General features: G+C 41.0%; 2 protein-coding genes across 5 annotated transcripts in view; both read left to right on the top strand.

Moving 5' to 3' along the window:
• The first annotated feature begins 19,864 nt into the window (after nt 1-19,864).
• Nucleotides 19,865-48,667, top strand: CPSF6 (cleavage and polyadenylation specific factor 6). 3 transcript variants are annotated; one of them, XM_075728324.1, is made up of 10 exons: nt 19,865-19,924; nt 28,334-28,543; nt 30,482-30,585; nt 31,350-31,495; nt 32,243-32,416; nt 33,535-34,039; nt 36,344-36,459; nt 36,791-36,944; nt 39,030-39,224; nt 46,816-48,667. In XM_075728324.1, exons 1-9 carry the CDS (start codon nt 19,865-19,867, stop codon nt 39,217-39,219), a joined length of 1,659 nt encoding a protein of 552 aa, XP_075584439.1. In that variant the 3' UTR covers nt 39,220-39,224; nt 46,816-48,667. The 3 variants fall into 3 exon arrangements, with proteins under 3 accessions (XP_075584439.1, XP_075584449.1, XP_075584458.1); XM_075728334.1 differs by having other exon boundaries at nt 39,033-39,224; XM_075728343.1 differs by lacking the exons at nt 19,865-19,924; nt 30,482-30,585 and having other exon boundaries at nt 28,450-28,543.
• Nucleotides 48,668-70,575: 21,908 nt separating this feature from the next.
• Nucleotides 70,576-72,089, top strand: part of YEATS4 (YEATS domain containing 4) — a 5,988-nt gene continuing 4,474 nt past the window's right edge. For both annotated transcript variants that reach the window (XM_075722466.1, XM_075722470.1), the window contains exons 1-2: nt 70,576-70,626; nt 70,820-70,939. In XM_075722466.1, the coding sequence (XP_075578581.1) occupies nt 70,576-70,626; nt 70,820-70,939 (171 nt within the window). The remainder of the gene's footprint in view (nt 70,627-70,819; nt 70,940-72,089) is intronic.

Raw genomic sequence — 72,089 nt, forward strand, 5'->3', positions numbered from 1 at the left:
TATTCCCTCTGGCCTCAGAATTTGTTAATTCTTTTCTTCACGGGGGCACAGATTCAACTGGAAGGTGGAGTAACTCACAGATTAGTGGTTAGGACAGTCTCTGAAAGAGACGGGAGATGTGAAATAGGAGTTGTTAATGCTCCCAGGCAAAGGAGAGAACTGCAAATCTGAGGCAGCCCTGTGAAAAAGGAGTGACGGTGCCACACCAACCACACCATGATTTAAGTGGAATCAGTAGCCTCTGAGAATGTCTCTGCTGGTGCATGAGAGAGAGAGGTTTTGACATCTCCTGGAGCAGACCACCAAAGATATTTCAACAGAGAAACTCTTGTTTCTGAGTTCTGGTGAGGTAAACGTAGTACATGCATGAGATGGAAAACAATTTGCTGAGCCCTGTCAAAACTGAAGTACTTCTGCACATGTCCAGAGGCTGAACCTTCAGGACCTTTGAAAAGCCAAGGATTTTAGCTGCCTTCCAGCTGAGGTCATATCTGAGCACCAGTCTGAATGGTAGCAATTTTGGGTGCTGGGGTTCACGGTCCACTGTGGGTACCAGCGTCCTTCACATGATCTGGTCTTTCAGCCTTAGGAACAGATGTGATCATCAACGTATGATATTTCAGACTTGAAAAATCCAGGCCAAAGTACAATAGCACATTTGAACCCATCTCAATTACCATTTAAAGAATATGTTCCTGCCACAGAAATTAGATACAATTTTGGACACATTTTGGCTTTGCTGCTGGGTCCTATCTTGCAACTCTGCTTCTGTGAAGAATTGTAGAATTGCTTAAGACTTTTGGACACTCTTTGGAGTGTATAGCATTTAGCAACATATATCAGCTGCAAACTTTGGGTTTGCTTTTTGAACTGTTATTAAAAAATAAGAAATACTAATAATAGCGATTACGTGGCTAGAGTATGTAGCATGTAGCACATGCTTGTTGGCACCTAGGGTTGTAAATGCCAGTGAGAAATTTGGCACAATGATTTAAATACCTACTTGCTTAATATATGAAAATGCTCCTCACACAAGGCCAAGCCTATAGCTAGCTTCAGTTTTGCATTTGTAGCTCACCTGGACAAAGATGAGGTTAGTCCTGATAAAAAGCCCCCTCACTCTCCACTGTCATGACATTTTCTGGCTTCACCTCATTGCAAAATCACAGCTGTATTGTCACTATGTGATCCTCACCAACATCCTGAAATTCATTATAGCTTCTGCCTTTTTAAAAATCAGCTTTTGCAGGGGAGAAATTGCTAATGTATTATTTTAATGACTCCTTATCTGTATTCTCTATTTAATGTTCAAGAAATCTGTTAAAAGACACATTCAGCATTCCCAGCATTCACTTGGTCTTATAAGGACTGCCAGCAGCAATCACCTGATTTGCATGTTAGCTGTAATTCCTATCTATTCTTTGTCTATTGTAAACACAGAGCCACAAGACTGCATTTGTAATTTTTTTGTAATTTGTAATTCCTCAAGTGCAGCTCTAACAATGTGGGAAGTATGCAAAGTTTTGTGGTTTACCCCATCATCTATACATATTGGTGTTGCAATTCCACTTTTCTTTCATAAAATATGAACTTTGGAGGGAATGCAGGAAGAGGACAAGGACTGATTGGAATAATTTCATGAAACTGATAAACCATTTGACCACTAGTTTAGCATTGGCCATTTAATGGCCTGACCCACTTTTAATTGCACAGAAGACTTAATCCTTGAAAATTGTGCTGTCCAAAGATGACTGGATCAGATAACAGACAAAGATACATCACCACCGGAGTCTTACCTACCTTGTTCAATACAAGACAAGGTATGCATTTGAACAAATTTAGTGTATGGATATAATAACTTTTCTTCAAAAATTACTGTGTATGTGTTGGAATCATACTAAAGCTAGCTTAAATACATCTGCTTGTCTACTCAGGTGCTACTACACCAGTACGATCAGTAACATTTTTACACTTTAACAAGGCTTACTATTGTCCAAAGGTTTAATAAATTAAGAGGAAGACGATCTATAGTTGTCTGGGCTCTATATTTAGGATTAATATATTTACAGGTAAATGGGACTTTCTGATTTCTCACATCTAATCATTGCAAGCACAATGAATATAGAAGTGTAAGTGAAAAAACCCATGTATTTCTAATAAAATCAACTGTTAAAAATTGGAGTGTTTGGGTTTATTGAGACTCGATTATGATTATTATTTCCCACATCTATACAGCATAGTCACATATAATATCTTTTTTGAGTTTTAAAAAATAAAATTAAAAAAAATTTGGAGTTCCATTTTCAACACAGGCAGCCAAAGTTGCCACAGTTTCCAAGGCTTAAACGCAGTATACATACTGTTAAGACCTCTCAAAGAGCCTTTCAAGAATCACCAGTCATGAAATCACTTCATCCAGTTCTAAAAAAACATGGTCAGAAAATAAAGAGCTACTGGGGTTGGTTGTTGCATGGAGGTTTAGTGAGAGAATGCAAGTTGTGGAGTGTGGAAATGAAGGGTGAATGCTGCTCTTTAGGGAGTAATGCAGTGCAGTTGGAAATTGATGGGTTTTTTCCAACAACTTTCCTTCGCTCTTAGCTGCCCTTAGGAAGGAGTTCAGGAAGGACTGCACCTTCTGAACTGCTGAGACTGGCACCAGCAGAACCGCACTTCTAAGCGTGAGGTTCTTGACTGTTTTACTCCCCTTTCACAGGGATAGTCTTATCAGTAAGAGCAAAATGCAATTTTAATTTTGTTGCCAGTTGGTTTCTCTAAACAAAAGACTCTAAGAAATACAGCTGAAAACTGTGCTGAACTTTTGCTCTGCTCAGAAAAAACAAGATGCATGGATGGGTGCGTGGATGGATAGATGGATGGATCAATGCATAGACTCACCCCTTACTTGAAAACTAATGGAAAACACATTTTGTGGCTTTGACAAATTAACAGAACAGAGCAACCTAGTTTTATATATCACAATCTTATTATTTCCTGTTTTTCTAGTGAGTTTTGGCTTGGAAAGCAAACAGACTTCTGCACAGATGAGTAATATGTTTAGCTTTCAATTTGGCCAGAAAAGAAAATCCTGGAAGATCTTTTTACTTGGACGGAAATAATGTATGTTGCTCTGATGTTACTCTTTGGGATTCAGCTCTGTTGCTGCTTTTATAGCTGATTGCAATGTGCTAATGTGATACGTCCAAATCTCAAAAGACTTAGTGAAGTCAGTGGGAGTTTTCACTGAGTACAGTTTAAATGGTATCTGAGGAAGGATGTTAGGACTTGGTTTATCCTCAGGTTTTTCAACAGCACCCTAAAACCTTTATACCCTGAAAAAAATGAGAAGTATCTTGGAAGAGTCCTAAACACCCTTTAACTGAAGTGGTTTCTGGAGCACGGGCAGGCACCAAGGAAAAGAGCTGTAGGACTGTCTACCAGTAACCCCACCAAGTCACAGTGCAAAGGGCATTGCAAGGACAGAGCAGAGGACGGTATGTCAGAAATACAGTTGTAGCACACAGCATTGAAGTCAGGTGAGCTCTTAGGGCAAGCAAGGTAGATGCAGAAGACGGTCGATGTCAGACCCATCCATCTTCTCATGCTGGCCCCTCTACATTACTTAGGAAAGAGGCATGATCTATAGAGCAGGATCAGGAGTTCAGCGTTTCAGAAGAAAGCAGCAGCTTTCTTCTCTCTTGAGCTGAGATTTCTGTTAATAAAAAGTAGACACTCATGCCTTAGGTTTTGCGGATTTAATTATCATCCTGCTGTAGAAGGTATTGATCTGGTTGGACTAAAACTCCTGGGCCTGACTCTTACTTACACCAAGGTCCTTTTGCAGTGTAAAGGCCCCATTTGTCAGTATAAAGCCAAGCTCATAGTTTCATTGGATTATACCATGGTCTCAGTTGCTATTTGCTTGCTTTTGAAGTAGTTGCATTTTTCAATAGATTTCAGGCCCATGTAGCCAGAAAATGTGAACTATATGGATTTAAAACCAGCATAATAACAAAAAGAACACTTACTATTTTTACCCCCCCTATTTTTAAACTAATCTCATGAATCATTAGGTTCTGTCTCTGGGGTTTTGAAGGGTTGCAATTCACATCGCTTCCCAGCTCCAGAGGGGGAGAACTGTTCAGTGTTCTCTCCTTGAAATTTCCATTAAGTATGAAGATTAGTGTATACTGCTACAACAGCTTTGTAATCAGAACTTCCTTTCATGAGAAGCTGGCTGGAGCCACAAATGTGTCTTGTATTACATATCAAAAAATACTCACCTGAATGTACAAATTCTAGCCTTTTTTTAGACGTTAATCTGGTTTGGGTGTTAGCCAGCTGGGCATTTGTGAGGGTCTCTGTTTAATCAGCAGGCCTCTGCATTCTCTTCAGCCTTCCACAAATACATATACTTACATACATACAGCATGGTTAAAAAACATAATTCAGGAATCCTGGTGTGAATATTTTGAAGTATTGACATGAAGCCCTTGCATGCTTCTGACCTGTACCTCTTCCTGAAGAGCAATATTGGCTCACTGGCATAGACCAGTATATACACACACATTTTTCACATTGAGGAGAGTCAAACACTGAAAGAGGTTTTCCAGAGATGTTGTGCAGTGTCCATCTTTGGAGGTTTTCAAGACCCGACTGGAAAAAGCCCTGAGTAACCTAGTCTAATCTCATGGCTGACGCTGCTTCCTGACATCCCTTCCAGCCTCAGTTATCATGTGATCCTGGGATTCTAGTTCTATGCAGTGAAGAGATTCCCCCCCCCCCCCCCCCCCCCCCCCCCCAGTGGGTTTGGGACTTTTGCTGTCAAATATTAGATAATCTTCACACTGCCACATTGTAAGTAGTGGTTGTGTAAGCCAATGAAATCCATACAATATCCTGTTTTCTTTGAAGTTAGAGTGTTTGTGATAATTTTAACTATTCAAACTAACAATGCATAGAGTGTAAATATTTTTACAAAATATGTTTAAAAATACACATTAAGGTTATCTCTTCCCCCCGCCCCCAAAATGCACAGGGAAAATATTTCAGTCTTTCCAGTTACCATAACTGCAAGTTCACACTGTATATGACTAAGGATGCTTGTAGAGTAGAGGTGTACCTGTTCACACACAGAAGGGTAAAAGTAGAGGATATAAACCAGAGAGAGATAAATCAGAACAGACGAAATAATGATGAATGCAAGAGAAAAGAAACATCTGGTGATATCTTTCCTCAGTTAAATAGTGTTCATTGCTGTCCTGAGAGTCTCTGTTGCCAGCTTTAGACATCGATAGCATACAACTCCCACTGATTCCCTTACAGAAGACATTTCATGCCCCTTGTGACATTTTTGCTGTATTCCCCTCTGTTCTCTGGTTCATCTTCCTTCCTCCTTTTGTTCCTTCCCAGGGCCCTGCAAGGACAGGATTTTTCTCCCCTCTCAGTTTACAACTTCTCACCTTTTTCATCCTCTCTCTCAAGAGCTCTCTCGCAGTGACCTTTCCAGAAAAAACAAACTTTCAGATTGCATAGTAATTAGAGAGATTATCCACGTTAAGCATTCCCCTTGTGAGCATGAACATAACAAAAACTCATTTAAGAAACTCAAGCACTCTGCTGTAACTGGGAGAGGTATTGCCTACCTACTACAAAAGTGGCCCTGTTATTCCTCTGCTAGATTTAATCAACCATTTGTGTCTGTCATCTCAGCAAGAAGCCCTTTTCCTTCCCCAGGTTTGTGTGAGTTAGAAAAGCTGCTGCTAAATCATCAGAGAAATTGTATTTGTTTCTTGTTTTTCTTCAGATTTCTATCTGCTTACCCCGTGCTTAGCCTATTTTGAGATCCTACTAATAATTAAAAGCTCACACCTATTCTTATAAGGTAGAAAAGCATTAACTAAAATGTCTGAAAGCAAACAGAAACGTCTGCTGTTTCCTCAGAATATTTCTCCCTGACGTTCTCCCCAACCTCCATCACTGTAGGCATTAAAATGATATGGCCTGAAGCAGAACCAGAAGTTCATTTACTAGGAGATTTGACTCCAGTGCAGAGAATCACATAAGTCATAAATCTTTTTTACATAATCACCACCTTTTTCCAATCGAGTATCCTGTTGTCCCAACAAATTATCTGCAGGGCACCATTTGTCCAATAATTTGGCTCTAAGATAAATATTTTGACAGTTTTCCTCCTTCCAGAAAGCACAGGCAATGAGGTGTTTTCAATTAAGGCTAAAGAGTTTGCTGAGGATTTGGGAGATGCTTTTGAAGTTGGGAAAAAAATCAGCTTGATCACTTTGGCATGGCACCAAGAATTACAAATGCAAGAAATCACGTGATTGCCTGTTACTGCTGTCTCCAAGTGCAAGTGTCACACTGAAGTCTTCCCTCTGTTCCTGTACGGTTCTTGATCTTTTCTGTTGATTGAATGTGCTTCATTTGGTGCAGTATCAACATGTCTACAAGAAAACAGTCATCTACTGAGGACTCAGATGTGGAATTTCCCTTAAAAATTAAAGAAAAACAAAAAATGTCAATAACTGCCATGTCAGTCATGGTCAATGTGGTCATGTATCAGGTAATACGTGAAATCAAAGAATTATTATAAACTTACTGTTTCTGGTAAGTGTGCTAAATGCAATATAACACATTTGTAACTGCTTTTACTTTAAAAAAAAGGTAATTCTAGATAAAGAAACACCACTGACTGTATGAGAAAATGCATTTGCTTTCCGTAATAGGAAATTTTCATTTTGATCTGTGGGCTATATTTCCCTGATCATATAGGTAGAAAATTTCACCTATTGTCAGATGAAAACTGAGTCAGAGCGTATAGCAGCTCAGTATACAAATTCAGCTTTTTAGCCAACATTTTAAATCATAAGGCCTCAATTTAATACCAGTTTTGTGTAGGTGTTACATTCCTGCAAAAGAAGTATAAAGGACTACATTTTTCCAGCCCTAGATGATGAGAAAGCCGAAGAACTAGAAAAGAGGCAAGTTGAAGATCAGAAATAGGCACTGTCTACACAAGTTTCTTTTTTAGGAAACAAACTGCAATCCAAGTTTTGAGGGGTTAGAAAAGATACGTGCAAATAATGTGCTAAAAAGAAAAACCGGTATGAGCATTCTAAAATGAAACTTCCCAAAAGTAAAGTTGTGAGTCTGAGTCATCCCAGATTGTTCAGGGGGTCAAAAGCAGGGCAGTTACACTGCCTACAGATACAGAGGCGGTAGTGACTAATTTTTTTCAAGTGTTTTCATAACCTCACAGTACCTGTGGAAGAAATAAGGGACTTCAGATAATTCTGGCAAAGCAGAATCAAACAGTAGGTTGAGTACATCCATGGTGAGTTTGTTTTAATTTGTATATGTGTTATGATGAAAAGAATAATTCTGCCCATAAAATTAATACAACTACTATTATAAGAACATATTTTCAAGATTATTCTTTCACTTCTATATATAAATGGCTTATATTAAACCATAAACTTTTCAGAGACACATTCCTTAAAGAAGTACCCTGGATCTAAGGATTCTGACCCTTTTATTTCATATTTGTATTTTAATGATGTAATTGTAACATTTGTTGAGCAAGTTACTTGAATAGTATGTAATGTTTCACTGAAATATATTACAAAATTATAGCAGCCTGAGAAGGACACTCACACTGTTTGAATTAAGGCAGCTAGTTCAGGAGCCCCTTGTTAATGGAATGAGTGGCGCTTCTCTGCAGGTTAGCTCAGGGGAACTTCGCTTAGAAGCTTATTTCCAATAATTATACAAAGACCTTAAACATGAGGTATATGAAAACCCTCATGAGGTTAATTTTTAACATAGTGTCCATAGAAAGAAGACACCTGTGAAACTAAATATGAGCTCTCTCTACTGTATTTCACAATGGATATAATCTCCTTCAAAATTTGCATTGTAAGTTTTTATTTTAAAATAGTCCTTGGTAACTGCTCTTTTTGGAATGAAAAACCATGCCCACAGTTTGAACTTATTTATTTAGATTCACTCTTTTACTGTTTCAATTATTTGTCTTACCGAGGCTCAGTTGTTTACTGTTTCAAGTTATGTCTTGAATAGTTGCTCATATGAGGTTTCCTATATGACTGTTTATGTGTCAAGGTAAGAAAAAAAATCAATCTTATGAAAAACATACATTATGAATAACAGTTCTGAGGATTGTCCTTGTTCACATAAAAGTGTGCACTCTGCTTTTATTCTGGCAATCTAGTGTACCCTAGTGCACACTTGAATCACAGAAGATTTAGCTTTTGGAAAGGCTTTGTCAGCTCTTTAGCAAACTAATAATATTCCTAAGGCAGCAATACCTTGTTCTCCCTGACTTTCAGATTCAACTCTTGCTGTCTTTAAATCCCTTTTATTTAAACTAGAAAAACATGTCCTTGCATTATAGGAAGTACTACTAGCAGCATAATTGGTCTGATGAACACAGTCATATACACGCTGATGAAATGTAATAAAAAATACTAGAGTCCTTTCTGCACTTCTTGAACACAATCAAAAAACCCTTACACCTCAAGATCTGGTTTTATTTTGGCTGTGGAAACAAAGGTCCATACATATCCAAAATTATCTTGAAGAAAGCAATGACCCTGATGGAATGCAGTAACTGCCACAGCTGTATTTTGGTATACACTGAACAATAAAATGATACACATAGGAAGGTTTGGATCTCTTATGCTTTCTTGTGGAATTACTTCTTTCTCTGCTTCTTGAAGAGATTCAACTTGTCTTTTAAATACATTATCAAGTCAGAGAATTAATTTATTTACAGCTCTGTGATTTTTTCAATACACTGGAAAGAGGTTTAGTAACAGCTACAAATTCTTTAAGCTTGTCTAAAGCAAACCTCTTTATTTCAGATCTCCAGCATTCAGGGCCCTTTCCAAAGTATATAGGGTTTAAGGGCTTAACAGCAAGACTCACTTCAGACCAAGCCTTCATTCTGCGAAACACCAGAACAACCTAAATACCAGTGTACAGGAATGTAGACTGTTTTGTTCAAATGGGATACATAGAACAAAAATGTGCTCTATGTATACCTGAGATATAGATATAGTCCATATATAATACAAGTCTCCGTTCTAACACAGTCCCTATATGAACAAAATGAAGCTGTTTGGTCTATCTGTTCTTTGATTTTCTATTTGGAAATAGGAATAACATTGCCATCTTACTTCCTGGAATATTATGAGAGCACATAGTAAGAATGGAGAGTAAATCGTTTTGGGGTGCTCCAATATTATGGGTAAAAGGGTCAGATACACATTCGAGCTCAGATGGATCAAATTAATGTGCAAATCTGGACTATGCACAGTATCATTCCAGAATCTGATCCTCCCAACTTATAGCAAGACATGATTAATTTTATTAGAAATGGTAGCAAGATTAGATCATTATGTGTTATGTTGCTGATAGCAATGCAAAAATTTTGACAGAATTTAATAAAGAAAACAAGATGCATGTGTTTTCAGGTGGAATATTGAAAGGAACAAAAATAAGTCTCTGAGTGGAGAAATGCAAGCAGATGGAAAGACTTGTGCAAATGCATGATTCATAGTTTTCCTAAGGAAATAAATTGACCTGAAATACATAAAACTGGAATTTGGCCACAACACATATGCATGCCAAAGGCCTGATCCTTACTTACTTTGTTGGAATGTTCTTTAAAATTGCACAAAGAATCCTATTATTTAGACGTTTGTAAGATTCTCAGTTCAGCTGACTTGCTCATTTGACTTAAGTTATAGTGCCATCTACTGTAGAAATAGCCACAGAGAGTCCAGATATATTATAAAATTTCCCTCTCATGAGCTTATTTTTCAATTATTTTCCACTGTAGTTGTAATAAGTCATGAGTTTAGAAGCACTCGAAATCATATCAGGTATGAATATAAATAGAAGGGACATCCAGGGTTACAACAACCTAGTTAGAATGCGATTTAGGAAATCAGACAGACCTACAAACTACAATGAAGACTTTTTGAGGGTGTGTAAGTCTTGCTTCAGAGTTCAGGATGGTGAAAAAAAGCCAGTCTTTAAATAGTGAAATTAGAAGGAAATTATCCTGCTGTTGGGTTTTCCCATACCTGCCAGGTTTGGAGTTTTCACAGCTTCTTTTGTAACTTTCTGAGAGCGCAGCTGCTGAATAGGGTACCCCAAGAGACGAACCATTCAGCTGCAGGAGGGATTTTTTCTGTACTCTGTTCTATTAAATGCACTCGCTGCTAACATTAACCACCTCCCTCCCAAAAAAAGATGCCACAGAGCTGAATTTTGTGCCCATCTGCTAGAGCAGGGATGCAAAGTTGTACATTTCCATACATATCCTCCCCCAACGCTGCAGTGCGATGAGCATACGTAAAATACCACAGGACATTGACATTGAGATCTCGAAGACAGGACTGGGAATGAAAACCTTTTCTTTTTGTAGACAACTGCAACACGCTGAAGGGACAGATGCTAGTTAGAGATGGTTCCCCTGATTCAAGCAATGTAGAGACAGATAAGACAGTAGCCTCCAGAGAGCCTTCTGGCACATTGGTATCGTGACTGGGACATAACCAGCTCTTAGGACAGGGACAGTTGGCACACAGCCCACAGTTTTGCAGCCCATGTGTTCATTGTGCTGCTGTAGTCTGGACAGAGTAGTCAATCATATACAATCATCTCATTTTTCTATATGTTCATTATGCCAGAAGTAATGCACTTCTGCAAACACTGATGCAAATGTACAACTACATCACATACCACTGTAAAGAAAAAGGTGCTAGCAGTATTTCTGTATCAGGCTTTAGTTTTTTAAATGCAAAGAAAGAAACCTTCACCCTGAAGAATGAGCATTTGTAGTCTATGGTTTCTGTTCATACTCCAGACAACATCCACTAATTTACTGAACCTGCAGCCAAATAGCATTTCTTATTTTCCTCAAAACATTCACTTCAGCCTCCAAGTCAAGTCAGTAGTATTCACATCTAAAATGCACCTGGTTGTGTCACCAAACACCAAATTCAATATGACTATATTGCTTTCTGTCTTAGACTGACAGGGACCTGTTCTTTTTGCTACCTCCTTCTTCAAACCAGCCTGCCCTTTCTGCTGATTCCTCAGACCGTTTTGTAGCTGACGGTTGCAGTGCAAAGGCAGCGGAGATTTACAGCTGGTTAATTCCCCCTTTCCAGTGAACTGCATTGTATGCCCTCCTCCTTTTTGCTTGTATTGTGAATGATTCCCCTGTTGGAATTTTTATTGAGCAATGGAAAACAATCCTTAAAGAAACACACAATATTGTAGTTCACTGAGAGGTCATCTCATATAAAGACTGGTGCAAGTTGGTTTTGTCCCAGATGGGGCTTCCTAAGGATTTAATTCCTTATCAGCCAGTTGAGTTTGACAGTGGGCATTTTAATAAGCCAGTGTAAAAACACTTTACTGCTTGAAGGCAATCTTCTCTGAAAGTCCTTTGTTCAACACGCTTATAGCACACACAGCTGAAAAATGGCTATTTTTCACTGGGTATGGCACCAGAACTTCTGGGGAAAAAAAAAATAACAAACAACCTGTAATGAACTAAAAGGCAGGCTAAGGCGCTAAGCAAGGCCATAGTTTCACAGTTGTTTGGAACAAACCAGAATTGCCACCGAAAGAGGTCACCCTGCCCTTCCCTGACCCTCGCATGCGCGGCCCCTGCCACTCCCATCTGCTCATACAAAGGCTCCTATGGCCTCATGTCAGCTTTACTCTTTTTACCACGGTAATTTCGAGCCAGACCACTGCTCTGACCCAGTTCACCATGGTCTACACGAGTTATGACTTTCTTGCTAATTAAGAGAGTGCCAAGCGGTGCAAAGGGACTTGCAACTACTCTCTTTACGGCCGGTCATCTCTGGAGAACAGCTTCTTCCTCTCCACAAAACACCTGGCCCTTGGTCTTCTGCAGATCACACATAGTGTCGTTGTGGCCTCAACACATAATTACTCTTTTGTCTGCTTTTTTTTAGTTCAAAGAGTCTGAAAGAAGGGGGTGGCCGTGTCACAGCTTACCAGGAGAGGTTTTTTATTGCATGAAGCAGTGGGTATGTGTTGCACGCTCTGCGATAACGTGGGCAGGGAGGGGATTGACGAGCAGGGAGTGAATTTGGGGGACTGTGTAGGACAGAGTGACCCAGAATTAGAAAAGTCTCATCCATCCTGCCCAGTCAGGGGGATCCTGGAGTGAACTGTATCGTGAACCTGCCCAGGCACAGCAGGGTGGTGCAGGAAGGAGAAGGAGGGGTTGCAGAAGGGCAGCTCCCCTTCCTCCAGCGGCAGTCTCCACTTCAGGTGCCTGGAGGACTTCAGCTGGTTTTGGAAGGACATCGTGAATCTCATAGCAATGATGTGTAATAAACTGATCTTAATGAAAGGCAGTGTAGTTCCAAGGAGTTAAAAACTGCTGAGTTGGCTTTGGCATATGTAAAAAATGGGTGAGCACTGGTGGGCTTTAGTTCAGAAAAGAAATGGATCAGGGCTCTGGTTTACTGCTCGGGGCAGAGCGCCTGAGACTCTACCAGGGACCAGTCCCCGTCCTTAAAAGTTGTTGCAGGTCATCTGTGTGAAATTATATGCTGATGATACTGAATCTTCACGCGCTCAAGTTTGGGGCAGAGAATATCATTTGGAGTGTATGCCAGTAGGCAGCAACGTTAATGTCCCTGCTGAAAAAAAATACCGAGTTTATCTTCAGAGCCATTCATTTTTAGTTGCCATAGAAACAGCCATTAGAGCCATTTTATATCTGGCTGACAAACCCCACATTTTCTGATCTCTCTTGCTTTTATTTCTTTTTTTTTTTTCTTTTATGTCTGATTTTTATTTCAATGCAAAATGTCTGACAGAAACATAACTTCTACCTGAAACACAGATACGAATTTTTTATTTTTGTCCACGAAATTCTCCATTGCTACTCATATATATGTGCTCAGTTCATAATAAAAATATGTATTTCTAGTCAAAAACAAACAAACAAACAAAAGGAATAAAGACACACACATAAAACAAAATGACAGTCATAGATACTTTTCCTTTCCTTTTCTGTCATAATAAAGTGAGTATTGGATTAATATTAGGATGATATCTCCCTTTTAATGAATCTAATATAGATTCCCATCTGTTCTCCTAGTTTGCTCATCTTCAGTCATTCCCAGATGGGTTACAAACACAAAACAGGAGTTTGTATTTACTTACTTGCATTTTAAATTAGTCAAATTACATGGTTTCTTGTGATTGTTTTCATTGATTGAGGTGTTCTTCTAATATTTCTGAAATTTTCTACTTCTTTTTTTCTGCTTCAGCGATGATATCTTATGACCTCACACCTGCAGGAAGAGAAAATCAATGTTTTTAAAAACGTCCACTCATTCTGAGGAGCTCAAATACATAAAGGTGCTAAATTCCATCAGTGTTTACCAGCTCCTGCTAATACTGCAGTGGCTGGCACTCTAGATGTCAGATTCTTACAAATTCAATAGGTGCTTTTGGAAGTTTGAGCCCAAATGTCTCCTTTCGATTAAAATAAATATCATGGTATCCTTACCTAACTTACAGAGAGAGAGTTAATGAATATGTTATAACATTTGTAAACTATATAATAAACTCAGATTTAAAGTGTTGGGAAAATGCAAAATAATTACAAGTACTTTGTGTATTTTTTGTAGCACAAAATGAAGTTGGGCTAAAACTAATTCTGAATGAGACCTTACACACCAGAAGTTAATTATTACATATGAAAATTATTTATTCCTAAAATACCCTTAAAATTCTTAAAGAAATAACCTTGTTGAGAATAAGGAATACTTTTCCACCACTACGTTGTTAACAGCAAAAGCATGTTCTATTTAGACACATGAAAACAACGCTGAAGCGCTCCTTGAAAATAGCCTTGAAAACCACAGCTTTGCTGTATTACAAGTATTCTGACAGTAAGTCTGGTGGTGTCAGCTCGCCAGTGCACACAGCTTTCATCATTTCATATTCTGCTTATTTGCTTCCCTTTGCTGTCTTTAAATCTAAACCTTTGTCTTGTAACAACTGTAATCAGTGCACACATAATTGTGATTTACGGTCTGGGCAGCAGTTGAGGGCTCCTCCTCTGGGGCGAGTCCCCTCCACCCTGAATTGTAGGGCGGGAAGAAGCTGCCATGGGACTTACAGCAGAGATTTATTCTACAGTGTCAAGACCAAACTATCTGGCTATCTGTGCAGCCTCATCCCAGGCACTCTCTGGGGATGTTGGAAGGAAAACCTCTGAACTGCCCTTCCTCTCCGCTGTCTCTGCAGGCAGGATGGTCCCTGGCAGAGCTGCAGATGAGAGCAATCCCTGTTCCCCGTTACACTTCTGCAAAGGTGCCTGGTGTAGCCCATCCTGCTGCACCTGCCTGCCGCACCCCAGGACAGCCACTCCTCAAAATCTTGGTGGTACGAATGGGACACCCAGCCCTTCTGCTGCGATCCCAGCAGTGGGGTAGTGGTTGGGACTTGCCATGCCACAGAAAACGCCATCCTGGCAGCAGGAGCAATGAGCTCCTGGAGGGCACAGGCATGGGCACGTCCCCTCTAACCATCGCTAACCGCCCATGCGGACATTGCTCAGCAGAGCTGCGTAGACTTGGACGAGGACCAATGCGAGACAGGTTGGCGTGCTATTTGAATAAGACACATTGCTTTCCAGTTCCAGACTAATTCTGCTTATTTATAACACCGTAACGATAGATATTGCCACTCCTGAAATCTGGAAGTGCACAAGTCCAAAAAACCCAAATCTGAACGTTATGGAGGAGGCTTCTCTTGTCTGAAACTGTATCTCTAAATAGCTGAGCTTGAAAGAGAGGAAGCCTGGAGAACAGTGTTGTACCAGCCTGTGCTCAAAGTGCTAAGGCAGGTGCAATACATGAGCGAGCAGTGAAGATTTTTTTCAAATTCAGAGTGACTCCTGATATCAGAAGTAAACAGAAATTAAAAAGGAAAAAGAAAATGAACAGAAACCTATGAAACTAAGTTATTCCAGAGCTTAAATTCTTTGAAAAATCAAAACCGTCTGAAAGTGATCTTGATAGTGCTGGTCCTTTGTTTGTCTATGCATATAGCCCATTCAGAGAAAGAAAGATACGTTTAATGCACTTAACACATTTAGGAGGTTTCAGTCAATTAGGAAGAGTAGATTAACTGCAGAAATGTATTACAAAAAATAGATTAGTGCTGATCTTAAGGGTAAAAATGAAATTTGGGAGAGAGGTTTTTAAACAAAGGGAAAGTGAAGCTATCCAAAAAGTAGTATGTGATTTAAAGCTGAAAATTCAATTTCATACGTTTTCTGGAGGTAACTGAGCCTTCTGATTAGCAGCTCATATGGAAGTGGATTCAGACAGGGCAACTGAATTTATTATCACCTCTTGCACTACACTTACATTCTCTAATACACCTTCCCGCCTTGAGGGTTGGGATATCCATGCCATTTGTGAATCATCTCCTGATTACCCATAATTTTCAACCTGGCTCTGAACCAGAGAGTGAACAGCTGAGCCAAAATAATGAGCAGACTGATGGACAGTTATAGGGGGAAAAAAAAAAAGATGGGACACTATGCTCACATGTATGAGCCCAGAACAATTGAATACCTATAAAAAGACAACTCTGGGCAAGACAGGAGTAATACCAGCTCTTTAGCTGTGTTAGTAGGAGTTCTTGTAGATACCCTTCGGATGCAGTTTCATGTTACACTTAATCCAATCTAACAGTGAGCCACAACGAAAAGATGAGGTACTATTCCCCCTTTCCCAGCACAGGCTGTTGCTGCCTTTGTTTGAGAATGGGAACATGAATGTGTCTTTCCTTGTCAGCCGCAGTTACATTAGAGTTAAGAAAACTTGAAATTTTGGCCTTCGAAAGCAAGTATGCAGTCAAGGATTTGTGCCTATTTGCCACCTCATTTGGAACACAATATTTTCTCTCACATATATATATTTGTCTGTGCAGTTTTATAAAATGCGGCATTTCAGTGGAAAAGACAATTAGTTACAGTTTAGAGTGTATAGACTTTTACCATTTGGATTATTCTACTGGGAGAAAAACAATAAAATAACGTGCACAGTGGCTCCAGGCAGCTTTGAAAGATTAAAAGCTTCAGGACTATAACTAAAGAAACAAAACATATTCAATACAGTTGGACTAACATAGCTAGGATGTAAGTTTATAAAACAAAACATACATTGCAGATCTCAACTAAGCTGAGGACTCTTCTAATTTTGAGTACTATCCTGATTAACACACCATTTTTTCTTATCTTATAGCTTATCTTTTCACTTTGTTGTCTCTAACATTACTGCATGAAGTTTACTCTGATATTAAAATAAAAAGTACATTTTAAAATTCCTGGACCATTCTCAGTCTTGGTTCCTCAGGGAAATTTCTAACACAGATATATTTGTTTAATATAAAGATGTATTTTTGCTGTGTTGATGTTAGCAAAAATAAATTTCTTCTAAAAAATGTTATTATATTGAAACTGGTTCTGCCACTCTTACCTGAAGTAATACATTTGAACATATTTTGAAATAATCACGTACAATATAAAGGAATGGGAAAAGCATTCTCCTCCCCTTTGTCTTGCAGCAGTAACATCCTAGTAGCAAAGGGTCCAAAAGGTCTGGGAGGGGAAAGCGTGGAGAGGTCTTGTGGGCTAACACGACATGCATCATAAGGTTCTCAGAGCACCAGCTGCTGCTTTGATGTTCAAAATGAGGATTATATCTGAATTTGCATTGTTACCGCACAAGAGACCAAAGGAACAATATACAAATAAACAGGCTCTTGTGGATCCATGAGACACAGGGACTTAATATATAGGCCACCTTCTTATGTAGAGCTGCCAGTGTCCCTTTTTCCTCCTGCTTTTGGTGTCAAGGGAGCTCCAGCTGTTGCTGTCGGATGAAAGAATATCCCATGGTGTAAAAGAGGAACTGATGGAAGGCACCAGTTCATCTGCCGCCACTTGTTCTCATGGTGGGCTGTGGGTTTGGAAGGTGTGCAATTACTTTACAACCTGCGGCTTTTGCTGTCCCCAACAAACCTTACCAGGCCTCTTCTCCCAGACCAAGTTGTACCACCAACAACTCTTTCTCTCATGACCACATTTCTTTCTATTTTAGCCTGTGCTCCACCTCAGCCTTCTGAATTTTACGGGGTGAAGGCAACATACGGTCTAAATAATTTTGATGTGTACAAACCACGAAGCAGGAACATTTTCACTAGAGTGGATCAACTCTGAAGTTGCTCCATGGAGAGATAATCATTCACAAAGAAACTATTGCTGACCACAAGAAAGATGAAGACATATTTAGTAAGTCTACTCATGAAAAGCATGAAAGCACAGCAGAAAATAAATAGAACAGCTTGCAGAATATTTAGTCTCCTACACTGTTTACAGAATTTGCTTAATGATATGTTTACAAGAATAAAAATTATCATAGCCTATTCTATAAATGCCTGTGGGCAGCAAACCTAGCAAGCCAAACTACTTAGCAAGGCTCTAAAGTGGAAAAGCCTCCTGAGCACAAAACACAGCGTGATGTGTGTGTGTGGGGTGTCCAAGGGCTTCATTGATCACCCTTCATTATCTTAAAGAGCAAAGAAGCCGACATGTCTTTTCTGGCTTCTTCAAAGACCCCTGGCAGGGTCCTTCAAATGCTAGTGGCAATCCCTGAGGTGGTTTCTGAGGTGATTGTAATGACTTTCTTATTCATACGTAATTGCCTTGCCCTTTTAAAGATCATTACAATCTATGCATAACTTTCTTAAGATATTCAGACACATATAAAACATTCAACTGCACACAACTTGCGAATTCTCCTGTGAATTTTTGTCAGATCACTAGGATAGCAAGGGTTAAGTTTTCTTGACTTCAGTAACTTTGTTCAGTGCATCCAGAAATATTGTGTCACAGTGTTTCATTTTGTTCCGTAGAAGACTAGTCACAAAATCAGTTCATCATTAGGCAAATACATGAACCCAATTAGACCTCAACACTCCAGCAGTAGGCACTGGGGCAAATCCAGAAGTGAATCTTCCTTGCCAAACCAATGAATCATTTCATTCACATGCAACTTGTGCATTCATAGATGTGAACTTGTACTTTTAACCTGTGATCAAACATAGTATTACCAATCATAATTGTAACCAACACCAAAAGTTCAATTAAGGCTTTTTGTTTCTTTGTTCCTAACTATCATCTCTTTTTTCAGGTGATACTCTGAACCTTTCCAAAGGGTAAGGGATCTGCTAGTTCCTCTAACCAGAGAGCTCCAACAGAATTGAAAACAAACTCAATTACAGGGTTTCTGGCTTCCAAAATTATTAACACCAGCAATGACATGAGCTCTGCAGCTGATAAATTTGGATGTGCCACAAGCCGGATAAGAACTTGAGGAATAATGCCTAAGCATGTCCACACCTGAGGTATATCTAGACTGTCGGCAGGTGTCCTCCACAGCGTATCCCTTGCTGTGGTTCTCCGATTTTTCAGCTCTTTTCTGGTCCGCTCATCTTTCCTTCCAATGGAGACTACAACGTGGGGGCAGCAAGGTAGACAGGGATGGTCTGGACCCAAGTCCTGGACCCAATGTGAAGACAGGGCAGTTTGGGACATGGATGCTGATCCAGGAACTGGGAAGTACTCCCAGTCATGGAAGAAGACATTTTGAGTCAAGCTAAAAATAACACTTAGCTGTTTTATTCCTTGCAATAATTACATTATTTCAATTCCGTCTGAGAAACACAAGCTTCCTATTGTCAGCTCATGGCAAGGTAAAAAAAGCAGCTTTATTTTTGGATGTACAACATAACGTACAATGCAGAACATAACCTATGCTGTAGAACATTATGTACATTGTGCATTATGTTCCAGGAGATGCTGTTTTTTAAATCACCATGAGCTTAAACATAGATCTGGGTAATAGGCACATTCATCCAAAAAATAATTTGAAGCCGTCTTTGCAAACCAAACAGTTACAAATGCATAAAAAAAAAATTAAAAATCTCTTGATTTGACACTAACTATCTTCACTCTGTCACGCTAAAACTGAGCTCTGTAACAGCAAAGTATTTCAGAGTCCGGCTCCACGCAGAACAGTGTGTGCTTGTTAACCTCCTCTCCTCACGTTATACTGCGCTCCTGAGCCCAGCATGTGCATCCCTGGTTTGAAGAGGTAGCACTCTGCCTCATTTTACAGATGTTAATTACAGTCCTCGACTATTAATCACCGCGCTTCTCCCCCACCGGGCAGCACTCCCCCCGGAGCCGAGGCCAGGCGAGAACCAGGAGCAAGCACCCAGCAGGACCTGCATGAGCCTCATCCCCCGAGACAGAGGCGCCCCCGACAACCGCTTTGCAGCACCGCCCGTACGGGGAGGGCCCAGCACGGCCGGCGCCGGGCCCCCTCGCAGCCCGGGCTCCCCCGGTCCCCTCCCAGGCCGAGGCGCCGCAAGCCTGCGCCCTAACATGGCCGCGCAGAGAAGGGCAGATGCGCGGCGAGGCCCGAGGGCAGGAAGCGGCAGGCACCGCGGGGGCGCCCGATCTGGCCCCACCGCCCCCAGGGCGGCCCCGGCGGGGCGGGACAGGCCGGGCCGGCCCTCCCCGTGCCGCCGCCATTTTTGTAGCAGCCGGAAGCCCCCATCTCCTCGAGCGGAAGTGACGCCTCGTGCCCCGCCCCCTCCCTCCCTCCCCCCTCCCGGCGGCGGCGGCGGCGGCTCCGGAGCCGGGCGCGGCTGGCGGCGGCCCGAGGCGCGGCCGGGCGGGATCATGGCGGACGGCGTGGACCACATCGACATCTACGCCGATGTGGGCGAGGAATTCAACCAGGTACGCGCGGCCGGCGGGCACGGCGCGGCGCGGGGCGGCCCCTCCCCTCCTCTCCTTCCCTCGCCCGCCTTCGCCGCCGCCGCGCCGCCTGCAGGGCCCTCAGCGCGGCGGCCCGGGCCGCGCCGCTGCCGCCGCCATTGTTCGGCCGGCTCCGCCGCCGGGCTTTACCCCCAGCCGCCGTCGAGTGCGCGGATCTGCGGGGGGCCGGGCTGGCGGCAGGCCGTGCCTCAGGCCCGGCCCGGCCCGCGGGTGCTGGCGGGGCCCGGCTGGGCGGGGAGCGCCGCGCCGCCCGGCCGCGGTTTCTCTGAGGGGAGGCTGCTGGCGGGCAGGGCGCGGGAGAGGCCGCGGCGCGCCGAGAGCGAGCGCCTTCCCTCCTTCCCCTCGTCCTTCCTCCGGTGCCCGCGCAGGAGCGGCTCCAGGGCCCTCTCGCCCCGGCTCGGAGGAGGCCGTAGAGGACGGGACCCTCCCGGATGCGGTGGGGAGAGCAGCAGCTCCTTCCCGGCGGAGGGGAAATACTGCCATTGTTCGCAGATGAATAAAAAAAGCCGCCGAGCGGTAGCAGTTTTTTCGGCCGCTCTTTGCGGGGGAGGCAGAACTAGTGCAGGTTTATTCTGCAACAGTAGATCAACTATTTTTTTTTGTCGTTTTTTTATTCGTTATTCTCTCCTAGTCCTTAAAAAAGTCGCGCAGGTCTTCATTAGAGGACGAGCTCGTGTTTTGGTGAGGAAGTGTGGATGAAATAAACAGAACTTCCCTGGGTTACAAGTAGTCCGCTTTTCTAGTTCTTTTTGCACCCCTCATCTTTCCCCAGAAGTCGTGTGCTCACTTTCCTACTGAAACCTGATGTTCGTATCAGTTTTGCTTGCCATCTGTCCTGCTTGTGACTCCTGTGCTTCTCCAGGTTGTCTTGCCCCAGATTGCATTGTTCTTGCCCTAGAACATAAATAACCGAGAACAACTGCTCTTTCACACGTTTACTGGGCTTACTGATGCCCAATTGTATGCTTGCCCGCCCGCCCTACGGAGAACTGGGAAATAGCTAATAGGTTATGGAAGTCACAGTTAATTTGGATAGCAACTTATAACTATCTCGGGAAACTTTAATTCTTCAGATATTTATTGATGAACTAATTCAGAAGATTAGTATTATCTCACGAAGGTATACTGTATATATATATGAATGCCATACCAGAGAGCAGATGATGGGAAGGAGTGATTTGCTCTTAGTTTGTCTACATGTGAAGGTTTCTCCCTTACAGCTGAAGACCCGTTATATGAATTTAAGTTGTGGTGAACCCTAGCACAAATACCATTTAGTGTAAGAGTTTCTCTTCTGTTCCGTTAGTAACTTGGTTTCACTTTAATCAGTTCCAGGTAAAACACTGATAACAAATCAAGTTTTTCAGAAAAAAACTAATTTGGATCCAGTAGTGTTTGTGTAAATACCTGTGTGCAGAAGCCCTCAGAGTAGAAGAGTTCTGTGCTCTAAGTATAGTGCAGACAGATACTGCCAGAACAAATTGATGGGGATGATCTGTTTCTGCTTCTGGTCTACTCAGGTTCTTATAAATATCAATATTCTCTATAGCTATGGTGCAAAGAAGGGTGATGGTACAGACGAAGAGAGTCTTGTGATAATTTGGTTTAGCTTATTCCAGCAGTCAGGAGACCTTTTTGCTCTTTTCACTGTATTCACCCCAGTTGCTCTCCTGCTGGGGCTGCATTTCTGCAGTCTGCTTCCTCAGTTTGTGAATCTTGCAAAATACAGGGCAGAAAAGTGAGAAGAGGCTAGCATGCCTTTTCCCTCAGCATGGCTTTGGTTTTTGTGGGGTGGGGTAGTTTGTTTTGTTTTGTTTTTTGCAAAATTTTGCTGTTTGATTTTTTCCAAGTTTCATTTTTGTGACTCTCATGTTGTCTGAGGACCTGCTCAGTTAAACTTTATTACTTTAAAATAGAAAATTTTATTGGGAGAGATTGATACTTCTGCACTTTCCCATTTCTTTCTGTCAAGTGTGAAAGAAGGCTAGTTGTTACTGTCTACCAGTATTACTTACTACCTCTAATTCTGACATCGTTGTGATGGGTCCTCTAGAAGCTTCTATTCATGAATTACTGTTTCTGATGTGAAGCTGACAGCTTAAGTTGGTAAGACAGGATATGGCTCTGCATATCTGCGGATAGCTGAAGATGACAGTTGAGAAAATGCTGCAGGGAGAAAGTGATTTGCATTATTAATTTGTTTATGTAGCGGACATTTTACGGAGCACCGTTTTTGTAAGGAAAAATTGCTTTATGTGTAAAGCAATAAGCTATACCAATATTTGTTCGAGTTGGACTATAGGAACCCTTTCTTCTAGTTTTGCCAGTAGCAGGGACTAAAAAATACACTGTAGCTTTGTCATTCTTCTGGGTACAGTATAACTGTATGTATGCCCAAGCTGGGACAAAACTTCTGTTTGCATCTGTAGTAAGTGGGTCATTTAGAACTTGTGGCTGGATGAGCTTCCCTTCATTGTTTTGTCGTGTTCGGGGCCTCAAGGTACTCCTCCTTCGGGCCCTTCTGGGATTTTTTTAAATGCCTTTTTCCAGGAGAAGAGGGGGAGGAATGTTCTGCTTGATTAGTGCTAAATGAACCACAGGTTATAAGAGTGAAATAAAGATCTCAGAGCCATGGGTTTACAAGCTGGCTGAGACGGATGAGAACTGAGAACTGTCTTGGGTTGTATTTAGTGTTGGTTGCAATGAGCTGGCCAACTTGACTTGAAGTCAGATCTTTTTAGTGAAGATGCATCTTTCCCATTCCATCTGGAGCTCATCAAAACTATGTCTGCTTGTGTTGCCTCTTACCCTTTTATTAACTTATTGTTCATCATAATTGTATTCTTTGTCCTTGGACTTAACAGCTTTACCCAGTTTGGCTCCCACCAGTTGCATTTATTTTTTTTTAAATTGTGCTTCCCCCCCCCCCCCCCCCCTTTTTTTCGGGGGGGGGGGGGGGACGACTTGGTTGAGTCATTTTCCATTTTGTTCTTCTAAGTTGGCTTCCCCATCCAGTGGTCTTTTGTGTTTATTTAAAGTCTTGTTTTGAGACAAGAGTTTCATAAATGTAATACTTCCTGCATACGTTGCTTGTGACCTGTAAGAACTAGGTATTGCATGGCATATTTTACTTTGACCATCTCCCTACATGTTACACATCTTGCTCTTCAAGAGAGAGATCTGTGCTGCACCTGAGAACTGCATTATCTGCATGCAAATGGCTGAGGCTGGCATTCTCTTGATGGCAGAAGACTGCAGTAAGATTAGGGGTGCTTTAGCAAATATTAGCATGTGTTTTTGTACACAAAAACCTAGAGTATCAGTGCATGATACTGAGATAATGAGGAGCCTGTGCATGAGGCCGCCTTGGGTCTGACTCAACGTTGCCTGCAACTCTGGCCAGCAAACTGGGTTACTTCCCTGCAGTTATGAAGGTGTGACCGTGCATTGTCAAGTTCTCTGATGCTCTGATCAGTGTTGCATTTCCCAATTGTTTTTTCACATACACACATGCACATAATTAAGCAGTAAAAAACTCTTTTTATTATACATACTATATATACACATATAAAAATCCTTCTGACCAAGCAGAGGATACAAAACAATCTAAGGATCTCTTATTTTAATGCTGTGGAAAAAGTGCTTGCTTTGTTTATACTCTTAATGAGTATACTTGCATAGTTGCATTGTGGATATGTTTAAACATGCCTGTAGTGTTCTAGTTTGATATTTAAATGCTAACAAATTAGAAATGAAAGAGTTTTGACTTTGTATTTTGTAACTGGATAATAAAAGTGATTTAGATGGAGTAAGAAGCTAAGAGGCTAATTATCTGGAAACCTCTGTGGCTACAGATTCTTAGGAAAGTGTTAGTTACTCTCTTGACTTGTCTGTAACAGAAATTTTGTGTGTGTGTGTAATAAATAATAAAACCTAGCATTTACTGACTGCATAAAACAGGTTATTAAAAACAGCCTTTATATCAGGACGATAGTTGTCTCATTATGGGAGGGGATGGATACATTGTGATATGATAAATTTCTACTCAGAAGGGCAGAGCTGTCCTGGTCATAAAAAACCAAAAGCTGGCAGACCTGCATTTATTATAAAATGTATGCGCAATACCTTATTGCATATGTATTTCGTCAGTTCTGTTGATCTGCTGGAAGAGGCCTGGGGAAGAGATAACCTTTGTGTATTTGCAAATATCAAACTACAAAGAAAACTTGAGACAATCTCATCTGGCGCCTCTTAGCTTTGTTCTAATGCAAACAGCAATACTACCTACGTTTAATTTATACTTTCGACTACTTGTGAATTTTTACTTACTCTATTTGACAAGGGATCAGATTGCTTAAGTTTTAGTGGTGTGGCAGTTGCAGAGCTGGGAGCGCTTGGGCCTGTAGAGTAAACGTGAATCTTACGGTCTAACAAACTTGTCCACCTTGGTGGATGTTTCTGCCACAGGCAGTGCACTATTTTAGAAACACCAAAGGTCTGCTGTTTTGTTAAGTTTCCAGTTTGTGTGTTCGGACAGCTAATTGAGACCAGAAAGGTTTTTGCTTATCTCTTGTAACTTGTTATTCTTCAGGACCTACAAACTTTTTTTAAAGTGAGTATGCTAATGTGTATTTAGAGTTTTTGACCACATATACTGTAACTTGAATGAAAAAGTGATAAGGGAGAAGCTGGATAACTTGCTTTTTCTTAATTGAATGCTTTTTCAGAAATAATAACAAATTTTTTTAAATGAAATTTTATTTATATCACTGATTTCTTTTTTTAAATGTCTTTTTGGAGGTGTAATTTAGTGTTTAACTCTTAAATTGAAGAGAGTTGAGTGGAAAAAGCAAGTCTCAGAGATGTATGTACAGTTTAAAGAAATTTTATTTTAAAAAAAAAGTAATTTCCAAAACATCATTTGTAAAAGGAGTGACCAATTCTTCTCTGCAACTTGGAGGAGTATGGCTGCTAAGATCCAAACAGAAATAACACTTAATTTGTCCCTTCTGAACACGACCATGAGGTTCCATGTATTTATGGCTTTCATATTTGAATGTTGCAAAATACTGCAAACAGTAGTTAAATACAAAATATTGATGAAGGGCTGAGTAACTGGAAGTGTTACAGCTAGTCTGGCATGAATCTTTGAGAGTGTGTCTTTTCAGTACCCTTTTTATTCACCCAGTCCCACTTAATAGCACAGAATGTGGCATTTCAGTCCTGATTTTCCAGAGCAAACGATCTAGTATTTCAGACTGTGGTCTAGTTACAACATGGGCTTTGGAAATGTATTGCTACTCTGAGTCGATTGTAGAGGGGGCCAAAATAATGATGCTGACTTTGTTTCTTAACATGTTTATCTGTCAGTTGATGAATGACTATAATTGAGCAGAAATAATTTCTCTTTATTCTTAAGAGTCTTCTCTTAACGAAGAAAGTTGGAAGAGGGCAAAACCAATTCCTGGTATGGGCAGAGCATTTGTTGAAATAGCTAAGACTAGAGAAGTAGCACTTCCTGTATTCTTTTTCTTACTGTTCTGCATCTAGGAAAGAAAGGTGTGTTTAGGTAAGTTTCCATGGTACATGTATGAAGGAGGAAGGGTTGTTGGATCTTGTGCAACAGCCATCGAGACACCTCTTTTCCATCTATACTTACAGTTGCTGACTCAGATCATTCTTAATCATCTAAGCACACACCTTGTTGACAGACTGTTAACTGAATGGGTTCCGTGCTGGCTGCAAAACCAGCACAATCTAGGAAGAGATTATGGCGAACAACGTCAGGTTTTCTGTTGTGTCTTTATTGATTTAAATTATGGCACTGATGCTGTCAGGCACTTTGGTCCCCCCCCCCCCCCCCCCCCCCAAATTACATGCGGACTGCACTGCCCTGATAACTCTCTCCCTCCTTTGATGGTGACCTGAAAGCCCATGTGATAGAAACTTGATCTGTTTCAGAGGAGTTTCTTGCTGCCAGGGAAGTGCAGCAGAGCTGTGGACTGCCTCCTGCTCTGGTGTTTTGGCAATGCTGACCTCAGCCTTCTCAGAGAGATAGGTTGGTGTACATCTGCTGTAAGGCTGGTGGCTGCCTTTTGGACCTGTCTACCAAGACTAAACTCTACTTCCCTGAAGTCATCAACCATACACACAGATGACTAGAATTACTGCACATTTAACAGAGGATTTCCTTAATTGCCTTGTGACGTTATCCTTAATCTTTCTGTAAGATGTCATGTTTAGGCCTGTCCCAGGCAGTTCTTTGAACCTACTTTCATTAGCTATGATGATAGGCACAATCAAACTGAGACAGAGAACTGGACAGACTAGGTGAAAATATGAAACCCTTACTTGATTTAATGATTCTAAACTTAGCTTAAGAGAGATAAATTTTCGGTTGAAGTTTAGGGTGTATTGGGACAGCGCAGTTTACTGAGGATCAAATCTACTTGATTGACAATGCCAAAACTTAGCTTATGTGGGTTTTTTCTTTGTAGTTTTTGTTTGTCTTTTTTTTTTTTTTTTTTAGTGATACTCTATCTGTGTGAGTAGCAGTTGATAATATTTTAATATTTTCAAGACAGCTGATCATCTGATGATGGTTGTGGGTATATTGGGTTTTCAACCAAGACGGCTAGCTTTGCAGCCTGTTTTCTGTGGAATCCAGTGTGATTGTCTCTAGTTGCTGTATCTGGTACCTTGAACTATTCTATCTAGGATGCTCATGTGAGTTTCTAGATACAAATTCACAAGATAGTGGATGCTGAAATCTCTCCGATATCAAAACCTGGTGAGGTGGTTTCTGTTCTGGATCAGGGTGGAGGAGTCCAGGAACCCTCTGCAGGCTTTTGAAGTCCAACTTTTGCATGTGGCAAAGCAGCCTGTGAAAGTCAATGTAAAAGCTGAAGGTTAACATTAGATACTGCTAGGCTCTCCTAAGCTTTGTCAGACCACTTTTTTTCACTGAGAAGTGATTGCCTTCCTGTCAGTAGGCAATTAGATGGTGCGCCTCTCTCACACAGACTGGGATGTTCAATCATAAGTGATTGCTAGGATAGTAAAAAAGGATAGCAGTATCCCATCATGGAATTGATCACCATTGAATATGAGTGACAGTGTAGAAGATGACAAATGGCAAGTATCAAAAGCAGTCTTTGCTTTAAAAATAGTTCCTTAATGCAAATATACAACACCCAGCTTCATTCATATTTGGATTTAAGCGATCCCACTGATTAAGGTTACACTGTGTTTTTAAAAAAAGTTTTTGCATGTTTTTGTGAGGGAGGTTATTATCATTTACAGTCAACGTGTTTTACCCTTCTCTTAATTGCCTGCCTTCAGTGATGATAGTACAACCGTCTTTATAATAAAAAGTAATATGGCTTGGTAGTAGCACATCAGCAGATTGAGGTAGTTGGTGCTCAGGCCCCTCTGTCTACCTAACACACTGTTTGCTTAGTCTGCTTCAGACTAAATTTAGTCTGGCCTCTTGGACCAAATATTCCTGCCACACTTATGAGTCGAAGCTGTCTGAAGGACCAGTGATTGATCTTGACCCATCTGTTCCCATTTAGCAGGTAGGATGTAGTTGAGCACATGAAGCAGAGCTTCTGGAAAGAAACTCTCATTTCCATTCCCTCTGGAAGGAATCTAGTTCACTTTGGCCAGAACTGTGCTGTAACCTATACCAACCCAAGGGAGAAGGGAGTGATTCACTCCAAAACCCCATGATGCTTTTCTGAACCAAAATGTTCCAGAGGCAGCCGTGATGCTGTAGAATAGTCCCTCTGTAGCCCATGAATAAATAAATGTTTAATAAACACAAACCCTTGGGTTTTATTAAATTTAATGAAACGAAATAGAATTCTATCCCTGTTTGGCCCCTCTGTGAATGAGGAGATAAAAATCAAGTTAGGAATGCAGTAGAAACCTGAAAGGTACAATGTTGCGTTTGTCAGTAGGGCTCCTCTAGAAGTGCGTCTACCAAATGTTTTGATGGAAAAAAAAGATTTGCTTGAGAGTGGATGTTAGCCTCCCATTTTGCATGTTGCTCATGCTTGCTAATGTCTATAATTCCGGGAGTAGGGCTTGTGTGGTTTTTGGGTTTCTGTTTATATTACAAGGGCAAACATATTGCAATGCAGAAAAATGGCCAGTAGTAATTTTTTTGTTGACACCCCATATGACACGCCCCATAATAGAAGTCATAAGAATTTTATTAAAACTTTAATGTGGATGGAACTGGGGCTTAGCTTTTCAGCAGGTATGTTGTGTAGGTGTTAGATCAGACTTACCATGTCTGTGGAACGTGGCAGCTATCACAGTGTTTTGTTTCAAGTAAATATAATCAAGGTGTCTCTTGTATTTTAGGAAGCTGAGTATGGTGGACATGATCAGATTGATTTATATGATGATGTAATTTCTCCATCTGCAAATAATGGAGATGCCCCAGAAGATCGTGATTACATGGATTCTCTCCCACCATCTGTTGGGGATGATGTAGGTAAAGGAGCTGCACCAAATGTTGTCTATACATATACTGGAAAGAGAATTGCCTTGTACATTGGAAATCTTACTTGGGTAAGTATCTTACTACTGTTTAGGTGTAGCCAGGAATTTTAAAATTATGAACGTAGTTCTTTGTAAATATTTTTGGCTTAAAAATTGTTTTATATGAAACATTAAGAATACAGCAAAGCAGGTGGTGGGGTTTTTTTTGTTTGTTTGTTTGTTTTTCTTTTACCTGGAATTTAGTGAGCCTGTCTGGAGCTGTCTTGATGTCTAAAAAAAATCGAGGAAATCTTCAGTAAAGATAAACTTTAAAGTTTCCTCTCACGTTTTAAGTGTTATGAAGGGATATTTGTGCTACTATCTTCTTAAGGTTTTCAGAGAACTGAATGAAAGAGGAGAACAAGCTTAAACTATGAAATACTTTATGCCTGTAGATACTTTAAGGCTACTGAATGAACCCATTTTTTAGTAAACTCTTGCTGAAGTTTTTAGTTTAAAAAGGAGCTGGAAGGTTCTCTGGGATTTTCTTGAAATTACTCCTCACATTTTTCCAGGGCCTTTTTCCAATTCCCTTGTTGCAGGGCAGTGACTCTTAGAACAAAACTGTTTTCAGGTATTTGCCTTGAGGCTTATTTCTGCAGTCCTAGGAGTAACGGGTTTAGGATAACTCACTGAACTGCAGTTGCCCTTAAGACAATTACTTCTGTTAGCATTAAAGCATTTTAAAATCAATTGCAGTTAAGCAAACAAAGTGCAGGAGCTGGTCAGTAGCTGAATTAACTGGAGTTTTTATCTGTTTACCTGAAATCCAATTCTTCTAGGCCCATGCATGCAAATTTCTCCTTCAGGGTTTTTCCCTTCTGATTAATTTCTTACTAGTGCTAAACTTGGAAAAAGAATGCTTTATGGGTGCTTAGGTGTTTTTTCATTAATTACTATTGTTATCCTAATTTCAGGAGCTAATAGGTAAGTAAAGGAGCCGTTGACTTAGCAGTTGTAGCATTCTAAAAGTATATGAATAGAATCAGTAAAATGCACATGAATTAGCTGAACTCATCCAAGTCGAATGTCACAGTTTTGAAAACAGGTTGGCCAGTGTTCAGCAGTTTGTACCTATTGCTCATTACTTGGCTTCACAAATGAAGTTATCCCCAAAAAGTGCATTTATCTACTTCAGCGTTGCTATTCTGTTTGTTTTCTTTGTGTTTAGCTCTCAGTAAAGTAATTTGTTGATTTTTTTTTTTTTAAAAACTTGATTTGAGGGAGATCAGATAAGTAGTTCAGAATCGTGAAAGTCTGCTTTGCACTTCCCATGTGAAATTTAAAGAAGCGATGGAGTTACAGAAGTAGGAAGAAAACCATTGGTATTAGTATATTTGTGTATCTTTGGATATAAGTTAAATCGTTAAACATTACATAGTAATTAATAGGAAGTCACAGCAAGCAGGTTTGGTTAAGTGGAAGTAGTTGTTTCTAACCATAGTTTCTGTACTAGTTTCCCTTCTTCTGTCTGTAAATCCTGCTATTTTTGTACAAATAATACGTAGTTCACTAAACTCACTAGTCAAAGCTCTCATAAAGAGCACCTGGTTAATATGGTGTTTAAAATTTACTTTTGTGTGAAAATAGTAGAATCAGTGGGAGAAAAAAATTGATTGGGTGTGGAAAAAGTGACAGCTATTAAAATAGTCTAGTTCAAGCCTTGTACTCTCAGAAGACAGAAGTTACTCAAATACAGGTTTTTTTAGCATACTGTAACTGGTATACTGTGTAGAGGGGTTGATGCAATGTAGCATATGGGAAGTGTGTATATTTTTAAAATTAATTTTCTGAGAATTGTAAAATATAAATGACTGCTCTCCAAAAATCAGAACATGCTGGCAGCCTGAATAAAGTATTTCTCTTGACCAATTTCACACACGCAAAAAAATCCATGGAAAACTTAGTTGCCCTTTTCCTGGTGTTTTAGATAAGCTTTCATAGTTGAATATTAAAAATATTTTTCAGTGGACAACAGATGAAGACTTAACTGAAGCAGTTCATTCACTGGGGGTAAATGATATTTTGGAGATAAAATTTTTTGAAAATCGTGCTAATGGCCAGTCTAAAGGGTAAGAACTTGTTGTTTGTTTTTTCTGTAAATGACTGAAGTTTGGGAGGGTAGAAATGGGGAAAGAGTTCTCAGTTTCATTACTGTCAGTATGTGAACTGATAATCTTTGTTTATTGATATCCAGCAATGATTGGGTATATCATTTCATACTACTAATTTAAATTTCATGCATAAATTTTTATGATGGTATTGTATGTCTCATTATTTTTGTGAGTTTAAATCTTGTTGGCCATCTTCATTAAGACTGTTCCTTGATTTCGGTTAGTGTGGTGGTGCTTGTTGTTCCTCATAGTGTAAATAGTGTTCCACCAACCTCCATTATTAAATCTTTCTTTACATCTTTATTTTCCATTAACTGTTGAAAGTGAGCACTTGAGCCCATTTTTCACTGGCAACTTAATCTTCCTTTCATGAATGTGCCTTTCTCTCTCCTTAGTAGGAACACAGTTAATGCTTAATAATAACTTGGTCATATGAATTCATATATAGTGTGTTAATACTCTTACCAGAAAGCTGCCTTTGTTGTGACAAATTTTGATGCATCCTGTACTTGCACTTTTGGTGGTTCTTATGTGTTCTAGAATGAGTTATTTTATCTGTTCTGAAAACTGGACTATGACCTGTGAGACAGTTTCTGTATCTAGTTTTCAAGTATTCTTTTGCTTACAGTGTGTAACCTTTTTCATGAGGCATCAGGATGTCCAGGAAATGGACAACTGTGGTGTAACTTTTTTTTTTTGTTTGTTTTTCCCCTTCCTTTCAGGTTTGCCCTTGTGGGTGTGGGATCGGAAGCATCCTCCAAAAAGTTGATGGATTTGTTGCCAAAAAGAGAATTGCATGGGCAGAATCCTGTTGTGACTCCGTGTAATAAACAATTTCTGAGTCAATTTGAAATGCAGTCAAGGAAAAGTAAGCCTTTCTTATGTGCTGTCTTGGAAAAACAGAAGTTTATTCCAAAAGTAGTATGGCAGTTTTTCTCTCAGCATCTGATAATTTCTACACAGTTTAAAATAGCTATAAAGTACTTACAGTCCAGGTGAATGAAGTTGTGTCTTTGTTTAAAGATGATCCTCTTAAATAAAAATGAAAAAAAAAAATCACTTAATACGCTGAAGAGCTCTTGTTTTGGCAAGAGACAGCACTTACTGAAAAAAGGTTGCAGCTTTGTGAAACTCTGTCTTACTGTTGGAGAAGCTTTCTCAATTTCTTGTGGATGTAATTTAAAAAAAAAAGCAAAAGAGCATTTAGAATTTTAACATTTGTAGACAAACTGGACTAAATTCTGATGTCTGGACAGGCTGTGCTTATGGCAGAACGGGGAAGAGAGATTCTGTGTTGTGCTTTCCTTCAGCACCTTGTCTTGTGGTTCCCAGTCCTAATAGTTACTGGCTTTGGGCTACATTAAAGGAGGGGCTGCATTAAAGGAAGGACTGACAGTCTCCCCAGATGCTGTTCCATTAATATGGGGCATACTGGAACGCTGACGTATTTTAGCAAAGCACTTTTTCCTCCCCAAATGCTTTGGGTTTGGGTACTGAGGAACATGATGGTGCTCATAAGCTCATGTTCTAGCGCTGCATAAAACTTCAGATCAAGTGTTGAAAAGCTTTAACCTATTTTGATTCACGTATTTACGCTTTTGCTTTTCCATTGCAGCCACACAGTCTGGCCAGATGTCTGGGGAGGGTAAAGCTGGTCCCCCAGGAGGAAGCTCACGAGCAGCATTTCCACCTAGTAATAGAGGGCGAGGCCGTTTTCCAGGTGCCATTCCAGGTGGAGACAGATTCCCTGGACCGGCAGGGCCAGGAGGGCCACCACCACCTTTCCCAGGTAAAATAATTCATATGTGGAGTTTCAGTTTCATCTGTGGGGTTTTTTTTAATTAATGTGGCATACTTATTTGGGAAATTATAAAGATAAAGGCAATTCAGTAACGTGCTATAATCAGTGTTCACAGCTGGATTGTAGGATTCAACAATATTTCTTTGTTGATATTCAAACAGGGAGTTGTACTTCCTAAATTTGATAGCAATATAACAACATCTTTTAGAGACATTCTTTGTAATGTGTCAATGTACATATTTTTAAAGTATGAAAAAATAAAGATAGATCAGGTTAGCAAGTAGACTTGTCTTTAGTACAGTGTAGTTCAGATTTTCTGAATTGCTGTATGGGGTGAGAATGCCTGTGTTGCAGAGCACAACGTAACTCTTTTCCTTACTGCATTACAAGTTTGCACATCATCAGAAATTCAACTTTGATTCATGCCCACTGACAGGTCAGTTAGCTGGCACTTAGAATACCACAAATTCGAAGAGGAGGTGTTTGTCTTTAGTCAGGTATCTTATATGGGAGAAATCTCTGTTAAACAATCAGGCTTGCGTTGCAGTCAAGTTCTTGTTTCAGCCTAAGTATTTTTAATAAATGTCATTCAGTAGTAGATTGTTTACTAACAGTCAAAGGAACACGGTCAGATTGAAAAAGCACTAATGAGGACCTGAAAGTAGGTTTGGATACTGCATTTACCATATCTTCTCCAGTACAGCTTTTCCCATATTTTTAATATATATTGTATCTTATGCCCCATTTGAAAGACTAGCTGCAGGTCTAAGGAGGATGCAATGTTTTCAAGTTTTTGTAAGCTTTTGGGGGTTTTGGTAACAATAGCAGGTGGTTAAGTGATTGGGGGGTGAGTTGTCAGTTTTCAAGTTAATGTTCTTTTAACATATTGATAATCAAGCAACTGTTAAAAATTTTCTAAGCTGCTGGACCCAAAGTGGGACCATGCATGTCTTGTGTAAGTTGCAAATTGTTCAGTGAGGGTTGTTTTTGTTTTTTTGTTGTTTTTAAGAATAAAAAGGCAAGAATTTTAATTATTTCACTAAGTCTTTTATTTCTTTATATTTATTAACTCTATTTTATTTTTTATTTATTTTTTTTTATTTTAGCTGGACAGACTCCCCCACGTCCACCTTTAGGTCCTCCTGGCCCACCAGGCCCACCAGGCCCTCCACCTCCTGGTCAGGTCCTCCCACCTCCATTAGCTGGACCTCCTAATCGTGGTGACCGTCCACCACCACCAGTTCTGTTTCCAGGACAGCCTTTTGGTCAGCCTCCACTTGGGCCACTTCCTCCAGGCCCTCCACCACCAGTTCCAGGCTATGGGCCACCACCAGGTCCGCCACCACCTCAGCAGGGTCCACCTCCACCTCCGGGTCCATTTCCCCCTCGTCCACCTGGCCCTCTTGGGCCACCCCTGACTCTTGCTCCTCCTCCACATCTCCCTGGGCCACCTCCAGGTGCTCCACCACCTGCACCACACGTGAATCCAGCTTTCTTCCCCCCACCTGCCAATAGTGGCATACCTACTTCAGACAGCCGTGGCCCACCTCCGACAGATCCATATGGCCGACCTCCGCCATATGACAGAGGTGACTATGGGCCACCTGGAAGGTGAGTGCCTTTGGTGTAATGTGCTTGGTAGCAGATTTTACTCCTTTTGTAGGAAGCATTTGATTTTCCCTTTTAGTGCAAATGTTAGAAATAATGAAAAATAGGGCTGGAAGGGATCCCAGCAGTCTTCTGATTTGCCCCTTTTTACTTCTCTTGGTGAAATATCTCTCAGAAACATGTTTGTAGCAGTAAGAAAATCCTGAAATGCAACACCAGTAATCTCACTTTCCCTTTTCAGCTCTGAACTGCTTGTCTGCACTATTTGTAGTTGGCGGTGTCATCATTCCATGTGTTCTACATGCAATCTTGTATATCACTTCTTATGCAGCAGCTTCTGGTTGCGCTTCTGTGTTAACTTGAAATTCTGACTTGTGCCTTTATCATTGTGCTTTGCAAGCTGTCTTTTTAGAATGCTGTGGACTTCTCCTTTTTGAATATGTGCATATGTTGAGTACAGTGCCATACCAAGCTCATACCATTTTTATCTTTCAGCAGCTCTGCTTGTCCCTTTTGTCTTTAGGATTCAATTAAAAGTTAGTCTTTGTCTCAAAAGCCAGGCATGAATTTACTGCAAGACTTTTATCTTCCTTTCCTGTGAAGATGCTTCTGCTCAGTTGGTGCAATCTTGCTGTGTTTGTAGCAGTGGCTTTTCCTGTGGTTAATCCTATCTGGGACAGAGTTCTTGAGTCTTTCTGACTTGACTTGTCAAGTTTTTCACATCTTGTTTGAAACATGTTTTTCATTTGTGCTTTCAAACATCTCTGTCTTGCTGCTGTTTCTTGATTTTCACCATATTTGTATTTGTCACAGGAAATTTTGGGATAAATTGTAAGAACGACACTTTTAACATAGTTACATTTGGATTTTTCAGTTGTGATTTTACTGTTAGCATGAGAGATGCTTCTCTTGCTTAAAATGTTTTCTGCAAAGACACTTTGATTCATCTTTTATCACAAAGTTTAAAAAGCCCCACGCATCTGTACATACTGTGTTCATACAGAAACTATAGAAATTCAAGCATATGGCTTAATTGCCTGAAATATAATAAAACAATAAGGTGTTGGTTGTTTTTTGATGGACAAAATCGAGGTTGTCTGCAGTTTATAGAATGTCTGGGGAGGGAAGGAGTGGGAATAGGACAGTATAACTTACTGTCCAGTATTTTCATTAATAATGTTAAAACTATCATCCATAACTATTTAAATTGTCATTAATTATATATCATAGGCGTTTCACTGGAAATAACATGTCCATAAGAGAAAAATTACATATTCCATTCTATGGGAGGCACACGAAAAATAATACTCAAAACTCAGGGAGGTATGAATTTTTAGACATTTCCTCTTATGCTAAACTGGCTATAGGATCTTGTTCCACTTCTTGCAATTAAGAGGATAGCATTGCTTATTATTCTGCATTTTCTTTCTACCAGAAGAACTAACACTGTTCTAGAAATATCAAGCAGTGGGCCAGTTTAACAGTCTCAACATTTGTCTCTAACACATTTCTCTAAATTTTCTATATGATACAGAGACTGGCTAATAGGACACTGCAAAACTTTTGGGAAAATTTTTGTGTAGGTTAACTTCTGTTACTTTGGAAACCCTATATAGGTAGCTAATAATTAAAGTACAAAAGTGTAATGAGTATGAGGATTCTGCTTTATTGCTTCCTCCTTACTGTGACCAGTTTGGAGATCAAATTGGAGCACCTTGAACTTGACCAGAAATAAAAAACCAAAATCAGCTGTAAAATGTTGAAGTATCATTCAGAAAATTGAGTGTTTTAAAGATGATAGACTGTATTTGTTTTTCATAAGTTACAGCATTCTGGTCTTAGTTAAGATCTGGGAAACAGGATCATATAGTTCTAAATCCAGTACTGTTATAAAAATGATCTCTAATTTTGCACAAAGTCACATTGCCTATGTACATGTATTTCCACATCCATTCAATTGGGATAATATCTGCTTACATACCTTCAGGGATTTTATGAAAATTATAAATATTTGTAAAGCACAATATTAAGTGCTGCTGAATCTTCAAAATAGATGGGATGAAGAAGAATAAGTCTATTTATACAGCAATGTCTTAATTGGGTGTTTTTTTTGGTGGTTTTTTTTTTTTTTTTTTAGCTTTCAGGATTTTATACTGTAACATGGTCCCTAACAAAAACCAAACCCAGATCCTGCTTTCTTTTCTGTTTGTCACTTTGCTTAAAGTTGCAAACTTGGGTTGTTAAAACTGCAATGATATCTTCTTAAGTGTTTCTTAACCTTTTAAATACTAGTTTTATTGCTTGCAGAGAAATGGATGCTGCAAGGACACCTCTAAGTGAAGCAGAATTTGAAGAAATCATGAATAGAAATAGGGCGATCTCAAGCAGTGCCATTTCGAGAGCTGTATCAGATGCCAGTGCTGGTTAGTAAAACTCGATTAATGTGTTTGCTATTCTACCCATCTGAAAAGAGTTTATAGTTTTTCTGTTAGGAAACTTGCAGCCCGGAAGCCCCATTTTCATAATAGGAGGCTGAATGTAGGTACAACCTATGACTGATTTTGTACTGTTCTCCAGTTAGTTTCTGAGAATGCTTTCTGAGTACTGGTCTGGACAGTATTTTAATATTTGGTTCTACAGTAAATGGTCTGGATGGCTGTTGAAGAGAAGATACTCGAAATGGTAATACTATTGCAGATAAAAATCTTTGTTTTAATTTGCGTAATTTTCTGATCATGATCTTATCATTTTCAGGGGACTATGGAAGTGCTATAGAGACCTTGGTAACTGCAATTTCCTTAATTAAACAGTCCAAAGTATCTGCAGATGATCGCTGTAAAGTACTTATTAGCTCTCTTCAGGACTGCCTTCATGGAATTGAGTCCAAGTCTTATGGTTCTGGATCCAGGTAAAACTTTCCTCTTCTGTCTGCCCTTTCTTATAAAAAGGGAAGGTATAGCGCAGGACTAGTTCACAGAGAAGAAACTAAGTCATGTAAGAATGTTCTGGATGAGGGGATTGAGTGTGCCCTCAGTAAGTTTGCACATGACACCATACTAGGTGGGAGTGTCAATCTGCTCGATGGTAGGATGGCCCTGCAGAGGGATCTGGACAGGCTGGACCGATGGGCTGAGGCTAATTGTATGAGGTTCATCAAGGCCAAGTGCTGGGTCCCACACTTGGGTCACAACAACCCCATGCAACGCTACAGGCTTGGGGAACAGTGACTGGAAAGCTGCCTGGCTGAAAAGGACCTGGGGGTGTTGGTCAGCAGCTGGCTGAACATGAGCCAGCAGTGTGCCCAGGTGGCCAAGAAGGCCAACAGCATCCTGGCTTGGATCAGGAATAGTGTTGTCAGCAGGAGCAGGGAAGTGATTGTCCCCCTGTACTCGGTGCTGGTGAGGCCGCACCTGGAATACTGTGTCCAGGTCTGGGCCCCTCACTACAAGAAAGACCTTGAGGTGCTGGAGTGTGTCCAGAGAAGGGCAACAAGGCTGGTGAAGGGTCTGGAGCACAGGCCTTGTGAGGAGCGGCTGAGGGAACTGGGGTTGTTTAGCCTGGAGAAGAGGAGGCTGAGGGGAGACCTTATCGCTCTCTACAACTACCTGAAAGGAGGTTGTGGTGAGGTGGGTGTTGGTCTCTTCTCCCAAGTAGTTGGTGATAGGATGAGAGGAAATGGCCTCAAGCTCCATCAGGGGAGATTTAGATTGGTTATTAGGAAAAATTTCTTCACGGAAGGGGTTGTCAAGCATTGGAACAGGCTGCCCAGAGAGGTGGTGGAGTCCCCATCCCTGGAAGTGTTCAAAAAACAGGTAGATGTGGCACTTGGGACGTGGTTTAGTGGGCATGGTGGTGTTGATGGTTGGACTGATGATCTTAGAGATCCTTTCCAACCTTAATGATTCCTGGTTTTCACTTCCATTAAACAATAATCCAGCCACCAAGCCAGGAAGCATGAAATTAATTATGACTCTACCCTCAATTGGTTTAGTGGTGGACTTGGCAGCGTTAAGTTAATGGTTGGACTGGATGATCTTAAAGGTCTTTCCCAACCTAAACGATTCTGTGATTCTAAGAAGCTTAGTGATTTGCTGAGCTGCACAAGAAATGTGTGAAAGAACCTAATGGGGGTTTCCCAAACTTAGCTGCCTTTTAATTAACTGTCTTTTCAAAATTGATCTGACTAGCTTAAGTTTAACTCTTAGTTTTATTTAGTATCCTTTCCTACATGGTATTCTTGCAATGTGTAGACTTCAAAATAGAAATATCCTTTACTAATTAAGATGTCCAGTGCATAATTTTATTAGAATTTGCTATTGAAAATTAAGGGTGAGGGTATTTGACACCAGTTTTCATTTTGCTTAAAAGTAATTTTCTCCACACTTGTCACACTTGAGTCCGGGGTGGGGGAAAAGTTGGGCAGAATGATTTTGCCTGTTGTCCTTTGTCATATAAATGTAAAAATTGAGAGTAGGTAGATTTGAAATTAATGAACTTTTCTACCTAGTACAAATAGGAGATTGATACTTCTTTCAAAACTTAAATAATACCCCTTTCAGAGTTAGGACAAACAGTGAGCCTCTAGTTCATTTGGATACTGTAGCAGTAGTGTAGTTGGCTTTGAATATTAAAAACACAAAGACAGCTGGTTTTGGCACATACTTTCAGTACGCAGATTAGCAGCCATGTTGTAGTGATCACTGGAGGTATGGTGCGCTCCCCCAGCTGTTTTCAGCCATCTTGTCCTCCATTCTGAGTATGTACTTTCTGACTTTTCCTTGATAGATTAGAAAGTGGATGCACCTTACTATCAGTTACAACTGAGGTCTTAGCCATCACCTTTTATACCAGCTATCTTTCATGCTATATACAAAAACATCACAGTGAACAGGTGTTTCTCTCATATGAAATTCATACCGTGAAACAGAATACAAAATTGGCATGTGGATGACTTGTATTTTGAAGAAAAATTTAATGAAGTAATTTCTTTTAGAAGACGTGAGCGATCCAGAGAGAGGGACCACAGTAGGTCACGAGAAAAAAGTAGGCGCCACAAATCACGTAGTAGAGATCGTCACGATGACTATTATCGGGAAAGAAGCCGTGAAAGAGAGAGGCATCGTGATCGTGACAGAGATCGCGACAGAGAACGAGACAGAGAGAGAGAATATCGTCATCGTTAAAGAAGGTGAGCATCTGTTTCATGTTCTTGAACTTTACTGTTACTGATTTACTAAAAGTAACTGCTCTAGGTTTGGGATTATTTACACCATTAATACCTGCATTTAAATGGTCCCGCAGTATGTACTGAATCACTTTCTCCTTGCAGCATCTGTCATGAACATAGGTAAGTAACGACAGGTAACTGGTCTCGGGAGGGAGGGAGTATTTGTGTGATTATCTTCTGCAGTTTGCATGCTGCCTTTTTAATTTCAGGTGGTATTAATGTTTGCAGTTTTTATGAAATGCAATTAAACCAATTCTTAAAAAAGCAGTAAGCCAGACTGATAAGTCTGCTCTCTTTGTAATCTTAGACGATTATATTAAACTTATGGTTGTATTTCTTGTATTTTAAAATAGTAGTTTTGTATTTTAAAATCTACTTGTGTAAGGACTGCAGCATTGAGCCATTCGTATGTCATGTGTGGATTATTTCAATTTAGGGAACACATGTACATACAGTTGCTGTCCTTGCACGAATACAGCGTTGTTTTGTTGGTTCCCCCCGCAATGAGTTTTACTCAAATTCAGGAAATACAGCCAGACTTTGCTGCTTATTTTATGAAACGTGACCTGTCAGTATCTTCTCCTTCTAGCTAAATTCAGGTGTTATGTTCAACAAGATTTATGATCAGTTGTTCCCCACCAGCCTGATTTTTCATTCCCTCCCCGCTCTGGTAGTGAAGTCATTTTCTGAAGACTAGTAAACAAATGTATGACACAAGGATTACGTCTTTTCTGGTTGTTCACAAACTAATGTGTTCTTTTATTTCATGTATTTGCAGTCTTGCATGCGTCAAATGTCTAGATAGCTACAGAGTAGCATGCTAAATGATAATTTTTTCAGTGTACTGCTGAGAGCTTTAAAATACATAGAAATGTTCATCACATTATATAATGTACCATTTTGAGGATTGGGAATTCAAGCTACCCATGATTCCTTATATGTGATAATTGGGAAAACCCCTACCTGTTAGTTTCTCTGCAGTAGTCTTTTTTCCTTTTTAGAATAATTTCCCACTACATCTACACTCAAATTGAAGCTTGTGGACTTGCCTGTCTGCCTAGCTTCCATTTCTTACATTTACCCTCAGATTTAGTTTCCAGATTTGCATGTGGTATTTATTCATGGAAGTTGATTTATGGAAGTTAAAGAGCAAAACTGTTTAGAAATCATATAAAATATAGTATACTCCTAAGTGAAAATATAATTTTGTATTAGTTAAACATAAATTTTTCAGTTAGGCTTTTGTGTCACTGACTTCTTTGGGAGAGAACAAATTCTGATACTAAATGGTCTAGTCTGCTGAGTATTAAGTGGGATGTTGTCTTGGGTTCATATTCTAAGAGGGACACACAAAGCAGTAATCAACCTAGAGAAGGGAAGTCAAAGACTTAAGTAGGAAGGTGAAACGTGGCAGCTGAAATAAAGTTGGCAGTATATATCTGTTAATGCCACTTTTTGTCATAAAAAATGGATTGGTAGAAATACTTCTGCAATTGCATAAAAACAGCAACTGTGGTTCTTAATTGTAAAATATCAGAACATAAAAATACAGATTTAACAAAAGTAAATGTAGTTTCTTTTGTTGAACTGGATTTTTACCTTTTATGATGAATGAGTGTTTGTGATATTTGCAAATAGTTGTTAATAATAGGAGGTAACCATTACGCTGAGTGATGGATGCATTTCCAGAGTGTTTTCCTTCTGGTGGAGATGAGCAAGCAAGCCATACTAAAAATTGTTAATAACCTGGAATTCAAGATAATTTTTTTTTACCCTTGGCATACTTTATTAATCTAGCTTTAATTTTTGTGTATTTTAGTGTTGTGCATGTAGATACGGAGCTTCTGTACCAAGTACAGATTCCCTACCCTGTTACCCGAAGAAAACATATCAAATAGCATTAGGTTGTATTTTCTAATTTCCAAAGCACAATTTTAAAATGAGACTGTGGTTTCGGTCTCAGTTCAGGTGGGATTATATATGCAACTTCCTTCAACTTTGTTGTGTGCTGGGACTTCTCTTTTCTTTCAGAGGGGTTGCATAGGTAAGATTCCCTTGTGCAAAGAAGAGAATAGGTCCTAAACACTTGATTTAAAGGGCAAATTTAGTATTCTGCATGTAAATGAAAGCATTTGGTATTTTTTTAAAGTTAAGTTGTAAACATTTTGTCTTGTTGCTGTCTTAATGAAGAAGAGCTTTATTGTAGTTTTGTTTATACACACACACATATATAAAAAAATACAGTTATCTCCTGGTTTGTATGTTTCATTTTCACTAAGATGTATGTTGCCATACATTTTTTTTGTTTCATTCTTTACATTGATTAATATTCATAAACGGATTTAACAGTCTCAGTCATTTAATAAATATCAGCAGTGCTGAAAAGAGTTACTCCCCATATTACTGTGTTTTGCCAGATAACATGAAGTTGCCTCTGTGCCTGCAACCTATGAATGGCACCTATACTTCTCCTTATTGTGTACCTATAGCCTAACTGTGATACTGTACTGGCATTTTTTTTAAAATGTTACACATCTAGTTTAGAAGGATTTTAAAGGTCCATTGTGCACATTTTTGTATACAGTGAAATTCAGTTTGTACTGTATTACATTTATAGAGATGGGTTAAATTGGAATAACTTACTAAATGTGTTTATAATAATAAAACTCTATTAAAAAATTTAGATGTACCATAGCAGGTATTTACATTTCTGTTTGTACACTTCATGGTTGAAAATTAAATTCTTGCAAGATTTTGTGCCTTCACTTGAGTAAGGCTTCACATACATTGATAATCCATTCTACAGAATTACTATAAACTGAATGTTTCCTTGAAACATCTTGCTTTTGCTTGTAGAAAGCCTATAGATATAAAGGAGAACAATAGATTTAAGACAAATGTCTAAGCTGTATTAGACAAGAAAACTAAGACTCCAATAGAGTGATATTTAGAAGGATTAACAGCAAAATTAATGTGTACAAACAGAATAGTAATGTAACTTCATCAGCATGAGTCCTGACTTTTTTTAGACAGATTTTTTTTTAGTTTAACTGATACTCAATGATGTACTTCTAGCTGATACATTGTCCCAATCTTAATCTGTCTGAATTTCTATAACTGCTGAATGTTAAGTTTTTCATTTTATGTTTTTGTTATTGATTGATTATTTCCTATTTAAACTGGATTGGACTGAGTTGCAAAGACAAAAACACACTAACATTGTAACAGTTGATATGTATGTAGACTTTGTACTCCATATTTCATGTTTTTTTCTCTGATTTTTCTGCTCTCAAACCACTGTAAGCAAAATAATTTCAAGTCTAATGTACTTCTGAGGCTCATATGCTTCTTCAAAAACTGCTCTCAGCTCTCAAATAGTTTCAGCTTTGGAGTGATCTAAGAACTAACATGGTTGGATTTTTTTTTTGTGTTAGTAGGAGGAGAAATGTTACTGATAGTTTAAGTAATATTCATTATATTTTTGCTTGTGTAAGTAGGAACTGTCCTGTAACAGTGTGTTAGCAACCACTTAAACATCAAGTGAAGTATGAAATTAGCCTTTTAAGAAACCTTGTAAATTAATACAAAAATGCTTGGTTTTGTATGTTATTTTAATAATAAGCTTTGAGTTAATAACAGAATTTTCAGTGAATCATGTGGTGACATTGTTCAAGACCTGGGTATATGTACCTGTCTAGGATTATTCCAGATCTTCTTAGTATTAAGCTATTATGAACGTTATTTACCTAATCTCTCTTTTTTTAAAATGTGTATTTTTGAGGAAGCACATATGTGGGGCTGGCACTATTCTATTGCATCTAGCATTCATCAGAGAAATCATGCTTTGTGCATCTGATTCAGTATTTTCAATCCACCATAGAGTGAAAGAGGCAAGTAGTGCCACTGTTTCATGTGCTTCTTGATGTCTGTTTTATGGCTATTCTGGTGCTTTACAGAAACATATAGTTTGTTTCTTAATGTTCAGTGATTTCTCTCATTTTCTTGAGGGTGATAAGATGATTCCAAAAACAAACTGAAAATCTTATGCTATTGTTTATTTTCAAATGCATAACTGCATAACTTTTATTAATTTTTTCCATGAACGTGTTGCTGTAATTTTGTTGTCTTCTGAGGTGTCCTTAGACACACTTATATTTCTGTGTTCCCCACATCCTGTGCTTTTTTCTTTTGTTTGTGAAATCACTAGTTTTGACAAATTTGAGCTGTGTGAAAGTTCCCCAAGAAACTTTAAGGCTTTATAGCATTTGAAACATAAAGAAGTTACTTGCAAGTGAAAATGTTGGTTTGATGCAGTGTTCTCCAACAAATGAACAAATCTCTTTTTTTTTTTCTTTTGCTCATTGTGGTTTGAGAACTAACATTTCTTTTTACAAAAAAAAAAAAGAGAGAGAAATGAGAGAGAGATCTTCATTTTTATGTTTTCCTGTGGCAGCCTGATCTACCTTTTTGTGTCTTCCTCATATATTAATGTGAAAGATACTTCCAATAATTCACATCTTTTTAATTTGTAAACTAAAGATTGAGTTTTCTGAACACACCTCTGTTCATCAGTTATTTTTGGTGACTAGACACTAGGCTGGGATAGTAGGAGAAAGACATACGATGAATGAAACTAGTTTGTGAGTGTTCTGTGTAAAATTATTTATAAAATCAGGAAATTGTTCTGGTGTTGATCTTTAAATTATACACTAAGATTGAACAAAGACCAGGTAAGTACATTAATAATGGGGGGGGGAGAAATACGCAACAAATGGAAGAAGGTGCTAGTGGTGGTAAAATAGTGTGTTTGTACACGTATGATGAACAGAATCACATATGTATATCGACTTACACAGAGAAAGACAAATATAGAGTCAAGCTTGAAATTCCTTCTTTCTCGCTGTGTTATAGCTAAAACATAGTATTTGGAGGTTTGTAATGTTCTGGAATGTAGGTTAAGTTAAAGGTTTTGGCTTTCAAGCTGATACTTTCTGTGGGATTTTTGCTTTATGTATTTTTTTTTCTTTATGTGTAGAATAAAATAAAGGAGAATTACATGAAGTAGTTCTTAGGAGCCGTTAGGATATAATGACAAATGTTTATCATGCATTTTACTGAAATGTGAACATGGGAGATTGAAATTCGGTCTCTGAAAATATCAGAAATTACTACACTACTATAAACTTGAGGGGTATATGCACATACTGCTTTAAACTACTGTAGAATCCTCACACTTCTAAAAGCTGTTTAAAGCTTTTTATATGCTTATTTGGGTAATTGGAATTAAAGGAAAAAATTAGAGTTGCTATTGCAAGATGCTTTATACATATAAGAAATCTACTGGTTTTTGTTCTGAGAGTGTCTGTGAAAAACAATGCTCAAGTTGCATCTTGCATAAATACAAAAATGTTTGATCACTTAAGTTCTGGGATTTCATTTGTGAAATGTTCTGGCATAAAACCTAACTTTTAAACCACAAAATAACTATTTAACAGTTAAGTCTGAAATTTGGGGTTTATTAGTAGAAATGCTGAGAAACTGATCACTGTATGGTGTTAAATTGTACAAACCTAACACATGCTTGGGACGGGTAGCTTATATGAGCTTGAGGCAGATGGAAAACAGCATTGCCAAGAAGTACTGACTAGAGATTTAATTTTTTTTTTTTAACGTTGTTTCTTACTTCAATATTCTACTTGCTTGTAGAATACTGAAAAGGGCTGAGCATGAAGGTATAATCCATACAGATTTATTTCTTCCTTTTGGAACCACAAAGGTTCCTGGTTTTGCCAAGATACAGTGGCAGAATATTTGGAACCAAAATGTACACCACTTTGGATTTTAGTTGGTCGTGTTTTTCAAAATGGAAGTTCAGCGTGGTGCTGACAATCTTAAGAGCCCTATGTTGAAAAGCATTAATCCTAAGTCCAATTTATCGTGCATTCTTTAAAGTTCCTGTAGTTCCATAAGTACACTTAGAAATCTAGCAAATTATTCCCAGGAACTAAAGCTTTCTTATACTAGTATTATAAATCATATATATGGTGCTTTGGATCTGTTGACTGTCGCCGTAGAAGTGATAAAGATCCATAATTCTTGCCGCAGCAATTGTATGATGAGAGCAGCAAATTCTGACATGCAGTCTCACAGCTGTCATATACTTACTTTCTCCACTAAAAAACTGAGATTTTCCCCTGTCTGTGTGTGCTAACTTAGCTCGCAACTCTGAATACATCTTCTTGTGGAGGCAGCACTTTGTCACTTGCTACTAATTAATTTTAAAAAGTACCTAACACCTATGGAAATTTTGGTCTCTGGGGAAGGAACTTCCTCAAAAGTAGTTATTGGTTGATACATTCATGACTTGGGAACAAAGTCTGCAAATAAGAAAAGAAATTCGAGTCACTGCTTTGGATTTGGGTTAGTTTATGTGCATACTGTAGTGTAGACCCTACTTGGTTATACGTGGTTTTTAGTCATTATTAACAGTCACTTTGAGGAAAGGAAGAAGAAATGTGTCAATTGTTCATGCAAAAATTGAGTACTTTGTTTTCCCAACTGCTTTGAAATTATTATACTGGTAGAAGAATATTTGACAGCTGTGTACTGGTGCACGTTCATGAAATTGCTCCTCTGAATGTCTTGTTTTTCAAATGAACAATTTAATGTGTTGGGTTTTTTGAACAATTTGATTTAAACTATTTTGAAATTATTGAATGTTGAAATTGTGAATTATTAATGAAATGAAGATAGCTAATTGTTTTGTAATGGAATTCAACTGAAATCCAGTGTATGGAATTATACCATCCCAAGTATTTTGTGAACTCTTACAGTAATTAACTCTGAATGGTGTGGTTCCTTAATTTGCCAAAATAGATGAGAGTAGGAAGTAGGGCTTGGGTTTTTTCTAGGGCAAGTAGGTGAGGAAACCTGCAAATCTATATTGTATTACTTGAAAAGTGGGTTCTTGTGATTAAACTGCAAGCGTGTATTTTTAGATGTGTGAAGCCCATGCTGCTTGCTGCTAGTCTGAAAATTTTGAAGTACTGGTATCAGATTCTGTGCACTTTTAAATGTTACTGAGCTGTGAGCCATCCACTTCATTATACAATCAGTGCATTACTTAAATGTCAAACCAGCTTAAAACTTCTGTAAGTGAGCAGGTAAAAATGTAAAAATCTAGTTGTGGCAAAATTACCTTACGTGCTTGTTCGTTTACTCTTGCAGAATGCATACTTTAGGAAATGTTCTCTATAAATGTTTCCATCAGTCACGGGAACAGTAGCTATTTCTTCCTTTATCATTCGATACTTCAACTGTGAAATTTATATTCTTTCAACTTTGTTGTACAACAACATTAATTTTATTTTTAACTATTGTATTAGAAAACAGTTTCGTGCACAAACAAGTAGCTACTGCTTCTGGGTATTTTGTGTTAGTTTACATTACGGTGAAGTAGATGCACGACTTGTGTATGTATAGATAAGCCAACAATTTTCTGTGTATTATGGGGACTAGCAAAATCTACATCACAAATTTTGACACATTACAGCTGAAGGAAGAGGAACATCGTGCAAGGCAAGATACAGTCTTCAAGGAAAGATGCTTGTCCAGCAGTTTGCTTCATGTGATTGAACTGAGCCTGTAAGGATTCATGGATAAAATGAACAGGAATAGATCTGAATAAAGCAAATCTGCATACATGGTAACCAGTAGCTCTTTTACTTTTTTATGTTGCTTAACTGTTTTATTTGAGGGAAACCTGTGTGATTTAAACCTTATAGCTTTTGCAACTTTATTACTGGTTATATACATTTGGCAATTATATAATGTGCAAGCAATTGGAAAAAGTCAAGTAAATGCTTGTTTTTATAGTAGTTTGTTCATGTTAAACTGTTCATATGATAATGTCTGTACACAGCACCACTTTGATTACAGTAGATGTAGTGTTGTAATAAACTGTTTAATGGGGCTGATGTGTAAAGCTGTTCAAGTTATTTGATGTTTACACCTCAGGGAAAGTCTTGTGTTCAGCAATATTTAAAGATAATGTTACAATGAAAACATTGATGCTGTCTTTAAAAACATCGCAATAGTTCTTGCATATGCCTCAACCTAATCTTGCATTCAGTGAGTTAAACATACTAATGTTGCTCTCACACATTCAATTTTGATATGAAAATAGGTGGTTACATAAAACCTTTAATGCTATTTTGCTTTCTAGCAGTGTTTACCTAGGTGGCTTGTGAATTTGCTAATTGACATATAAAACTGTAAAAACTGCAGTTCTTTGTGGTCTGTTTTTTTGAGGAGAGGTGGTCCCAGGTCTGTGACTTTAGCACGCTGAAAATTTTCTCTCTCATACAACCTTGATCCTGATTGACACTACAGTTAATATAAACTTAAACTGTTCATGTGAACCTAAACTGTCCATAATAAGGGGTGGAAAGGTTAGCTTTAAAAACCAAACCAAAACCCTGCAGTTGTTTACAGTTTTATAGTAATAGTGCTTGTGTGTGTTCCCCCTCCACCCCCAAGGCCGTAGCAGTTTGTACATAGTTGTATATTAGCAATGTGCCAGAAGAAACCAGATGTTCCCATTTTTCAGACTTTATGGGTTTGGTATTTTCTTAATACTTCGGGGTTTATTCACACATGCATATAAAAGAGAAGGTACACTTGTATGTCCTTGTTCAGTGATGGGCAATATTTAATGTCTTAGCAAAAAGTGGCGCTAATTAAATCTGTCAGATGAGGTTTTGTAAATTTACCTAAAAACAAGTTATTGGAGCTCACAGTGGAGGTTGACTTCAATTTATAAGAATTTGTTTTAAATTTCATTGTGTGAAATGTGAATAGAAAGTGCATATAAGTTGCAAAAACTTAGTTTCTGGCAGCCTTGCACAAAGGCTCACTTTTAGTCTACTGCAAATCGTTATGTAACGGATGTATTCTTCAAGTTTTCACTTATTCAAATAGCTGCACTTCATGTTTTAAGTTAAGTTTCAAGACCTCAGATGGCTTTAAGAGGCAACTCTTAGGCAAATCTTCATTTCTCCCCCCCCGATTTTGAAGATTTCACAGCCAACCTAAAATGTTACCCTGTTCAGGAAAGCACTTAACTCCATTTGGTTTTCCAGAACATTTAAAGCATGTGCTTACATTCCATAGATTTCAAGGAATGTAAACATATGCTTTAAGTACCTTATTTGCATACATGAGTGATTTTTATGCTTTACTGAGTTGGGACCAGTAGCCTGTGCAACTGTGAAAGTTTTGCATAAGTCTGAAATGCTCTAATGCTTTTGTCACCTACCACTCAGCCAGGTTTCCTGCAGCCAAGTTGATGCTGTTGGACTTGGCTACAGCTTCAGACTCCCCCCCCCCCCCCTTTTTTTTTTCCTTAAATTGTGTACCTCAGTTCCTCATGCATGGGATCACTGGTGTTTATTGAACTATTTGCTACTGAGAAGATATTTGACATGTTTGTTTAATCCTGTTTGCAAATGAAAACTGCCTTTTAAAATTTTGTAAAACTGAAAGTTGTATCAAACAAGTCCTGACTATTTCCTGGTCTTTGTGAATAGGTGTTGGTTACAAACAGAACAGTACTATTGTAATTTTTTTTCTTTACTTAAAAACATTGTTTACTGCTGTGTGTAATAAGTTTAAGGAAGAAATAACCTGCCTGTAGCTGTTACATGGGGAATAGCTAATACTGGAGAGGCAGCAGGTAAGTGATGTTCCATTGCATAGATATATTAATACTTAAAATAAAAAAGTACATTTACAAGCATTTTATGCAGGAACTGATATTTTACTCCACATGGAAATAGATTTAAGGAGACTGTTGTTCTTTTTTTACACAGAGTGTAATTTCTCACTCGCATATAGATTTCCATTGCTGGCAATGGAAATAGCAGGGAGGGAATAGCAGGGGGAAAATAAGTTAAACTGAGCAATCATTGTGATTTGAGAGATGAGGTCCCTGTATGAAGCCCTTTATTTCTGCCTGTTCTCTGAATACTTAGTTTTAACTGATAGAGGTACTGTGTTGTATTTTAGGTAATACTCTCTTGTTATTGTGAGTTTCATTTGTTAGATTTTTTTTTTAAATGAAACAAAAAAAATATACAGAAAAAAATCCAAAGACCCTGATAGACACCAAAAAGGAATATCTCTAATGCACATCATGTATAAGTGGATCTGTAGTAGAATTTTTGCCAGGTTTTGGTTTATTAAACATTACCAGCAATTTCCTGTGTGTGCTCAGGAAGTAGCGGTTTGGTAATTTACTGACTGGTGATGATGCCATGATGGCTACTGCTGTGCTCTTTGATATTCATCCAGTTGTATTTCATCTCCTTTTGCTGATAAAAGGACAAAATAGTCTGTGAGGAAATACTTTATTTCTTTCAAACAATGATTTTATAAGTAACATTGAAAATAATAACTTAAGGCTGTGTCCTTTATCTTGAAAGGCAAAACCAACAAGTAGTGACTTAGGGGTGGGGGTGCTTTAGCAACAGAAGTTGTTTTACTGGAAGTTTGGGGGGTTTTTTTCAGAAGTAGATTTGGGGTTTTTTTTTAAGTAAATTTTCTACTGGACTGTATGTTTTGACAGGTCAAAAATACTTCTTCAGAAGAAGAACATAGCATTTTGGAAACTGTACAGTCTTTTTTCCTCATTCCCTTTTTGCTTTCTGTGCCAATAATTTTAGTTCTGATTGCATTTTGAAAAACATTTGTCAGAACTTCTTCAAATTTCTATTTACAGTGTGGCTTATAAGCTTGGATAGCTGTTGTTTTTGTGTTAAACAAGGTATCTTATTAAATTTAGGCATTAGCTTGATTTTTTTTTTTAAGGAGTGTTTTCTATTTTTGTTCCTTTAAAAATTGGTGAGGCTTAGTTTTTCTAACTATGTTTTTTTTACCTGATTGTTTAGTTGCATACCCAAACCCTTGTAAATGTTTTCCTAGTTGTATGTGGATAATTGGAGATTTAAATGTTGTATATACTTGTCATCTGTGTTTCTAGTAAAAATACATGGCATTATTCATAGAAATACTTAATTCCTGATTTCCTTTTCTTATCCACTTGCTGTCTGTGTACAGGTTAAGCAGACTTTGCTCCTATTTTTATTTATAGAATTTTATACGTAGCCTCTTAGTTATCATTGATTCTTGTGTAAACTGAGGTACAGCCTTAAATTTCCTAACATAATGCTCATTAAGATACTGTTGGTCATGTAGATTAAAATATAAAATGTGCATGTTTAAGACTGGTACTCTTCAGAGATACAAGACACTAAATTGCTTCTGCGTTGAAATTTAAACCTTTCAAGATGTTAGAGAAGGAGAGTGCAGGTCAGTGTGCATATGCTGAAAGAAGACTGAATTATTTCCAAAGCAAGGATTTGTTTAGGATTTAAATTATTGTGGTAATTAATATTGCAGACAGGCTTGGGATGGGTGGGGGTGTTGAGGTGATTTTTTTTAAAAAAGTTTTGTTTTGTTTTGTTGTCCCGCCCCTGGCCCGGAAATTAAGATCTGACATGCTATGTACAGATTCATTTTAGCTTTAGAGGATGAATTACTAAGGAGCAGTTTGAAGCATAGAAGTTCCTCAATTTGATGTTCTTGGGGGATTCCCCCCACCCCCCCCACCCCCCATGATGGACTATATATGATAAAGCATCTCATTCTCTTTGTATATTATGCACTTGTTAGTTCTTGAATCCTTTCTATAGCTTCAGTTATTGCAGCGGGTTTTAGGTTCTGGTATGACCTATGCCTGTGCTTAAATCTTTTAAAGCTTCTTTGGAAATACACTAGTTTTATTGAAGTCTCTTGAAAATAGTGAACAGTATACCTTTGATCCCAATGAAATGGAACATTTAAGTTGTAAAAATTCCCATCTATTCATACCATGTAATGTGATTTTACATGATTCAGTGCTAACACTTTGGAGTATATTCAAGTAATAGACTTTGGCCTCACCCTCTTGTATACTGTATTTTGTAATAGAAAATATTTTAAACTGTGCATATTATTACATTATGAACAGACATTCCCTTGATCTTCAAATGTAAGACAATGAGGAATGTGCGTGCTTTTATAAATACAAGTGATTGCAGATTCAGTTTCCTTTACTACGGCAGGTGTCCTTTTTTTAAAATAAAAAAAAAAAAGAAAAGAAAAAAACAAGCCAAGTGTTTAAAGGTGAAATACATTCCTATTTGGTAAACCTTAACATTTTTATGATGATTACCAGCACTGCTGACTTTCTAAACAAAAGGCTGTATTGTCTTCCTGTACCATTCCATTTCCTGATTCCCATTTTGCACGAGGATGTATGAGTAAACTATTCAAGAAATGGTTTTGAAATACAGCAGGGGGCCTTGTCTAAGTTGGAATGCAGAATTGCAATGCAAAATGTAAGGAAATGGATGTCTGTCAGAATGCCTGACTCCAAAGGATTTTATATATCTAGTAAACAATTTCCTGATACCGGCAGGCCAAAGAGTCTGTTGAATACTTGAGTTTCTGAAGACCTATATTTCTCAACAAGGTAAGATGGTATACTAGCAAATGCGGATTTTAATACATTTTCAGCAGAGGTACTTGGTTAAGTTTAGGGATCATTTCATCTTTTTTAGATGTTATACTTGAAATATTGCATAACTTTTAGCTTTCACGGGTTTCTTTTTTTTCAGCCTTTAGGAGACTGTTAAGCAATTTGCTGTCCAACTTTTGTGTTGGTCTTAAACTGCAATAGTAGTTTACCTTGTATTGAAGAAATAAAGACCATTTTTATATAAAAAAATACTTTTGTCTGTCTTTATTTCAGCTTGTCTAATATCTTTGCAGTGCTCATTATGTCAGAGTCTCTTCAAATATTCAGACATTAAAACTTAAAGCATGGACATTCTAACGTAGTGGCTAGATTCTGTGCTATAATTATTTCTAAATCTAGAAATATTTCTGCTCATACTAGCTCATGTCCTCATCTGGTCTTTAAAGACTTTTTGCAGAATTTAAAATCAGTGAGAAGTGCAGAGTTCTTAAGCCAACAGGGGGTTTGGTCAGTCATTTTTCTGTAAAATGCAGTGACCCATGTGTAATGTGTCAACTGAAGGAAAAAACAAAAGCTGGTTGTGTAAAGCAATTTTTGTCTTTTACAATTACATATTCAGAAACAAATGTGTACTAATGTTTGGAGCTGTGGGCTTGCTATATAGGAGGCATTAAACCAGTGATGATAAACCTTTTATTTTAATCTGGCTTCTTGAGTTGACTAAATCTGGCAAATGTTAATCATGACAAAGCATGTGTGTGTTATACACAGCAGTGGTAAAACAGCTGTGTGGCAGGTTGAACTGTTGTCAGCGCATCTTCGTGCAGACAGCTGGTCTGGTGCCAATGACAGTGTCCACCCTGCAATGATTTAAAACTGCTTTTGGCACTGTAGTTTCATGGCCAAACGTTTCACTCTGCTGCTAAATCAGAACATTGTGTATGTAAAACACACATCTGTATGTTCTATTCAAAAAGTCATTAGCATCGCCGCACTGTGCCATACTAATTACAAACTTTTCATAATTCATAATATTTCTTGAAATTCCTTTACTGTAGCACAAAATGAGCTATATCTGTTGTACCATCTTAGATTACTGGTACCATTTTGCAGTGTTGTCGGCTCCAACTTTGGTCTGTGACAAGCCTCCAGCATTTGGCAGTGGTAAGATTATGCGAGAATGCTGATTGTCATTTGGGAAAATTTTTTTTTCTAATCTATATAGTGTCAAAAAGAAGTCTGAAATGCAATCTGATTGGCTTGGAAAATCACAACATTCATGATTTTATTTAAACCTGATTTTTGAATGAATGAAGGTGGGCAATCGTGCAGGTCTGTGTAGAAGAAACAAAATGCTCATTAGAAAATGAACCCGAATTTCTTTGGCTAGTGCTCTAAACCTGGAATAACAAAAGTAACATTCGCTTACTCTGAAGGGCTCAAATTTGAATTGCTTGGAATAGCAAGCAACAGGATGGCAAAACTAACTTGGCCACTGATTATTTACTGCACTATGTCTGAATTTCACAGTTAAGCTGGGTTTTTAACTAGATAGATGAGCGTGGGTTGTAGCTCGGCTTCGTTGGCAGAGTGAAGGTTTGGACAGAGGTGGAAGGAGTGTTGGGCTGTGGCTGGTGGGGTTGGGGGACTCCAGGCTTCCTTCTGGGTGGACAGCACAGGGGAAAATCATTGCTAACTTGATTTTAAAGTACCTTGTTGCAATTTTCCTCCAGGTTAGGGTGTTCAGCAGTTCCCATTGCTGAATGGGAGAGATTGTAAAGCATCCTGTCCCCAAAAACATAGGATGTATTCTCTAAGATAAACACAGTGAGGATTCAGTAGTACGTGGATGAATTCATTGTGGAAGCATTCAAGCATAGGTCAACTAGCCAGGATGCCAGATCATCATGGTACGATTTGAAACAGTTTCAGAAGGACGAGGAAGGTAAGCACTCTTGAGTATGGGTTTGGTTTGGTTTTTTTTTTTTTTTTTTTTAATCTGCCACATAAGCTCTGTGGGGAAAATACCATCCCTAGAGACAAGGAAATAATTTGATAGTGCTTACTAGGAAAGCTGTTTCTTGCTCAATTCTACTTGCAAGAACCTTGCCTCCAAACTTTTTCAGTGTCCTCTCTGTAGCTGCTGCAGATTGAAAGGCCCAGAGCCTGAGGTGAGCTGGATGGAGAGATCCCGCTGGAATCCAGGCATCAGCAGCAGATTATTGTCCTTGTTTGTTCTCCCCTCCAGTGCCCAGCAATGTGGACACTGGTGCAGAAGCCTCCTCTCAGCCGCCTCTTGCTGCAGGCAGACTGGCCTCGGAAAAGAGAGCTAACCCCATCTACCCTATCCTCCGAGGGCTACAAACAGGGGGAAAAAAAAAAAAAAGCCTAAAACCAAAACGACCCCCACCCCCACCAAGATATGCCCGTTTCTGAGTACAGCTGTACTGGCTGAGTAGCATCACTGTGGCCCTTAGTACTGACTGGCAGGTTTTGGGGAGGAGAGGGAGGTGGAAGGCATTTGCAAGGTTTAGCGGAGGAGCCTAAAATAGTCATTTGTGTGAGCTGTGGGTTGTTCTGCCAGCTGCAATTGAAGGGTCATTTCTGGACTGCAGGAACTGTTTCCGTGAGGTAGCTCTGGGGTTCTTGTGCAGATGTTCTGCTGCGGGTTTTGCAGCCCAGGCGGTGGGACAGCGAAGTCCCTAGGATATCTTTATGCAGAGAGAAAAGTCATCTGCTACCACATCCATTCTGAGCCAGCCTCGCTGAAGGCACTACTGCACCTTCTCCTCTTGCAAAGCCAGCATCTTGCTTCATTTCCTGCCAATAGAGGAGTGTTACTGATCGGGGAGAGCCTTGAGTTTTTTTAAATTTGTCTCTGTGGAAATGAAAGACACCTAAGCACCTGCTGGGAAGTGGTCATTGAGTAGAGTTAGAAGTGTCCTTTTTGATCCCTTTTACATTTGGGAAGGGGCGTGGTGGTCAGGTTCAGAGTATTAATGCTGTTTTCTTTTTAAAATTCTCCCCTGGTTTGTCCTTCAAACCTTTTCATAATATTACAGCTGGTCCAGGGGAGATGGTAAGCTGCAAAAGAGAAGAGCAGCAGAAAGCAAATCAAGCTCCAAAATCAGCGAAGTCTGTATGAAGCTGTGAAAAGTAAGTTTGTGCAGGCTGATTAAAGGAAGATACAGGTTGTAGCAGCTGTGCGGCTTATGATCACAAAGATACTTCTTTTTACAAACATTATTACAGGAAAATCAGGTGCAGGTACCTAAATGTCTTTCTTCCCACCTTATCCTGAAATGCTGGACTATAACAAATCATGCCATGCCATGCAAGGAAACACTGATTTAATAATTTTGGGGCTGGAACCTCCATTTTGCATTGTCCTCTTGTGAAGGCCTCTAGCATCACACTCTCAGAAATAAGATCATCAGCTGAGGAAGATGTTTGCCAAATTAACCTTTTATGTTTTTCCAAAGATAACCACCTGGTAGCATAGCATATTTGTTAAAGGAATGTAGTCTGCACACTCAACACCTCCGATTGTGGGTTTGGCATATCCTAAAGTAGTTAAAGCGTAACACATTTACCTGACTTTCTGAATGCCTCGTGGCTAGGCTAACAACACAGATTACTCTAAACATAGTGAAGAATTTAATTTTAAAGAGTTGATGCTCGTTTGCGTTCTACGAGAGCAGGTAAGGATGCTGCTGCTCAGGAGAGTTTGCCGAGCAAGAGATGGAGAGTTAACTGTGGCTGCAAGAGGACGAAAGTGTATCATTCACATTGAATTTTTATCTATTTTACCTCTTAGACAATCCAAAAGCAAGCAATTGCTTCTGAAACATGTGAGTAAATGGCTGGAGATGGGGAGATGATAAGCCTGCACCACATCCCAGAAAAATAACTTGTTGGGAGGTGTATAGGAGAGAGCCTTCGGAGAGGCAACAGAAAGCAGCCAGAGTGATGTGGGAAAATACTTCCTTTCTTCGACTGGCGATGAAAGGGGGGTTTTGAAAGGCGCAGAAGTTTGATGCAGCGGCAGCTAGGGCAGGGCAGCACCTTTTATTTTCCAGGATGTTGCAGGCTGAGAGGTGTGGTGCTGTCCCTGCGCCGAGGGAGGGAGAAGGGCTGGTGCTAAACAAATAGGGAGAACTTTGCTGGTTAAGTCTGAGCTGGAAGTGAGTCAGAGAAGAAACTCTCCCTTTTCTTTTGGTCACGTAACAAAATGTATAATAATACAGCAAACGGTGAGATGCCGGTCAGCTCATGCTTTTAATGCTGAGACACAAAGTATATGGTGTTCAAAAGTGATCAAAAATTTTCTGCCTTTCTTACTCTGCTCTTTTACTGCTCCTGGAGAGATGGTGTGAAAAACAATTGCAGACCACTTTTATTTGTAGAAATACAGGTCTTTTTGCTGCAGGTAGAAGATTGCTATCCCTTTCAATTATCCGAATCTATTTATCCATCTCTTCTGAACAATTTGCAGAAAACTATGTTAGCACTCTGCTTCCCATCAGACTGCAGCAGCTGTAAGTCTTGTAAACCTTGTGCCCTTCGTATAAGTGGGAAATAGAATTAATTTCTTCTGAAGTAGGGTTTCCCAATTTTACAGCAGTGACCCAGTGTAAACAGATGTTTTTAGAAAAATACATATATACATTGCTGAACACTTTTTCCAAAACACTTTAACCTACTTTAGCACTGGCACTCATTGAGTGGATTTTTTTCTCTTTTTATCCTGTAAATATACAGGATATATAATGGTGATATATAATGAAGTTAGGTACCTAATGTTCAAAATGGTGCAGATGTGCGCAAGTGGTGTAAAAGGGTCTCTTCCTGCCATCTAGTGGCATGAAAAAACCTCTCTACTCCTCTTTGCTTACTTCCTCATCTCATGAATTGTTACATCTGTGATCCTTGTTTGGCTAATTACCGTGATGTCTATACATTGGTCCTTTATCCCACATAGCCACCTCCTTATGAGTTATGAGCTTTGTCAGCAGAACTCAATTTGATAATCCTCAACTGCCCTAAATTTAAGAGGATAAGATGGCAGTCGCTTCTTCCCCTTTTTCCACAAAATAAACAAAGTGTATTTTTTTTTGTCCTTGCCTTGAGACCTTATGACAAAGTCCTTGTTTCTTGCCTTATTTTCTGCATATTATTTTGAATGCCTTTTGAGTGTGCTGCTGTTAAATTCCTCTGCGTGTTTTCCTGTATAATACCCTTGGGAGTGAAAGAAATACTTCAATGCTCAGAAGCCTTTCTTTGACACTGAAAACACTGGAAGATACTATCCACACAGGCAGAGAAAATGTTGGCTGTGGTTGAACACATAGAATAGAATTGTTTAGGTTGGAAAAGACCTTTAAGATCATCATCTCCAAAACCCAGCCGAAGATGGGTGGGCTCCCATGTGGAACAGGCAGTGTTCACCTCCAAAGGAGCAGGGAGCTCTACGGAGTTACTGTATTTCAGAATGGTTAAACTGATGCTTAAAACTGATTTCTAAAGCTCGCTGGTATCCCCTTTCCCTATTTAGCCATCTAATTCTTTTTAGCAGACGGGCAGCTACCCTCACCACCTCTTACAATCTGCAGACTGTGCTTCACTTAAAAAATACGTGGCTCTGCCTGGATTTGTTACAGCTCCACACTGGTGGGAGGGGATGAAAACAGGGACCATTCATCCCAAACAGAATCCTTATTCATGGGTCAAGCTGTAAGGGACTTGGGCTCCCACCTCAAAAAGTTAATTGGAGCCTATACATAATTAAAACTGCAGTTCTCACTTTCCTAAATCATTTAGCCTGGAATCTCAGCAAGATGTAGGTCCACAGCCCCCATTTTCTCAAAGACCCGTAGTGTAAGGGTAATGAAAATGGTGAACGGTGTAGAATGGCCAACAGAGCCCTGCAGAAGAAACTGTTGGAAATAATATCTAAATTGTGTGGTGGGTTCTTTTTTAAATACATAAGGTACTTCAAATGAAAAGGATCAGATAAGGCCAAGGTTTTATTAGCAGCTATAAAACCAGATGAGAGTGATTAGCCTCTTTCTCTACAAGAAAAGCTGTATTTTGAGCTTCTCTGTGTAAGTATAAATTCTCCATAATGATTAAAGGTATCTGCTGGCTGGCTTCCATCTCAGCTGGAGTCCAGGAAAATTTTCTTGGTGTTTCTTTCACAGTGGTAGCAGTATGATACTTGAGAAAAATAACTTTTTTTTCTGTCATGTGGGATCCCTACTGTGCCCTCCTAATTTTAAGTTATGCCCCGACTGTTCCATTCCGTTATTTATAATAAAAAAAAATTATGCCTTTTACTCAAAATTAATTTAGAAATAAACCTCTTAACCTCTGTGTTATCACCTCCTTAAGCATTTTTTTGGTTGTAATTACAGCAATAACTAGCTCAGATTTTTAACTGTGAGGGGCTTGGGTGAATTACTAAAGAAGAAGGGAAGGCTTCTAAAAATTCAAGCCTTTATTTAGAAAACTGTCAAGTTGCCAAAACCAAAAAAGCATTACCACCAAATTAAATTAATAGTCTGTTAAAACCATCGGGGCTAGCAAGAGGGACAGCGGTATAGTGTTCATTGCTGGAGCCAGGTTTGTGCTACCTCCAGCTGCGCCTGATCCTTGGAGCAGGCGGCCCCTTCCTCTGCTCAGGTTCGTCCTTTCCAGGACTGGAAGAAATTAGAGGGAAGTCTTACATGGCACATGTGCAAGGTCAGCTCCTGTGACTTCGTATGTAATGCCCTGACAAAGAATAAAAATGTTCCCACCTCTTTTTAACTTGAAAAAAAAAAATTGGCAAATTTAAAACCACAATTCTGGAATTAAATCTTGGATTGACCTAACCTGGGTAAGGATGCTGAGGCACCTGGTAATTTTGGTAACCTCCAGTTTCAAGTTGGAGGCTGTTCTTTATGGAATATGCCAGTATCCGTCTGCCGTCTGAGGGAGCTGTGGAACGCAAAGGCAGCCGGCAAGTGAAGGACTCGGCTCTGTGAGGAGCAGCCAGCTGCCTGTACACGGCTCATTTCTTTCACAACAGCGGCATATGAGAACACTTCACCTCAACTGCACGCTTGGGTGGAGGCTGGGCTCAACAGTTACGTCACAGTGGCAGGTCACGTGCAGCAGCCCCCCCCAAAATAGGTTGGCAGCAGCAGGTTCAGTACCTGTGCTCTTTAGGGCACTCCCAGCCCTTTGCTATAGGCAGGAACCTGGGTAATGCGGTCTAGTTCAAACAATCTCATCCATTTCCAGTCCATCTTGTTGCACAGATTTTTTTCATTCCACTTTTGTTCCTACAAAGATTTTCCCCCGTAGCTGGCCGTATGCCACAACCAGCTCGTGACTCTGAAAGCGACTGCTTTGAAGACTGCCCCATTTGAGGTGATTTCCTTTATTTCAGTAGGTGCAGAGCATGTGTTCAGTGCCAGTTTCTCCAGTTCTGCCGCTTTTCTTTTTTTTTTTTTTTTTTTTTTAAAATGTGCTTCCACGTTGGTAACAACATTCAAGCCTGTGAACTTTCAGACAATGAATCCATTAATCTCTTGATGATCAAATCTTTGTATGAGGTTTAAAAGAAGAAAAAAAAAAAGGAACTTCTTTTTCATTCTCCCACATCAGTCTTCTCTACGACAAGTCGTGTCCAACATGGCATTAAAGGTAAGAGGGATTGTGAGTGGGGTGGGTGGCTTTTAGCCCTGCATACTTCATTGCAAAGCCACAGGAGAAGGTGAAGTAACAACACAGGACTGGAAAAGATCACCTGGGATATGAAGTTCAGTCCCTCCTGGGGCAGCCAACCGCATCTTATAACCCCTTCTGAGACTCATCTGAAGACCAGATAGTGTCTGCTGGGGGTTTTTGCTCCTGCTGTTCCCCTGCTCCAGTGGTTACGAACCTTCTAAGTTGCTGCCTGAATTTCTTCTTGGCCAGATTATATTCACTTGATCTTGTGCTGATCCTGTTCTCTATATATTTATTTCCCTTCCCGTTGTACTTAACCCCTTAAGACATTTACAACAACTAGTTAATGCTTCCTCTGCTTTTATTTTGGTAAATTTTTTTAAAGAAGCTCTTCCCTTCTTTAGGACAGACCGTGTTACACCCACTTGCCCCATTCTTACATATTTGCCTTTCAGTTTGTTCTTCCTATAATGGGAGAGGATATACATTCCTCTTAACAGAAACATGCACGCTATTCCAGATGGGGTCTTAGCAGGGTTTGTGTGGTGGCACTAGCATTTAGTCCACCTACTGAAATTACCTTTCCTGCTGCAGCCTTCTGTCATCACCTGGGTATGTACTCTTGTCAGATATTTACAGTAGATAGCTTTTTGTCTCAGCAGAGCCCTTAGGTGCTTTGATGCTTTTAAATTCTGTTCTGTTCCTACTACACCATTTTCTAGATCATTCACTTGTTCCTAGATGAAATCCTTGTTGTCCTCTGTTCCTTCTAAGTTTGTGTCTTCAACGAATACTAACCTATTTTTACATTGCCTTTAGCAGCCATTTAATTCTTCAATCTCTTTTCTTCTCTCTTCTTTTCTTCAATCCCTTCTCTCCCACTGGAACTGGAGTTGCTGCAATTTTGCAATGAAAGATGTCTGGCTGAAAGCCACCTGCCACTCACTATTCCTCCCAAGTCATCTTACTGTTTGCAGTGATCCCTAAAATACTAGAGGAACATCCTTGTCACAGAGTTTGTGCTTTTTATTGCTCCTGCTGTGTTCCTTTAAGCCACGACAATGTATTATTTCAACCACAGCTGGCAACTAAGCCCCACCCAGCTGCTCGCTTACTCCCCCCCAGGGTGGGATGAGGGAGAGAATCAGAAGAGTAAAAGTGAGGGAACTCGTGGGTTGGGATAAGGACAGTTTAATAGGTAAAGCAAAAGCCATGCAAGCAAGCAAAGCAAAATAAGGAGTTCATTCGCTGCTTCCCATCGGCAGGCAGGTGTTCAGCCATCTCCAGGAAAGCAGGGCTCCATCACGCAGAACGGTGACTTGGGAAGACAAACGCCATCGCTCTGAACGTCCCCCTCTTCCTCCTCCTTCCCCCAGCTTTATATGCTAAAACCAGCACGCTCTGGTTTTATAGACATATAGACACTAATAAGTTTTGCTGGGGTTTCCAGCTTGTCTTTGTCCTTCACAAAGTTTATTTAAAATCTCATACTTCTTTATAATCACAGCAAACTGTTCCATTGTCCATCATGTGACAAGTCAGTCTTTCCTGCTTCCGTCTTTTCAGTCACCGAGTGAGATGTGAAATCACCAGAAAACCAGTGGAGTTTGGGGCAGGCTGAAATTAAGTGAGAGACAGATGAAGCGGTTGTCTAGCTCAACAGAACTAAGAAATAATAAAGCTGCAGCAGACGGTGTTGTGGGATTTATATAGGCACACTCCGAGTAGTTTGCCAAAGCCACTCCACAGTGCTTCACTTGTAAAATCAGTCATAGCTAACCTTCCCCGTGAATTGCATGCAGAATTTGTTACGGCATTTCCTGCTGTGTTACTACAGCAAAATGATAAAATAGGAGACAGCAGAGTAACACTTGCAGTAACTACTGGTTGCTCTAGGTGCTTTGCCATCTAAGCGATGATTGCGCTTGCATCTGCACACTCGAAATGAGGGGTGCTCTCCGCTGCTCGGTGGCACCGGTGGTGCTGTTTGGTCACTGTCCTGCCCGTTACTGTAACGTCACCCAGGAGTGCATCGGCTCATCCAAAGAATATGCCCAAGCTAAAGCAAAGCTGCTTGTTTCTGTACATCGTCAAGCCTTTGCTACTGGTCTGACTGATGCCTCCCAGATGCTTACATGTAGTTAATTACATCTTTATTTCCCTATGATTTGGAGTCTGAACTGCCAGATTCAAAGGGAACATATAGTTGGGAACTTATCCATTAGCTCCAAGGCCAGATCTTCCTCTAACGATTGTGCTTCTCGTGAGCTTTTCTCTGTGTGTGAGTGTAGAATTGCCTTTGCTGTCTCCTCTCTTTTGTGCACTCAGGACCATTTTCAATACCAGAGAAAAAGAGGAGCCCTCTTCTCAGCACAGGGGGAGTTGCAACACCTACAAAATAAAGGACACGGTCCCCCAAGTTCGTAGCCTCAGGGTCTGAAAGATGGTCAGAAACTGTGTATACAGTTTCTTTAAATGCAGCTGTTGAAAAAGGTGTTCCTGGCCAAGATACTACTAGTTAGTATTCTCATGGTAGGAGAGTGTTAGAGTGACTGGGTGAGTGACAATAAATGAAGGTCGTTTCTCCTCTTCTGCTTTCCTTCCTGCTCCCCAAAGGAATGAAGGAGAAAGCAGCATCTTCCATTCCATCGTTATTACGAAGGCTGGAAAATACTCTTCAGCTCCAGCCACAGGAGTGTCTCAAAGCATCTGTGGCTGGTGAATGCACTCACTTAACCGTGACAAAAGCATTTTTTGAATAACACGTTCTGGGTTTATAGAATCAACCTGAGCTGGAAGTAAAACTAACACTTTCAAGTTTTACTTCCTTTGGGGTGCCTTGGGGTTATTTTCCAGCTCAAAAGGTGAAGTGGAGCAACTATACAGAAGACCTAGAAACGCAGCTAGTTCCCAGATGACTGTAGCTGGAGATAATTTGGGGGGTGAATTGGCCCATAAATATTGTACTTTTCAGTCAATACTTTGGTGAATAATTTTGGTTCAGCTTTCTGAGCTTTCACTGAAAGACAGACAAAACCTCCCTTTGTACGCCCCCAAAAAACCTGTCGCTTCCTGAGGAATATCATAAAATAATTACAAATGTGAATCAAAGCAGTATTGTTTTCCAGAATTTCCCTGCAACCTGGAACAACAGTTCTGAGAGGCACAATGCTGAAGTTGTAACATGGTATTTAAAATGTCAGTATTGCTAATTACTTCAAATGCTCATTATTTTAGCGAAATTCGCAGCCAGCGTGCTTCCCCTGCATTCTCACGCTGTGAATGTTTATGCTACCGAAAATGCCTACAGCCAGACCTTCAGTTCCTCCCCTGACAACTCTTAGGGCAGTTGTGATGAGCAGGACAGACCTTTCTTAAGGGTGACCTTTCATGAAGGAAAATTTTACTTTTCATTAAATGGAGAAAAAATTGAGAGAATAGAGATGTATTCCATTTTCCCCAATAGCAAAGATAACTGAATTTAAAGAGTAGCTACAAAAGTAGAAATTAATAAATACCTGGGCTCGTTTCTACAGTAAGAGAGCGCAGGAGCTCTAAATCTATACGAACGTGCCATTTTTAAAACAACTCTACAAGTATGATCCTTTATTGCCATTCCTCTCCTCCAAAACTGTGCAGCCTGTGGTTGGTGTAAGGTGGCTGTCGTGGTTTAGCCCCAGCCAGCAACTAAGCACCATGCAGCCGCTCCCTCACTCCCCCTGCCCCGATGGGATGGGGGAGAGAATCGGAGGAGTAGGAGTAAGAAAACTCCTGGGTTGAGATAAGAACAGTTTAATAATTGAAATAAAGTAAAATAGTAATGATAGTAATAATAATATATGAAGCAAGTGATGCACAATGCAATTGCTCACCACCCGCTGACCAATACCCAGACAGCTCCCGAGCAGCGATCGCTGCTCCCTGGCCAACTCCCCCCAGTTTCTATACTGAGCATGACATCATATGGTATGGAATAGCCCCTTGGGCAGTTTGGATCAGCTGTCCTGGCTGTGCCCCCTCCCAGCTTCTTGTGCACCTGGCAGAGCATGGGAAGCTGAAAAGTCCTTGACTAGCATAAGCAGTACTTAGCAACAACTAAAACATCAGTGTGTTATCAACATTCTTCTCCTACTAAATCCAAACCACAGCACTGTGCCTGCTACTAGGAAGAAAATTAACTCTATCCCAGCCAAAACCAGGACAGTGGCTGATGGCCACTCCTGTAGCTACTGTGCTTTGAGCCTGTTGCCACTGCAATGGCAACAGTCCCCAGGGTTTGCTCCTGGGGAGCGTACCGCTGCAGGCTGCTGTCACCAGTCCCGCCTCACCCCTTTCCTCACCCGTAGCCGGAGTGTTCCTGCCGGTGCGTTGGGCAGCTGTCCTGGAAGCCTCTTCCCAGCTCAGCTCGGAGCAGGGAGGAACAGTCCTGGAGAAGGAGCGTGGAGCCCTGCCCACCGTCGGTGCTCGATGAGCCACCACCGAGAGCCTCCTGGTGCTGGAGACCCCCCTCCCTCTCCTGGCCGCAGGCACGGGCTGGGGGATGTCCAGCCCTGTGAAGAAGCAAGGGGAATTGCAGTTCCCCACAAAATACCAACAAGGAAGGGGTCAGCGGGCAGATTAGAGGACAACACCTGCAAGGCTACTGCCTTCCACTGCAGTGCTGTGGGCAAGGCAGGGTAAGAGCTTGTGGGTGGTTGTGAGGTGGAGGTAAAGGAACAAGGCCACGGGCCATGGAGGAGGTGCCGACGGTGGTAGTGGGCTGGCCCGGGGGGGGGGGGGGGGTGTAAAGGAGGTTTGGGATTTTGTTTCCTTTCAATTTAAGCGACAGGGTGATTGGAGGGCGTCGCCCTGAAGAAGCTTCACAAGAAACATGTTTCTTGGACACCTTGCAGAACTCCCCATGCGTCGCCCTGAAGAAGCTTCACAAGAAACATGTTTCTTGGACACCTTGCAGAACTCCCCATGACACCTCGCTGTTTTGGCAGACTTCAGTATCGGTTCAAAGAGGAATCAGGTTCCTGCTTATTCGCCTTCGTAATGGGCAAGGTGCTTCCCCCGCTCCTGCTGTGGGCTGCAGTTTAAAGGCTTCATTCCCGTACATGGCCATAACCCATGAGGAGCGAAGCAATCTCCGATCACACAGGTTTGCAGGTTGACAGGACAAGAGGCAACGGGCACAAACTGAAACACAGGAGGTTCCCTCTGACCACCAGGAAACACTTTTTCACTGGGAGGGTGGCCGAGCACTGGCACAGGTTGCCCAGGGAGGTTGTGGAGTCCCCATCCTTGGAGACACCCAGAAGCCGTCTGGACACAGGCCGCCGGCTGTAGGTGGCCCTGCTTGCGCAGAGGGGTTGGAGCAGATGAACTCCAGAGGACCATTCCCACCTCAACCATCCTGCCATACCCTGAAGTTCAAAGCATGGCTTCAGGTACCCCATGTGGCACTCAGCAGTAAAACAAGCAGATCAGCCAGGGCTGGTACATCTGCAGCTAGCAGACCACCACTGGCAGGGGAATACGGCGGCAACGGTGAATATTTGTCTGACCAGCAGGCAGCCATGCATTTCTGACCTGGTATTTTGAAATACTAATTGTGGATTGCAAGATGCGAGTTTCTTAAGATTTTTGTTTCTTCCCTGTTGGTGTCAGCACAGGTCTAGTTATTAGACTCAACTTAAAAATAAGAGGATAAAAATACTGAGGCTAACAAATCTAAGTTTGAAGACTAAGGTTTCAGCTGCATTTATCATGAAGACATTGACACCTTTACTGGATAGCTATGGTATTTAGGTGTCTCTTTATCTAATTACTTATTGCCCTCAGCAGAGGTGAGATAAGAACCCAGGTCTCCCAGGCTACTTGATTGTCTATGAGGCAATATTAATCCTCAAAAAAGAGAAAAAAAGTGCAATTGACAGTTGTTAAAGTGAACTGGCTGATATCATGATGCAGCTGGTACCGTCGAGGGGCTTAGCGTGGAAGATGGAGTCTAGGGGCAATGTTAGACGCTGCTGTTCTCTAACAGAGCTGCAATTTGAAGTGGGACTTCACTGAAAAGCTGATCTCTTAAAGAGGTTGCTGAACATGACAGAGACAATTTGCCAGCCCACCTATCAAAGTACCTGTAACTCCCCATGCAAAGCTGCCCCAAGAAAGCACCTTCCTTCTGAAATGAATTCAGCAGATCTGAATTTGAAAGTCTGGTAAAAAGTAACCAGCTTCAAATGTCATTAAAAAGCAGATCTGCTTGTGGTAGTTCAGCTTCCCTATGCCCACTGAAAAAAAAAAACCTGTACGAGCTGAACCTCAGGGCTCCAGATTAGCTGTAAACCCCGCTTCTCTGTATTAATTCTACTATCAAAACATGAACAATATGTAGGTGCTGGTGGCTAGTGCAGGGAGCTTTTCATGCTTCACCGTTTGGGGAGATCTTAGACGAGGGCTGATTCATCACAGGAGTGAAGGAGTCTGGATGTGCTTCTTCCTCCCCCGTTAATCCTGCAGGATGCTCCATCTCGCTCGCTAGCGACTGGCTCCAGGGCCCCTGGTGCCCTGCATAAACCCAGCATTGCTCCTGACGCCGCGTACGAACACGCAGCAAGCGGCATGCCGAGGTTGCTCACATGGATGCACAAACGCTGTATTGCCATACTTCAGCACTTGACTAGAAAAACCACCTTTGCAGAGCCAGAGGATAACGCAGTAATTATGCCAATTAAAACTTCTTTATCTCCTAAGGCTATTTTTGTGAGGTCGTTAATGGTGACAGATTTATGACGAGCAGTAACTGCAGTTAGAGCAGGACTTTGATAATAATTTCATAAATAATCCAAGTAGCAGAGTTTAGATAGCCACCTCCCTCTTTGGTAGGTATTGCAACAGAGTTTAAAGAAAATTCTTCTGGGATAATGTTACTCTGTCCTCCTATGGCCTTCCACATTGTATGGGAAATTTGACAATTTTGGAGTGATGGTTGAAGTATCAGGAAATGCCCATGTACTGAAGAGGCTGCGTTTCTGGTTACTACAGAGCAGAGGAACCAAAAGGGGGTGGGAGAAGGTTAAGAGATGAGACAAGCGCAGGAGAGCCTGCGGTCTCGGTGTTGAGGTTGTGTGTGCTACTAGGGGAACATCAAGTCTTGGCTAATCCTTGCATTTTGCCTCCTACCCCTGGCTGCCTCAGGGGAAGGTCTATGAAAGGTGTGCGCTGGCAGCAGCTGTGAAGTATCTTGGACTGAGTAACCTTTGGGGACACAGCCTGGGACTCTGCAAGTCTGCTCTTGTGACTTCCTGGGGGCATGTGGGGTGGGAATTTCCATTTAACAAGCTTTGTTAAAGTAAGCAGGTCCACGTGAATGCCGGAGCTTAGAGGTTAAGATCCCATCGGGTTAGTCCATCTCTGCTGGCACAGACTGTGGGTATTTTCTACAGCTTTTCCCCTTACTGTCTCTTTCCCTGCCGCTCTTCCACAGTCTAATAGAGCTGTGGTTATCGGGAAGCTTTTCCGAGAAGCAGCCCATCTCATCATAACTCCCCAGTTCCTAACTGCGCTGCTTTCACTTGCTGCAGTTTCTTCCTCTGCCGGTCATCTGCCTGCGGTGGCTGGAGCGGGGCGGGCAGGTGAAGCCGTGGAGCAAGCGGGAGTGGGAGCGCAGAGCAAGACAGGCGGCTGGGCAGAGGCGCTGCTACGGGACCTAGAGACGAGGAGTAATCATAGAATCATGGGCAGTGGCAACAGACTATTCTTAAACCCGTTTCATACGGAGGGAAGCACTTATGGGCTCTGATCCCGGGTCTGGGCAGGAATCCATGCATTGGCCACGGGACGCTCACGTTTCCAATGAGAATCGGTCCCTGTCCTTCCTCCTCCTTGCTGCCCTGATGCAGACGCAGCGGCACGTCAACAGGACAGAACGGGGCAGGTAAGTCGTAAGGAGGGAAAGCCAAAGCCCTGAGCGTGGCCTCTCACCAAAACCTCTGCTCCTGCCCTGGTGAGCAGGTATTTGTGCAGCGAGAAGCTCCAGGGGAGCGCGCCTGGCAGCAGGAGCAAGGTGAGCAGGTCTGTCTGGATACGTTGCCAAAAGCACCCTCGGGGCCGTCTGTGAGAGCAGCTCTGCCTGCTGCGGCTGTCGACAGCTTCAAAGCGTGACAGGAGCCGCCGCTGCAGAGCACAGCTTGCCGGCACAGCCCACCCGCTAGTCCACGTCCCATGAGGTGCGTGTGCAGCTGGGCCACCCGCGCTCATGCGGGCAGGAGCCAGCAAAGAAACAAGGTTATCTTTGGCAGGAATTATTTCTTTGGCCATTCCCAGTGTCTGCATTTTCACCCTTAGGGCAGTAACAGTGGTGGGAGTGCCCCAACGCTGCACTGGTTTCCCAAGTTTCCTTACTTGCGCTTCATTTCTGTCCAGGTGAAGGCCAGCATTGATTAAATACGGTCAGAACCACTGCATAATTGGACGTGGTAGTATTTTCCCCTGTTGTTTTTGTAGAAATGTATGTTGGGCTTGATTTGTGCTTCTATATAGAGAGAGCAATGTCCAGAAGCATACTGGAATTTATTTCCAAGAGTAGAAATCCCATGTTGGGTTTTCCAAGGACATTCTGAAGTTAAGACACGTTGCACGTGTTTTTCATATTTGGTTGGATTAAAGAATAAAAAGACTCCCTGCGTCATATGCATTCCTTATACAATCATCTTTTTGATTTTTCTGTATCAGAATCACGGATCTTACAGACCAACAGCTGCTGGTGGTGCAGTGGTGGCAGGACCCAAGGGCCGAGTGCGTGTGTGATATCCCCTGCTTGGGTGAGCTCAGTTTCTGCAGGCGGTGCTGCGATGGGCTGCCCTCACATATTCCAGTTGCAAATACGTTAGCAAAGGCTGGTTACAGCCCTGTCTTCAAAAAACAAAGCAGAACAACATTCAAGCCCACCCTTCCTCCTTCCCAAAGGGAGATCTGCAGGGCAGTCATCACACAGACGAGGAAAAGGTTTCTTTACACCAGTAACTGCATCATTCCCCTTTTTGTCCTTCTTAATGTTTTCTAGAGATATCCACAGAAGCTGTTTATTAATTAGAAGTTACACTAACCTCAGGAAATTTTTCTTTGAAGACAGTGAGAGCTTGACCGCTTGCAAAACACTGGCTCACATGCCAGTCTTGCCAACTTGCTTCATTTTAATGAGAAGAGCTGTGCACAGCACTGTCCATGTGAGATCTAGTTCATGCAAGGACAGGGGTAGGGAATTTTTGCTTCCCAGGAGTGGTTTAGGCATGGTGTTCACCATCTTCTCATCTGCCAGGAGCCCTGACACACGCTTTGGGGGCCCACGGGAAGGGGAGCTCTGGAGAGCAGTTTGCAGGCAAGGTTTGGCTGCGGCTCCCCAAAGGAGTCCCCCGAGTTCCCCAGTCCATCGTGGGAACAGACAGAGCTGGGCTGACCAGAGGGTGCAGCTGGGGCACGGAGCAACCCTGCAAATCAGCAACTCCCTCAGACTCACCTCCTCCTGAAATGGAGAAATTAATTACCCTTGGGTCAGCGCAGCCCCCCACGTGTGACCCTGCTTAGGAGCCACACGGGCATCGCTCCAGTCACCAGCAGCTCAGCGAGAGCTGGTGGGCTTATTCAGGGATACAGTGCAAACCCACGTCAGCGTGGACCCCTGGCTTCATGCAGCCCCGCAGGCAGGCGCGTTCCCTGCCCCAAAGTGAATCACTAACGAAAAGTAACATCAGATGCTCTTCAGGCCTGCCACTTCTGGTAATTAACATGGTTTTAAGAGCCGTCTGTCCTCTGCTGCTGTTTGGAGTACTGTTGGAAGCTGTCTGTCTTCCTACGAGAACAAGGGAACGTTTCGATTGTATATTCTGTTACATTCAGCTGTGCTAGAAAGCACTGTAAATAACGGGTCCTACTAAAGACAAGGACCGCTGACACAAGTCACTCACACCTAAGCACGATGAAACGGTGTCAGTTCATTTTTAGTACCTTGTTCACCCAAAGAACCGTCAGGTTCACAGAGCAAACAAGATGGAAGCGGCTGGAACCTTTCCTTCTCCTGTCTTTTTATACTTTAATTATGGGCGTGACTTGCGTACGACTTCGAGCCAGAGGTGTAACTTGTTAGCTCGCGGTGGGATATCCCTTTTGCTGTACTACAGCACAACTGAATAGTTACCTACCGAGATGACCAAGTGACAACAGTTTATTTGCCCATGGGCAAAGGAGCTTGGTTGCAGCTTAGCCATAAAACGGTGGCAGAAACTGGTTTGCTGTCACCCTAGTAGCCTCATTCTGTATTTTAGCTTCATCTTGCAAAGATGAATGCATGAAATACAGCATCCTCTTGTAGCCTAGTTTATTTTGCATCATTTGTAGACTTGCTTCACTGGATTTATTCTGCTTGTCTTCTGGTAATTGAAAGTTGCCAAAGTTCTTTGCTTTTCCTCAGGAACTAGAAAGAGAAGAACACAGAAACTGCCACACATCTCGGCCTTTTGGTAGAAGACAAGAGGATGATGCCTTACCAAAGGCGGCCATACCCTGCGTAATCCAGAGATGTACAAAGATTCCTGGAGCAGTCAGCCCACGGCCTGAACGTTTCTGAAGTTCAGAGTGGCTGCGCAACTTGCAGCACGCCTGCCACCATCCTTTTTCCCCCTTTTTTTCGTGTTTTACAGGCTCCTCCCCCCCGCCCCCCCCGCCTCTGGAGAGCGCAGGCTGCGGCCCGCGAACGCAGGCAGGCCAGCCGGGGGGCACCATTTCAAGGCGCCCGCGCTGCCCTTTTCCGCACCGGAGCGGCGGCGGCGGCCCCACACCAGAGGCCTCCCGGCCCGGGCGTCACGGCCGCGCCGCGCTGACGCCAGCGCGCCGCCGGAAGCCGCGGGGGATGGCGGGCGCGGGCCGGCGGCGGGCGCCACCCTCTGGGCTGCGGCGGGGCCGGGCCGGGCCTGGCGGCCGCGGCGCGGGAGGGCGGGCGGGCGGCGCGGCGGCGGGCGGCGCCCCCTCCGGGGCAATATGTTCAAGAGAATGGCCGAGTTCGGGCCTGACTCCGGGGGCAGGGTGAAGGTGCGGCCCCGGGCCCGGCCCCGGCGGCGGGAGGCTCGGCCGCGGCGGCCCGGGCGGGCGGGCGGGGCGCGGGAGCTGCTCCGCGGGGCCTCCGAGGCGCCAGCTTAAGGCGGGCTACAGCCAGCAGCTCGGCGGACGCCTGCGGATTCCGGTTTCTTTTCTTTTTTTTTTTTTTTTTTTTTTTTTTTTTTAGGGCGTTACCATTGTGAAGCCGATCGTGTATGGAAACGTCGCGCGGTATTTTGGGAAGAAAAGAGAAGAAGATGGTCACACTCACCAGTGGACCGTTTACGTGAAGCCTTACAGAAACGAGGTGGGGTGTTAACGTGCCGGGTCCTGGGTCATGGAGGGAGGCACCGCTCGCACTGTGGCTTCTTAGAATCGTTCAGGTTGGGAAGGACCTTTAAGATCATCCAGTCCAACCATTAACTTAACGCTGCCAAGTCCACCACTAAACCAATTGAGGGTAGAGTCATAATTAATTTCATGCTTCCTGGCTTGGTGGCTGGATTATTGTTTAATGGAAGTAAAAACTAGGAATCATTAAGGTTGGAAAGGGCCTCTAAGATCATCAGTCCAACCATCAACCCAACACCACCATGCCCACTAAACCATGTCCCAAAGTGCCACGTCTACCCATTTTTTGAACACCTTCAGGGATGGTGAGTCCACCACCTCTCTGGGCAGCCTGTTCCAATGCTTGACCACTATTTCAGTAAAGAAATTTTTCCCAATATCCAATCTAAACCTCCCCTGGCGCAGCTTGAGCCCATTTCCTCTCATCCCATCGCTAACTACTTGGGAGAAGAGACCAGCACCCACCTCACTACAACCTCCTTTCAGGTAGTTGTAGAGAGTGATAAGGTCTCCCCTCAGCCTCCTCTTCTCCAGGCTAAACAACCCCAGTTCCCTCAGCCGCTCCTCACAAGACCTGTGCTCCAGACCCTTCACCAGCTTCATTGCCCTTCTCTGGACACACTCCAGCACCTCAATGTCCTTCTTGTAGTGAGGGGCCCAGACCTGGACACAGTATTCCAGGTGCGGCCTCACCAGCACCGAGTAGTTGGGACTCCAGGGCGTGGGAAGAGAGGGTGGGCAGGAAGGGACCATGCAGCTCCCTAAGCCCTGCTGCGGGGGCCAAGAAACACCCTCACTGGCTGTCAGGATTTTAAAAAGCTGGGATCTGAGGAGAGGGCAGAAGCCTGGTGGTTTCCCAAAAAGGCAAAAGAGACGGAAGGCACTTTTCCTCTTACATTTTTTTGGAGTGATCTTCCAGGCCAGGGAAAACTGGAAAGCATTCGTGGGGACAAAATAACGACAGACCTGTGTGGCAGTACTAATTCTTGGATTTACCATCTTGCTTTCCTACTGCTTTTAAAGGTAGCTATGTCAGAAGAAATGATAGGCGTGTGGGATGGATGAATAAACGGTAGTTTGGTGTGCTGTGTGAATAATGAGAAATA

The sequence above is a fragment of the Pelecanus crispus genome, chromosome 1 (assembly GCF_030463565.1).
Source record: "Pelecanus crispus isolate bPelCri1 chromosome 1, bPelCri1.pri, whole genome shotgun sequence".
NCBI lineage: Eukaryota > Metazoa > Chordata > Aves > Pelecaniformes > Pelecanidae > Pelecanus > Pelecanus crispus.

Bases quoted from the DNA above. Each gene is read 5' to 3' on its own strand.
- CPSF6 (XM_075728324.1), top strand. From the start codon at position 19,865: ATGGCGGACGGCGTGGACCACATCGACATCTACGCCGATGTGGGCGAG. The intron at 19,925-28,333 runs GTACGCGCGGCC...CTTGTATTTTAG, and splicing joins TGGGCGAGGAATTCAACCAG to GAAGCTGAGTATGGTGGACA. The intron at 36,460-36,790 runs GTTAGTAAAACT...TATCATTTTCAG, and splicing joins TGTATCAGATGCCAGTGCTG to GGGACTATGGAAGTGCTATA.